Here is a 72,089-nt window from a genome sequence, read left to right as displayed (position 1 = left end):
GAAAACTTCAAAGTAAAAGAAAAAAATTATCAACAGAACTTGAATGTTTCTAGTTTTAGGTGATCTGATAGTTGAAATGGGATTTTCTGAATCACACTTTAGGATTTATGAAGCTAAATTCCATTTAAGTGTCATGTTAGATGCGTAAGCCTTTTCCTGGATTTCAGCCAGCTTCCTGGCTAGGAAGCTATTTGGCCTCATGGTTTAATGGGTATCATACTGTGTGAAAGTTATCAGCACCCTGTAAAACAAAATAAGTAAGCCAAGATCTCTCAGTTCCACAGAAAAATTCCTCTAACCTTCTGAAGCCCTTTTACTTTTGCACTGGTATATCTAGGAAGAGATTTTTTTCCTCAGTTAATTAATTTCCTTTGCTGAGCTTATTTGTAACATTCCTTTGATAAATGTCAAGAGAAGAGCTAATTGCTATATTGTAATGATATATAGTCATGTTTAAAGAAAATTTTAATATTCTATGCCTTGAGAATATAAGAATGTGGGGGGGGGGGGGGGGGAAGTAGTCTGTAAATATCTAAAGTCTGTCTCAGCATATTGCATTTACATGGCTCTGATGTATGTGTATGTCAGTGATCTGCCCAGATATAAACTGTAACTCCCCTGAGAATGCTTTCAGTGACGCACTCGAAGAAAAGGTATCCCTTCTCAGGGCTTTATAAAGAAACTATATTTAAGTTATTTGATTTCTGAGAAAGCACAGACCTCTCTCCTTCACAATGAGCTGTCTGGAGATTGTTCTAAAAAGAATGTCAGCAGAAGAGGCTTCTGACATCATTCTTATACAGAGTTACAATTAGTCCGTCTGAACCTTACTGTAATGTAGGTGAAAAAGACCAAAAATGAGGGGAGAATGGGAGAGCAGGAGGGGAGTGGATTCCTAATCTTTGAGCTTGTCAAATGTGACTGAGAGAATTATGTCTTATCATTAGGGAAAATGGTAAAAAAACTGGCTGTTTTGCTAGCCTTCTGCTTTGCTAGACTTGTTGAAGACTAGCAGTACCTTTGTCTGATGGAAAGAATGCTTTTATTGTCCATAAAGTTATACAACATTTTGCAGTGGACTGGCATTCCCATTATCATTACACAGCACAGTGTGCAACACCTGGAGACTTGCCTTAATTTCTGAAGTTCTCAGTGTAAGACACACAGAGTACAGAAGAACTATTTTCCTTCACAATAGGTCACTCAGTAAGATTTGCAGTTGACAGCAAGTATGTGATGAAAAGAGAAAGGTCAAGTCAGCACTTTGGGTATAGGAGAAGGCAGACATCTTCCAATGTAACTTGTGTGTGGCAGGAAATGGCATCCTGGGAAGAGGAGGGCCCATACCCTGGATTTTAGACTGAAGGGAGGACCACAAGGAGCCATTCATAGGCAATGAGTCTGTCCCTATTATCCAAGGTCCTTTATGGGGTTAAATTTCCTGGCCACAGGATAAGACTTTAAATATGACTACATTTATCAAGTGTAGCTGTGTTGTGATTTAACCTGGCAGGCAGGTAAGCACCACACAGCCATTCACTCACTCCCTCACAGTGGGATGGGGGAGAGAATCATTAAAAAGGTAAAATTTATGGGTTGAAATAAAGACAGTTTATTAGGACAGAAAATGAAGGAAAAATATTACTAGTACTAATTAAACAAAACAAAATAAAACAACTGATGCACAATGCAATTGCTCACCAGCTGCCAACTGATGCTCAGCCATACCCCAACCAACAGCAGCCTCTCTGGCCAACTCCCCTATTTTTATTTTTCCACATGATGCCATATGTTATGGTGTATCTCTTGGGTCAGTCTGGGTCATCTGTCCTGACTTTGTCCCTTCCCAACTTCGTGTGTACTCCCAGCCTCCTCACTGGCAGGGTGGTGTGAGAAGCTGAAAAGTCCTTGGCTAAAAGTAATCACTGCTCAACAACAACTAAAACATCAGTGTGTTATCAATATTATTTTTCTCCTCAATCCAAAACATGGCACCATAGCAGCCACTATGAAGAAAATTAATGCTATCTCAGCTGAAACTAGGACAAGGTAGTTAGAAGTTCATAAGGATCACAGACAAACCTTAGGTAGGTGAGATGAACGCTACTTCATCCCCAAGGTCCAGTTCACACTCCACTGAGGTCAGCCGTGAGTCTTTTTCTTGACTTCAGTTAAAACTGGATTGGATTATACGTATTCCTGTATCTCCCTGTGTCAAATGGCAAGGAAGTAACTCCTACCTCACTGAACTGATTCTTTGAAAAGATGTGAATACAAGTCAACAAGAGATGACTCCAATGCAAAAATTTCAAATTTCTCATTATGTCTTACTTTTAGCTGAATCTAGACAGGATAAATTACACTCTTGTCAGTCATTTCCACATTGCCTGTAATGGGTATCAGAATGCCCCAATAGTACCAAGTAGGGCCCCAGCAACAGTAGCTTTTCTCCAATGAATACTGGAAAGATCTTGAGGCTTCATTCAGTGCCCACTGAAATGTATTATAAACCCTTGGCTAAATACAGTGTGGTCTGGATGATGCCTCTGTCTACTGTGCTTTTCAACTAAATAACTTGTGGTAACAATTAACAGTAAATATGTAAGTCAATAAAAACTTAAACTTCTCAAAGGTTATTTGTTGGTCTTTTCACATATATAGGCTTAGATTCAGTGATGAATAGAGTGTGTGCTATTAGTGTGAACAGAATTTGGCCTCAGGGAATTAGACAGATGAACTCTGGAGTCTGACCTTTAGAAAAAATTGCTAATACCTAAGCCTTTCACCTGATGTATACAATTCACTGCATTTTCTGCTAGTACAAATGAGGTGATTCAGTTCACAATCAAGAGTCCTACATTTGCTAACCTCTTGCACAAGTACTCTTCTGAGCCAAGTTATAAAGACAACTTTTGTTTAATCAACTGCACCATCAGGAATGTGGTGTCAGCTTTTCTTTGATTTTTTCAACAGAAGTTTGCCTCTAGATTATTGCAAAGAATAGCTGCATTTTGAGATGGCTGAAATTTCAAACATTCTGCTTTTGTGGGAGTCACACTACAGAAAACCTTACTGTAATTGAAGTAAAAGGACAAGCATGAAAATAAGGTAGAATCAAAAAAAGTTATGTTGTTATAGTGGAATTAAAATCAGGAGAGGGGTGTGGTTGGTAATAAAGTATGAAAAAGAATCACGGAATCACAGACTTAAATGGCTGAGTCACCTTTGGAAATTGTCTAGTCCAACCTCCTGCCCAGAGTAGGGTCAACTACAGCAGGTTACTCAGAGCTGTGTTCCATCAGGATTTAAATAATCTTGAAGGACAAAGACCCCACATTCTCTCTGAACACTGTTCCAGTGCTCAGTCTCTCTCTCAGTGAAGAAATTGATGATTCCCCTGAGACTTTGCTTCTCCAGGTGAAACAACCCCATCTCTCTTTGCCTTTTCTCATAGGAGAGGTGCTCCTGTTCCTTCATCATCTGTGTGACCATTTGCTGGACATGCTCCAATATGTCCATGTCTCTCTTGCGCTGAGGAGCCCAATACTGGACCCAGAAGTCCAGCTGTGTCTCACCAAGACTGAAAGATCACCTTCCTTGGCCAGCTGGTGATAATGCTAAATAAAAGCTGCAGTTACCAGTGAGGAATTCAGTTTGATGTGTCACATCATCTCAGAAGTTTGGCCCTTGGGTGTTAAGAAGAGACATGTCATTCCTGTATCACAGGCAGATTTAGCTGTAGAGTAGTTACCTTGCAAAGTCTTAGGCATCTTTTGACCTACTCAGAACTTCATATGCTGGAGGAACCATGTGTTTGTAAGGTTGTAAATTGCTGTGCAATTTCAAAGCCTTCAGTGCTTAGCAGGAACTGAGGAGGGAAGTAAGAATAACAATTCTAGATTCAGGGACCTAAATTCTGCTCAAGTTCCATTTTCCATAAATGTATTCTTATTAAAACCTCATTGTTGATGTTGCTCAGAATATTGGCAAACCTTTCAGCTAGCATAGAGATTTTCTGAATTATGTTGCTATTGTTTTCAAAAAAGCTGGGAGACAATGCCAGTAATGCAAATGTTGTTCATTACAGTGTCATTACTTCATTTTTTCATTGATATTTGGAAAAGGGTAAATGCTATTTTGTCTCCTCTTAGATGGGAAAGGAATTGATTTCCTTTCTACTAAGACACAGGAGATGTGATACAATTTGTAAAAATATTATCTTACAAAAGGTTAGCATATTTATCTACCCTTGTAACTTTGCATCTATAAATTCAGGATATATTTTGAATTACCAATCTTGATTTATTAAGGGTTCTGGAAAATTTCAACCATGTGATTTTATTAATCATTGGTTAAACATTTCTGCAGACCATTTCAAATGAAAAAGAATTATGTCATTTTTTAGTGAAGTAACAATGAGATATCTTTACCTTTACCAACTTTGTAAACGTCGCCAGATTGTAAAGGACCTCTGAAACCTTTAGTGCTGAACTGAGGCCAATGTACTTAAAGTGTGTTTATATAGCTTCAAGTCCAGAAATTTGCTCATTCTGTAGGTGAAGTGTATAATTAGACTATGATGGGACCACCAGTGAATTCATGGTGGGTGAGTGACTGAGTGACTAAGTTTGTACCTGCAGTCATATTACAGCCTAAACAGTTATACATACATAGGTATATATATATAGATATATAATTATTATTATTATTTTCTCCAGGAGCCACTGAATGACCAGTTACAGTATAAAATTATAGCAATCAGTTTGTGCAATAGGGTGGCTTTTCACTTGCAACTATGGAAGTGGATAGGCAGAGATAATGATTTTCTAGTTGAAAAAAAAATGGAGGAATGCATCAATAAAAAAATGTGGGACTTTTGGTTTCTTTTCAAAATAATAAAAATAACATGTTCAGATTCATAAAAATATCTGATAAGAAAAATCTTCATTATTTAATATAATTTAATCAAATCATTTTTCATTCAGAAATCTCATTTTCAAAAATAAACTGTAAAGATCTGAAAATTCTGAAATAAACATTTCCTCTATGTTTTATTCAAAATCTTTGTTTGAACTTGATATCACAGAATCATAGAATATCCCTAGCTGAAAGAGACCCACAAGGATCATTGAGTCCAACTCCTGGCTCCAAACAGGACCACCCAAAAGATCAGACCATGTGCCTGAGAGCATTTGTCCAAGTGCTTCTTGAACTCCAGCAGGCTCAGTGCCATGACCACTGACCTGGGGAGCCTGTCCAAGTGCCCGACCACCCTCTTGTTGCAGAACCTTTCCCTAACCCCCAGCCTGACCCTCCCCTGTCCCAGCTCCATGCCGTTCCCTCGGGTCCCGTTGCTGTCCCCACAGAGCAGAGCTCAGCACCTGCCCCTCCGCTCCCCTCGTGAGGGAGCTGCAGGCCACCATGAGGCCTCCCCTCAGCCTGCTCTGCTCGGGGCTGAGCAAACCCAGGGACCTCAGCCACTCCTTATACACCTTGCCCTCCAGACCCTTCACCATTTTAGTAGCTCTCCTTTGGATACTCTCTAACAGTTTTATATCTTTCTTAAACTGTGTCACCCAGAACTGCACACAGTGTTGTAGGTGAGGCCGCCCAGTGCAGAGCAGAGCAGGACAATCCCTTTCCTCGCCCGGCTGGTAGTGCTGGGCCTGATGCACACCAGGGTACAGTTGGCCCTCCTGGCTGCCAGGGCACGCTGCTGGCTTGTGTTCAGCTTGCTGTCAGCTGGAACCCCCAGATCCCTTTCCTTGGGACTGCTTTCCAGCATCTCATCCCCCATTCTGTACGTATAGCCAGGGTTGCCCCTTCCCAGGTGTAGAATCCAGCTCTTGCTCTTGTTAAACTTCATATTGTTGGTAATTGCTCAGCTCTCTAACTTGTCAGGATCTCTCAGCAAGGCCTCACCACCTTTGACGGAGTCAACAGCTCCACCCAATCTAGTATCATCCATGAACTTGCTCAAAAACCCCTCAAGTCCTTCATCCAAGTCATTTATGAAAACGTTGAAGAAGGCCGGTCCTAAAATGAACTCCTGGGGAATCTCACTAGTTAAAGATCACCATCCTGATGTAACCCCATTTCCAAGAAACCTTTGGGCCCAACCCATCCAGCAATTTTTCACCCATCTTATTAGGCTTTTATCTAGCTGTATTCTGGTCATTTTGTCCAGAAGGCTTCTGTGACAGACAGTATCAACAGATTTACTGAAATCCAGAAAGATTACATAGACTGGCTTCCTTTGGTCAACTATATGGGTGATCTTGTCATAAAAGAAAATTAGTTCGTTAAACATGACCTTCCCTTAGTGAACCCATGTTGGCTGTTCCAAATGCCTGTGTTGTCCTTCAGGTGTTTTTCAGTAACTCCCAGAATAATCTTCTCCATAATTTTACCACATGTGGAAGAGAGACTGACAGGCCTGTAATTACCAGGATCTTCTTTCTTGCCCTTCTTGAAAACTGGGACTACATTTGCCAGCTTCTGATCAACAGGGACCTCTCCAGATTCCCAAGACCATTGAAAAATAATTGAGAGAGGTCCTGTGATGACATCAGCCAGCTCTCCGAGTACTCTGGGATGAATGTCATCAGGCCCCATGGATTTATGTGCGTCCAGATGGAGCAGCAAATCCCCATGCAAGTTCGGGGTTGACTGTGAGTTTATCATTCTTGCAGTCATGGTCCTCCAGCTCAGGGCAGCTGGGATCCCAGAACCCATCAATGATGTTGAAAATATATATTTATATATAGGATTAATTTAAAGCACATTTTAATTACTGTATTTGTTAGTCATCTAAATAATTCCCCTCCTCCTCAGCCCTCTCCCCCCCCCCCCCCCCCCCCCCCCCCGCATGAAATGCAATTTAATCTTCATGAATTTTATGTCCTTTGAAATTAGATTAGCTAATGTGACCAAAAATAAATGGAAACAAATGATCACAATGTTTGTGAAGAATCCTAAGCAGTAGGACAAATGACTCATGAAGCTTATTATATCTCAGCGAAGTCCTGTATGGAACTCATGAGACAGAGCTGTTGGTCTGAACATTAAAATGGATCACCTGAGATTTTATGTTCTTTTTTTTAGAAGGCAGCTAGTTTTTCGTCAGTCTTCTTTGCATCCTCACTGCACTCCGTGCTTTTGATATAATAATTACAGTTTCTGTTCAGAAAGTTTAGCTTGATGAACCCCATATGAACTAGAATATGTCCAGATTGGTAGCAAGGGAATTAAAAATAAAAGTCATATCTATATTTCTTTGTTTTTCTGCTTTCATTTTCCTTGACAGCATGAGTAGAGGGCGCATTGATTACAGAGTATTCTATAAGATGAACTTTGTCTTTTAAATGTTTATGTCCTCTTCATCCAACAAATTGTCAAGGAATTTGGGAAATATGCTGATAGTCCAAGCTGGTCAAAATGTTCTCAACGCCAAAATGCTTGAAAGTCTGGTTCTTGGCTGTGATTAGAAGTTATGATGCTATCCCTCACTGGCAAAGAAGGAGCTTTGTGTCCAACCCCATGTGGACTAATAGGACTCCAACTGGTTTCCTGCTTGCGCTGTGTAAGACGTAACATGTGACCTGTGTTTTGAGATGGATGTAGGGCTGCTGATGTATGTGTTGGGCCAGCAAACTATGTGCTCTGAAAGAAGTCGCTGGTCCAGCCATTGGGTTTGTACCTCCAGAGTTACACAGCCCAGTGGTAGAAGGCAGCTCAGCACAAGCAGTTGGCGGGAGTCCTCTGATGAAGTATCCACCTGCCTACTTGTCCACTGAGTCTCCTCTGGATCTGCAAGTGCTGAGCTGAAATAACTTCCTTGTATTTGAGAAACTCCAGGCTCTTTAAATGATTTATGGGATTATGGGAAGCTATAAATCTTTTTCTACAGCTAAATGTAACAATGTTACTGTTTGTATAACACTGTGCGTCAGCTTTTCTTGACCACATCTGTGTCAGTGCTGAATTGCTGAACTCTGGAGCAATGGCAGCATGGAGAGTGTGACTGAAATAGTGCCAGACTCCCAGGCCAGAGAAGGGGACTTTCCCAGGTTCAGCTGGTTCTCAAAGAATTAGCACTGTTTGCATAAGCAGAAACATCAGAACTTGAACTAACCTCTAGCAAAGTGACCTCCTTTGAAAAAAATAAAATACAAAAGAAGAAATGTCCATGAACAATGCCCAGCTGACCAATACTTATGGCATAATATTCCCCCTCACAGTGTGGAATTCATTTAATTCCCACTTGTGACCACCAGCACCTGAGCCAGTATGACCGAAAAATATCAAAAGCTAATTCTCCTTTTTCAGTGGCAAATCTAAACTGATTTTTTTAGGGGTTTTGAGGCTAGAATTTTTCCTCTTCACCTGTGAATTTCAGATCAGTGCTTAAAGACAAAATGCTTCACTATTATAAAGTCTCTACTTCTGTGTTTAGCTTTTTCCCAGTTGAAACTAGAAATAAAAGTGCCAGACACCTTGTAAGAAATATACTTTCTGAAATTTACAACCTAGTTCTGTAAACTAATATATTAAGTAAATATAACATTTAGATAAGCTTTTGTTTTATAATAAAATATTTGGCCTGTATCAAGGACATGTATGATCTAATGGTTGCATGGTAAGACTAGTCTTTGACAATGAACATATTTTTGAATGATCCATAAACTGCCCGTATATCACTTAACTGGGGAAGCAACAGTGTAAGTATGATATTTATTCTGTTCAGATTATTTCAAAGGAGTGTCAATAAAAACTTCTGCATAGCACACAATCTTGGATTTATTTATTTATTTATTTTAATGCAGCTACAAGGCTAACAGGTAATGGGTTAAACCAAGCGGGATGGTAATCTATTTCTCTCTGCATCTGTCAACTCTAGAAATGGCTGTAACTCCTCTGTAAGAAATAAGAGCATTCTGAAGCATACAAATTCTCAAAAATCATAGCTCTAGGATAGCTTTTGCATATTTTGGATGCTTTTCCAAAGATGTTTTGCAGAAAGTGAGGGTCCACCATTGAAAGTGTACTTTCAGGGAACTGTGTTGTTTGTTGCCTTCTCTTTGCCTAACTGGACCGCTGCTGTCAGAACAAGAAGTGATCTGTGCTAGAATGGTGCTGAGATGCTCTTACTGATACAGGGAGAGAAACAATCCAGCTAGGTGTACTCCATCTGTCCTGGAGTTAATAGAAGGAGTACATGAAATCAGTCTTAAAGGAATGCAACACCAAAAATTACTATCTAAAACTAATTAGAGCTACAAATTAAGTATAGGTCTCAGCATGGTAAATTTGAATACCCAAGAATGGAGACATTCTCTATTAAAGAAAAAATTGTGCCATGTGAGCACTGAGACAGATGAAAGCAGTAGCATGTTGATAAGGTATGTTTGCAAAGCCTGTCCATGGACTGAGTCCTGAAAAAATGCTTGCAGACAGAAGGGAACAGATTGAACGAACTGCCTTGTTCAGTAATGAGGCAGTCTACTGGCTCTAGGCTTAAGCATGAGACTCAGGCAAACTTCTTAGAAAATAAATGGGAACTTAACTGTACAGATACGCTCTGCACTTTGAGCATTTGCTTCCAAAATGATGTAATAAGATGCAGATATTTATTTATTTATTATTTATTTATTTATTTAAAAAAGGTTATTTTTTGAACCCAGCAGTTTTTTGCTGCCACAGCTGGCAGAAGGCTATATGGAGGTGATTATCACATCAGACATGCAGTTGCTGTTTTTAATAATGTGACTGTAGTATTCAACTGAAGAAATAAAGTACAGGGACAAGAGTACTTGATGGCAGTAAAAAATGGCACATATGAGAAACAGGGAAGGCAGGGAACATGAGGAGAGGAGATCCCCTATGCTTAATGACACTTGCATAAGGGCTTGTATAAACGAAACCTGACATTATAAATTCTTCATGTCAGTACGTATTTGAGGACTGTGATTTTCTGTAAAACTTCCTAATTGTAAAGGATAAAAAATTATATGTCTATCATATGAAAGGAAATAATTACATAGAAATTTTCTATCTAACTGGAAGAGTAAAATTTCAAGAAATGTAGTGACAATCTCTGTTTAAAATGCAGGGCAAAAATAAAGCTGCACAAAAACATTTTCTAATAGGAAGTCTCCCTTCCTTCCTTCCTTCCTTCCTTCCTTCCGTCCTTCCTTCCTTCCTTCCTTCCTTCCTTCCTTCCTTCCTTCCTCCCTCCCTCCCTCCCTCCCTCCCTCCTTTTTATTTATTTATTTTTTCGGGAGAAAAACAGAATAATTCTGCACAAGCACAAAATATGTTGGCTGAGAAACTCCTGTGTTGATGTCTCCTGGCAAGTGAATATAGCTACCTCACCGAACTGTTCTCCTGAGCCAAATGAAGTCAGAATCCTAGACTCGTACCAGCCACAATGCATTACAAAAACCCCCAACTTTCCATCTGTAATTTTTGACTACTGCTTTTTGACTTTTTTGCTGAGCAATGTCTCAGAGTTCACAGTCTCTATGAAGAGACTGTGTTTATCTCATTCTGCCTGCTGCAGTATTTACTGTTTTCTACAATGACAAGGAAAAACAGTCCTGGGGAAGTATCATTTTTTACACAATTGAGGGGCAAGATAAAGGGCAGCTGTGTACAGAATCGAGACTACAGTCTGCTCAGGGGCCCCATAAAGATCCTGCAATCTCAGCTGGCTTTCATCTTTCCTAAAAGTTTTATTTTACATTCAACTTCATTATATGATTATGTGAAGAAATATTAATTTTGTCACCAAATATACATGGTATTTGAAGGAAAAGAAAAAATTAAAAGCACTGAACTCTTTACCATAAAAAAAATTCTTTAAAGAATATGAACCAAAAAAGGATTTATTTATTTATTTTTTTTAGTTTTACATAAACACGATGAAGAACTTTCTTGGGTGAGCATCAATTCAAGTCCTTATCTGTTAACAAACACTGTGCATGCATTGCAAAACCTTAGAGAGGTCAATTAATTTTAAAGAGGTATTTCCTCAGGACAGACAAGATGGGTGACTATAAATAAGAACTATAAAAGTTAAAATTCACAAGAGAGACTTAGGAGCCGATAATTAATATTTAAATATAGACAGACCCGTTGTTCAACACAATTGCCCTGTGTTTTGGATAAATGGCTTCAATGTCATGCAGGAAATGAATTCAGTTTGGAACAAAGGGTACACTTCAAACAAAGGAAATTACTAGTCTTACTGCAGCAGATTATTTGATACAGTATGTTCGTTATTTTATGATGTTCATCTTTGCTAATTAAAGGTTCTGCTCTCCTGCCTTAGTCAGTTCTATAGCCGAACCAACTCTGTTAACCTTGCATTGAAATTTATTGTATTTACATTGCACACATAATATATGGATAATGCAGTTTTATCAATGATCTTTAGCAGTCTTTGAGGCCATGAGGATTTATTATTTTTGTTATTATTATTATTATTATTAATCAAACTGAAATTCGTAGTTCTTACTAGAAACAATGCTTTCTCTCCTATTACTTATCTGTACAGGATTTGCTGACTACCTTTCTTTACACAATTTCAGGTTATGAACAGTCCTTTAAACATTTTTACATTTTTACATCTAGTTAAAAATTGAGGCTGCCTAAATATTTTGGAAATGAAGTCTAAATACTAGAGATTAAATCTGACACTGGATACCTTAAAAGACTTTAAGAAGATAGCTGAGTACAGTGCACTTTGTGCATCAGACTTACGTTCATTACAAACTCTCTTCCTTTTAAGGGTGAAGAACACTCACTCAGGCCAAGTGAGACAAAAGCAAATGCCCAATTTAGAAACATGAAATATCACATGGATAACTCAGGAGTTTTGTTGTTTACTGAAAAGGGGATTGACTCCAATGTAAAGAACCTCGCTCTTGCTCAGACTTAAGCATGACAGAAAGTCCTGTTACCAATGGTTAGTGAGGCAAACGTCTCTTTGTGGGCCAGGCTGCCTGGATCTGCAGGCATAGTACACACATTGTGGTTGCACCAGCAGCTGCACTTCTGTCTTTTGTAAATAGTCAGAAGGTGTGGAAGAATGCATACATAAGCAAATCCATGCTGCACTGATAGCTGCCACTTCAGCTAGCACTGTTATAATGCAGTTTCAGCTGAGTTTACTTTCTGATTCAGTCTAAATTAACTGCTTATAAAAAAAATATAATTATACAAGCAATTTAACTGTTTTGAGATTGGGCTGGATTAGGGGTAGGAGAAACCTTCCCTAGGGGAAGCAGAGTCTCTCATGGTGTGAGCATACATCACATAATATAACCTGTCATAAAGGATATGATCAGAAAATCTAGGGCAAAATATTATCCCAGAGTTTTCTGTCAATATGTTGGAACTATGCCTGCATAATGAAGGCTGTACTGATGATCTAGGATGCTTGGTCTTTATTATGTAGCTGGTCAGAAGTGTCAGAAGAAGCCCTGTAAATCAGATATCATGTCTTCATGTCTTCTCAGGCAGGCTTATGGGATTTACCTTGATCAGGCCCTTGTCCCTAAACTGCCCCAGCTGAGGCCATTCTTTGCCTGCTTTTTTGTGAGTAGAGATGGATTTTTGACTGTGGGTGGGATCCCTGTTCTTCTAATTGTCCTGGTCCCCTGCTTATTCACACCAGGTTACCTGATTCAGGGCAACACTGCTCTCCTTATGCAGACATACCTGCGTTCTCTTCTAATGGAAAACCTGCGCACATGAGATGATGGTACATATCCAGGTTTTGTTCCAATTTCAGTAACAGCATCACAAAAGTTCCATCAAGCCTGGAAGCAGGAAGTGCTCCCAGGTTCTCCAGTTCTGGTATACTTACCATATTTTCTATGCCAAAATATTGCTTAGTTTTAATTGTAGAAAGAAGATCTAGTATATCTGAAAAGTGTTAAAAATGAGCTGGATAAGTCTAATGTGTTGAAAGCTGTAGTAGATAATAGTGTTTAACCATACAGGTCTCATGTGTGGCCCTTTGTAATTATCTGGACAAGCTTGTGCTGTTTTCTTATCAAGCCTGACATCTGTGTTTTCTCAGCCTCTAGGCTTTCTGACTGCAGTTAGCTAGTAGCTATACACAGATGAACGAATAAGCTTCAGGAAGCAGTGATTCCTGGATGCTGTGCCATATGATGGCAGTGTTTGTGCCCATGGTGTTCAGAGGGAGCTTCCCTTACAGTGAATTGGTTCATTCAGATAGTGTGTGAAACCAAACCTTCTCTAAACATTGCAATTTGGCCTGTGCCTTTCAGTCCAGAGTGTCAAAAACAAGGTGAAATCTATGTTGCAGCCCAGCAGAATGATAAGTTGTGAAACTGAGGGCTGAATGTTGTGGGACAGGGAATAAGAGGGTTTTAGGATGGATAGACCACTACCTTCTACGGCTGGCTCAAGAGTGTCCATGGACTGAGGCCACAGAGTGAATTATCAGCTGATGATAGCCATTTTTTTTTGTTCTAGAGGAAGCTCCAAACCCTAGGGGTAGACTAGCACTTCTATATGATGGAAAGTCAAGAAACTCAGAGGGAGATGCTTACATAAGTTGTTGATGGCATAGACAAAAAGTGATCAGTCCATAGTCTGCTTACCAGTGGCTCTCCAGTTGTCCTGTGATGCTCCGTATATGCTTTCTGGAGAATGTTATATCATGAAGTATTGATTGCTTTAATATTTGTTTTCAATAACACCATTCATTTAACTAACATAACACCAAAATAAAAAAAAAAAAAAATTGGTATAGAAAATAACCCTTTGTGTGTTATAGAAACAACAACAACAACAACAACAAAACACAACAAAACAAACAAAACAAAACAAACAGACAAAAAATACCACCTTAATCAGGTATTTTCCACTATTTTTAAGTTATTGCCATTCCACACCTGTCACATGACTGAAATCTGACAAGGTCATCTTAACCTCTTAAGAATGTTTTTGAAAACATAGAAGTGACGTACTGCCAAGCTTCTAAGGATATTTGTTGTGATGAAAAGGATGATTTGGCTTAGATCTAGAGGGTGGAAATAAATGCTAAGAGTGAATTAACTGGGTCTGTTTCAATGAACTCTGGAATGCATTTATCCAAAATGGAGATCTTTTCTTCCTTAGAAGCAACAAAAGTAAATCAGATTCCCCAGTTACACTGCTCTTTCATAAAGTATTACCCTTGAAAACAAACTGAACATGAATGCTTTACATCGAGCTGTGTTTTGATTAACCATGTATTAGACCATAACTCAAATGTTCACATTCACAATTTCTCATGCTTGTGTTTGAACACCAGTCACTTCTGCAGCTTCATGTAGGTGATATTCATAACTCTAGAACTCATGTTTTCCTGGATACTATAAGGCTTAAGAGCCATAATACATATACTGCAGAGCAGATGTAAGACTTAGGCACCTACTCAGTTTCTAAGTCCATGAAGAGCGTGACATAGATCCAAACCACCCACCCTTCGGGATCTCTCACCCACAACTCCCTTTGTTGTAGTTAGCAAGTGCTGGCAGTAGGACTATCAGATATTTCAACCCACTGACACCATGTGTTTAAAAGCTTTATTCAGGTTCAGAATCACTGCTAATGAGGCTTGCATCCTCTTCAGGAAATATGATAAATTAAGATTAGAGGGAGTGCAAAAGGAAAGGAAAAATAATGTGATGTAATTCTACCCCCACTAAAATTAACAAAACTCCCATTGGTGTCTGTATGAATAGGATTTCTCCACCCAGATGATATCCAACTACTGTCTATAATGAACCAACTGGTAAATCTTTGTCCCAGAAACACCTACTGTATCTGGCAAATTAAATTTATGAAGTGACTTATCTTTCTGATACTGTGTGGCTTGGTTAATGAATGCTTCCACATCAGCCCTGGCAAAGGATTTGTGTACCTGAAACCTTATCTGTTAATTGTAGTTATAGCTATTGCTCAAATAAAAATCTCTTGCTTTCCTGTAGATTCTTGAATGTGATAACTAAAAGAGAACATCAAAGCAATAATGGTATCACAGTGGGAAACCTAAATAATTAAATTACAGAAGTGAGGGTTTACTACATTGAATGCTACAGGGAAGAGAATGTAGGGGAATCTCTGCTATGTATTATGAAGGTCCGTTAACCTGTCTGCAGTATTATTCTGAGACCAGAAAATATTTCTGAGATGCTAGGATTGTGTGTATCATGCCATCACCCCCATGTTTGGGTGAGCCTGGGTCATACAGGGATTTCCTCCCCATGCTGTGGTTTCCCTGTGGGTGCTGTGGTGACTAGAGCGAAAAGAGGAGCCAAGTCTGCTTCTGGTAGTGCCTCATCAACCATGAATGAATAAAAGACCATAAGGGAATAGAAGAGATGCAAAAATCTGTTTTTCATCTTCGATATTTGTTAGTTCTTACGTGGTAATTTTCCACTGCAAAATTATTTTTAATAGTGTTCACACAGAAACCACAGAGAGTTAGATCATAACCTCACAATCTGATTAGATGGCAATCTGTCAGTGGTACTAGAAGGAAAGTCACAAATGTCACCAGCTGAGCCCTGTCTTGATCCCTGTTTTTGGCCTGGAATTTTGGATAGGGAGAAAACTAAAGATTCAAAATAACTGCTTAGCACTGGGTCTGGGATCTTAGTGCTGAAGATGACACTGTTGTTAATGTAGTACACTTTAACTTCTGAAACAGAATCTACTGTTCAAAACTAAACTGTTGAGCAGAAAGGAGGACAGTAAAAGACCAATGGTTTAGCTGGTTTCTTGGCATTTCTAAACCCTGGGTACATAGGCAACATCTGACACTACTTGTTTATATAAAATTTAGAGCAGTTTTGTTTATGTAGCACTTCAGAGTGGCTGGCTGCTGTCCTAAGCTTATTTGAATTACACTATAAAACTGGACTGTAAATTTTGATGTTTGCACTTGAATACACAGATACAAAATGCACAAAAATATGTTAATGTGAGAAATTCACTGTGACTGTGTACACAGCTTGTATGGACAGATGAGGCAGACAGAGAAAAGATTCTTAGTGAACAAACTACAGATGCATTTACTTTGTAAGCATATATGCTGTGTCAGTTGCATATGCAATCAATAATGCTCCTTGGTGACTGTAGAATTTTATGCTCCTTGGTGACTGTAGAATTTTATGCATAGACTAATCCGCTCCAGTTATGCCAATCCAGACCCAAAATACACATAACCCTAACCAAATTTTCTATCTGTGCCCTTCTCCAAACAGAGGTCACTCCTTACTAAAGAGTTTTGGACATCTGTGTTTGCCCTGACAGACCCCCACATCTCTTCTGGGCATAGTTTTCTATCCTGGGTATCACAGTAAGATGACAATCTCTAATGCCTTAGTTCATTAGAGATGCTTGGAGAACATCTAAGTAACATGACTGGGCACCTAAAAAAACATGCAAACTTTTTCTTCAGAGAGTGTAGTGATAGAACTGCTGACTTGATTTAATTGTCTAGTAGTAAGATGTCTTGTCCAAGAACGGAAAATCTGAGTTCTGTGTTTCCTCTCAATGTGAAGAATTTCAGCCTCTATTATGAGGCTGTTGCTACAGGGACAGATCTGAACAAGATCCAGTCCTAATGAAGGAGGTCTTTGTTCTGCCAAGTGTCAGATGGGATATTAAAAAAGATGCATAAGAAGGAGAATACTCTAGGCTATGGCTGGTGCAGCCACATGAAAAAGATTAATTTTAGATCCTGATTGGGGCAAATTGTGGTAAACATCAGCGAGTTACAAGGAGCATAATCCTAGCAGCAAAGTCCAGAACTGCAGAAGGTGCTTTTTGGTGACTAAGCTTCTGCTCTGGCAATAGTCACATTTTCATTCATTAAATCCCTTCTTGTAATTTTCCCCACAAAAAGATTCTTTGTTTTTATAGCTCTTTATTCTTCCTTGTGTATGAGAAAACAATCATTTTTTCCTTACCCTCCATTTTACAAGGCTAAATAAAGTAAACTCTTGCTCATTTTATCAGAAAGTGAGTTTTCCACTCCTTCAATCATTTTTGTAGCCCCTTCCTGCACCTATAGCAGTGTAAATTGGTCCTGGATGCCTGCATCTGGATGACCACAGTTGCATGACGTGTGTCTCATCAGTGTTCTTCACAATGGTGTTAATACCCCATTCTCCTGGGGACAGGTCCCTTGGCACATCCAAGGACTGTGCATGTGCCTTATTGTCTCTTTATGATCAGCTAATACATCCTGATTTTCTCTTGTTATTTCTGTCAGTGGAACTCCTTTTTGCAGGCAGTTCTGGCTGTGAAATCAGGAGCTTACAAGCTTTCCGAACTTTGAGTCACAGTGTCTTGATGCCAAGAGCCAAATGGACTTTGAAATGGATTTCTGCAGCCTGATTCTTGGGGCAGCCCTAACATCCTGGCTTCCAGGGGGGTGAGGTTACTAGGACTTTCAGACCAGTAAATATTTGAATGATGAAACTAAGAATGCTGAATTTTATAGTCTTCCACACTTCTGCTGACATAATTCTACTTGATTTATAAGGAGAGCAAATGGTTACATGGAATAATTCCCCATTGCACTGGTGTTTGAAAAATACATGTTATTGTGGGAGAAGGAGGGAAATTATATATCTCATAAGATTATTTATTTATTTATTTTAAACAAATGTAATTGATTCTTTTCTTTAAGTACTTTTAGGACTGTAGATATCCCTGTTTGAACAGAGGGATTGGACCAGATGACCTCCAGAAGTCCCTTTCAATCTCAACCATTCTGTGTTTCTATGTTTTCATGAGGTATCCTAAACTATTATGGCACTATTGAGACCCCCCCCCCCCAAAAAAAAAAAAAAAAAAAAAAAAGTGACAAAGCTATGAGGCCATCTACACAGTAAATCAAAGACAATAGATTGTTCAACACCATAGTATATTTCCAATTGCAGAGGTGTTTCAGGAAAGTATGAGCAAGCTCATTACTGTCATAAACAGGGATTCTCATCCTTGTTATGGCTAAATCAGCTGTCTTTTTTGATGAAAGAGTACTTCATGGAATATGTCTGCCTAGTCCGTTGGCAGCTAAACTAGGAAGGAGAACAGAATATGGGAAAAAGGCTCTGAGACTAGTGTGAGAGAAAGACTGTGGGAAGGTACCACTTGCCTGGGCAAAGCATTATTGACTGTAACAGTGGGGAACACTCCAGCCTTGGCTAGGAGATTGATAACATGATCTAGTAAGACTTTTCCATCTGTAATGTCTCCGAGTTACAGCTGGAGAAATAATAAATACACATTTGATGTACAGCTGTTTTCTTCCAGACTGCTTCTGTTTGGATTGTGGCATGACATCTCTCTGCCTCATGTTTTCAGAGTCCTCGCTGAGGACTGGAGGTGGCACACAGTAAGCACTCAGGTATTGTCTCAGTAGAGTTAGGGCATCTTTGAGACACATGCCAGGAGACATGATCTTGGAAATGTTCCTGGGGCTTCTGAAGACTTTTACAGGAGGTATGTGCATTGCAGTGGTCCCATGCTCTTTTGCCAAGTTCTCAGCACCACAGAATAAGATTTCCCAAAGGCATTGCCAGTTTATCTGTAGCTAATTTCATATGAAAATATAAAAGAAAAAAATATGCCAATATGTATCTTATTTTCAAATGTTCTTTTGCCAGCATTCCTATTTAAAATTTGTACTTATTGTATTTCCTGTGTCTAACCAGCTGGGACCAAGAAATGGATTGTCCTTCTACCTTCACTGGAAAGAGCAGTCTTTCCGAATTAGATCATAGCTGATTCCTTCTAGAGTGGAGCAGAACAGGGAGACTTGGCAGTCTCAGTCACCACTGCATCTACATCTTCCACTGCTATGTGGGCACTTCATAATGGAAGTGTTTACAAAAGACAGACGCAAGTGCTGTTAATTTCTTCAAAGGAATGGATGTAGGTGTCTGTAAAAAAGTGGATCTCTACTTGCTGCTGAGAATTGCAGGGGCTGGATTTGCCAATTTATGACAGATCAGTGGTGTCAGACTGACAGTGACAGGCAGGCGCCTTAGCTCTGAGTGTCTGCAGGGACAGTGAGGACCGTAAGTGGTCTCTTGGACATCATTCACAGTACAGTCAACAGCCTGAAGGGCCCGGGATAAACTTGTGTAAATCATATCTCAAGTAACTGCTGACTGTGCCCCTGAAAATTTCCCCATCTCTTGACAATACTTCTTGCACTGATGTATTTTTCTCACTTAATAAACATACTGTTTTAATTGTGTTTAATATCACATTCACATCATATGGCCCTGACTCAGGTCACGTGTTTATTTGTGGAAAATAAAGCTGTTGAAAAAAACTGTTAAATATTCCTCTGTGAGGAAAAACAAACAAACAAACAAACAAAAATCTAATTGGACTAACAATTAGAGGGCTAACTGACTGTGATTCAAACCAGACATGATTGAAACAACCTTAAAAAGTGTCAGCAGGAGATTTAATGAAATGCATGATTATAAAGCAGTCATGGAGAAGCACTCCTCATAGTTTAAACATCTGATACATCAAGATCAGCAGAATCTTTTATTTCACATCAGTGTACCCCAGCAGTCACTGGTCGCAATATTGCTTAACAGCTTGGACAATGGGGTGGAATATATCCTGCACCCTGCAAGTTTGCAGAGACTAAAAAAAAAAAAAAAAAAAAAAAGATTTATCAATATATCAGATTGATCTTCTGCCATTAAGAAGAGAAACTGACCGACACAGTTCCTATGAAGTTCAAAAAAGGCAAAAACCAAGTCCTGCCGCTGGGGAAGAATGATCCAGAGCAGGCTGTGGGCTAATTGGCTGGAAGGCAGCTCTGCAGAGAAGGACATTGGGTCCTTCCCTTCCCTTCCCTTCCCTTCCCTTCCCTTCCCTTCCCTTCCCTTCCCTTCCCTTCCCTTCCCTTCCCTTCCCTTCCCTTCCCTTCCCTTCCCTTCCCTTCCCTTCCCTTCCCTTCCCTTCCCTTCCCTTCCCTTCCCTTCCCTTCCCTTCCCTTCCCTTCCCTTCCCTTCCCTTCCCTTCCCTTCCCTTCCCTTCCCTTCCCTTCCCTTCCCTTCCCTTCCCTTCCCTTCCCTTCCCTTCCCTTCCCTTCCCTTCCCTTCCCTTCCCTTCCTTTTTTTAATTTCCTTCCTTTTAAATGTTATGGTAGCTAATTTAAAACAGCTCAGCTGGGGTTAAGCATGAGGTATATTATATAAAAATATATATAAAAAAATCAGTTCCAACTATTGTAGTCCATTGCTACATCTGTACTATAAATAGGATATGGGAATTAAGTGAAGCACTGGACACAATAGTTTGCTGTTAGAGCACTCTGTATCATGGCTTTGGCCCATGCCATTTTGCATTTTTTGAGCCAATCCCATGCATTAATCTGTGAAGAACAGGTTCCAGGAAACATTCCAACAGTTTAGAGAAGACTGCAGAGATATGGCTTTCTCTCTTCCTCTAACCCTGACCCAGCAGGCTTTGCATTCTCAGTTAATTCTTGTACATTTTAACACAGTGCATACAATAGAAATTTTCAGTGTCATGTAAAGACACAATCCACAATATACCATCTTATTTCATGCACTCTAAAACAGGAGTTAAAAATGCCCTCTTTTTCTCAAGAAAATTAGGTCATAGGAACACCAAGTAGTAAAAGAAGCTGAGGGCAAAGTGCTGTGCAGTGTGGATACAGACCGCATATGCCAGTATATATAACTGTAAGAGCAAATTCTCTGGTTCTGTTTTTGTTTAGCAGTACGGATATGTAAAGTATAACCAAAAGTTAAGAAATCTGAGCATGCAAGAGATGCATCAGACCAGAAAGGGAAGTAGGAGTGCAAACCCCAGCACCTTAAGTGGTACTGTAAAACTAAAAATACTGGGTGGTACCACGTATCTTTGAAATATGGTGGGCTAGATCTTCAGCTGCTCTATTTCCCTGCTACACAGAGGTGAAAAGATAATAGGACTGGGGAGGGTGGAATTTACACTCCCTGAGGCGACTGCAGTCTAAGGACAAGGCAAGCCCCCTACAGCACAGAGCAGTGTAAGAGACTGCCAGATCCATGGCATGTTTTACTTTGCAAATGCAGCTGTCTAAAGTCATACAAGCAATAGGATATCACAGCATAGAGGATGGACAGTAATTTACAGCATGCTAATCTCATTGATCCAAATTAAGTTCTCACCTCTTTAGATTTTATTCCTGGACAATTTTTCTGTGCCATTTCAGTATACTACAGGAAAGCACAAACTTTTTTTCTTGATATAACATGTTAAGAATGCTGACCTGAAAAATATAATCTTTTACTTTTCTACTTGGGTGTCTCATTTATATCAGCAGGTGCTTCACATGAAAATGTCCTCCTAGAGTTCTCTGAACACGTATAATACTGCATCATATAACTGTTAGTAACTTCATCTGTCATGACCATTTTATGAAACTCATGAAAATGATTGAACTTCATGATCCAAAGTGTTAGTGCTGATGTCATTCCTCTGGGTGGTACCTTTTGTTTAATGGGGAAGAAATCCATAACATAATGTCATATCATATTTTCATATGATATGACATTAGGAATAAATTACTACAGCTGTAAAGGAGACTGCAAAATCTCCTAAATAAAAGCTTTCAATCATTAATGTGTTGTGTTTCCCATGGTGTAGTACCAACTTGATATTATTTTATTAACTATTTTTACCATAAGGAATTATCCTCTTCCCCATGTATAATCTGTAGTTAATATTTCTTCTTCTGTGCTAGCAGTTAAACACAAAACTCATATATAACTGATTTTTTTATTTAATACTGGTTAAAATAGAGGTAAACTACAGATGTGAACATTTTTTTATATATTTTGTTCTTGCTATACTGAAAAAACAACACTTCACAAATATTTGCAAGCCTTTATGCTGTCATACCTGCATTTTCTTGAAATGTTATGGAAAATATACATTTGGATAAAAGTGACAAGAATATGACCTTCTGAAATCTTCACTCCTGTGGCTTATGCAGAAGAGAAAGGGAGACCTTTTTTTTTAATAACTGAACAAGAGGCCCTGTGCTATCATGAATATCAAAAAGACTTTCTACAGCACACACAATCCAATTGCAATGGGGAGGCCCTACTGTAATATTCCCTTCTCTAGTTAATATATACGTGAACATATTTCTCACGTTGAGTGGCATATAGAGGTATTTGTTTGTTTGATATCTACTGGCAAAGAACTTGTGAAAATTTAACTTCCTGGTTATATGTACTTGAGAAGATGGAATTATGCTCTGGACCATTCTCAAGGCTACCTAGAAGAACAAAACAAAGAACAAAATAACAAGCTTCACAGTCTCCAAATGAAGTATGTGTACAGCCAGGAGGATGCCTTCTTGAGAACGTGGCGCTTTGTAGTAGGCTTACTTAATCGCTGTCATACCACACAAAGTACCACCATCAAAATAACAGGATGTCAATTTTTCTTTGATGGCGTTTTGATGTCTGATGTTAGCTAGAGATGAGAAAACCATAAAATAAATGTGATCTAGAAAACAGTGGAATGACCAGGAATTCTAAAGAGAGGTTTTCATTTTGTTTGTTTGTTTGTTTGTTTGTTTCTTTCTTTCTTTCTTTATTTATTTATTTTCTGTGACTGTTTCCATCTGTAAAACTGAGACATTTACATTAAGTTTCTTTGTAAAATACTTGGGGATCTGATTTACAAATACTAATCTCAAAACACGTGCTAAAACAGAAAGAACACCTTCTTGTGATTTTCATAATTTATTTAAATTCTGTTAAATCTCTAGATGGATTTTAGAGTGTTCTAACCAACTTTATTGCTAGTCATAAACACTGGCAAAAACAGCAATGTTAAAGAAATAACTTTTTGTCAGTTTGATTGATACTAGTTGTTAACCAATCTGAGAGTCTGAAAGAGGAATGCAACTGTACCTATACAGTGTTGTTGTAAATAGTATTTTATTTTATCTTTCCTTAAATTCAATGTATAACCTGAAAATGTTCTATCTGGTGTTCTCTCAAAAATTGTTTTTTTTTTTTTTGAAAATAGCTAATATCAAAAGTCTCCATTTCACACAAACAGAATTTAATTGAAATATAGAGCCTCTGAGAAAATGTAAACCATATTTCTTTACAAAATATCAGATTATTTTTTTAAATATTAAATATTTAAATATTAAAATATTTAAAATATTTTAAATTTATAATTATAATAATATATAACAATATATATTATTATATATATTGTATAATATATATAATTATAATTATAATATATATCATTATATAATATATATATTATTATATATAATATATATAATAATATTTAAATATTTTAAATTTATAAAATATTTCTTTAAATATTAAATATTTAAATATTAAGATTTTCAATCTTTTAAAAAAAATGTTCATGGTATATAAAATATGGAGTTTGTATGAAATGTCACATTAGCCTTTCAAAAACAATTAAAAGAAAAAAAAAAACACAACATTGAATACACATGGTTGAAATAGAGTTTTAAATGCACTAATAAAAATAGTTACTCAAATATTGCTTTAGAAGAACATCAGAGATGACATTTTTATCTTAAAAGAAGCAGCAAAAGATTAAGAGAGCAGGATTTAACCCAAAGCCTGGTGTCTTTAGAAACAGCAACATTTACTCTTACCCAGTTCCAAGGTTGACAGGATATTATTTAATCTTAAAAATGTAAACCCTGACAGAAAAAAGTAATGTAAGAAATTTGATGCTGATGCCCATGTGATTTAAAAATCAGGCTGCATATTGCAGTACTCCTGTTCAGCAAAGGCTGAGAAAAAGGGAGTTAGGGTTGTGAGACATTTACTGCTTCATATAAGGTAAGAATCAAATACTATTAAAATGTTGTTGTTGTTTTCCTCCTGTTTTTAGGTTTTCTTTCATTGTTTCCATGTAGTCATGTTCTGAATGGGTAGGGTACATCGATGGGAATGTGTAGCAGAGCATGGGGAGACATGCAGGTGGATGTCAGTCATATATAAATTTTTGAACCTCTTAGTCACTTACAGATCAATTTGGAAAAGAGATATTCAACACAGAAATTAGAAATCTATAGGAAACAGAGTATCACTGATTTCTTAGGTATTTGATCATTTCTCAAGTCTCCTTCAACAGTAATTGTGGTCAGAAGGTATTTTCTCAAAATTTCAGTCTTCTCCGCTGGCATTAGGTGTCTATGTACTGCTCTGAACTTAATCTAAAAAACTGTTTTTATTGAACCATTTACTCATTAGTCTCCACTTACTGTTTTTGTGGTTTATTTATTTCACAGAATCACAGAGTCACACACGGAATCATCTAGGTTGGAAGAGACCTCCAAGATCACCTAGTCCAACCTCTGACCTAACACTAACAAGTCCTCCACTAAACCATATCACTAAGCTCTACATCTAAACGTCTTTTAAAGACCTCCAGGGATGGTGACTCAACCGCTTCCCTGGGCAGCTCGTTCCAATGTCTAACAACCCTTTCAGTAAAGAAGTTTTTCCTAATATCCAACCTAAACCTCCCCTGCTGCAACTTTAGCCAGTTCTCCCTCGTCCTGTCACCAGGCACGTGGGAGAATAAACCAATCCCCACCTCACTACAGCCTTCTTTAAGGTATCTATAGAGTGTGGTAAGACTGCACCTGAGCCTTCTCTTCTCCAGGCTGAACAGTCCCAGCTCCCTCAGGCACTCTTTATAAGACTCATTCTCCAGACCCTCACCAGCTTTGTTGCCCTTCTCTGGACTCTCTTGAGCACCTCCATGTCCTTGTACTGAGGGGCCCAAAACTGAACACAATACTTGAGGTGCAGCTTCACCAGAGCCGAGTACAGGGGGACAATCACTTCCCTAGACCTGCTGGCCACACTGCTTCTTATACAAGCCAGGATGCTGTTGGCCTTCTTGGCCACCTGAGCACACTGCTGGCTCATATTCAGCCGACTATCCACCAATGCTCCCAGGTCCTTCTCCACCAGGCAGCTTTCCAACCACTCATCTCCCAGCCTGTAGCTCTGCTTGGGGTTGTTGTGCCCCAGGTGCAGGACCCGGCACTTGGCCTTGTTGAACTTCATACAGTGCATATTACAGTTTTTATACAGTTTTTATATTTCAGTGACATTAAAAGAGAGTCTGTTGCTGTGACAACTGTGAGGTCCTTCTCTATCAACCCAGTGATTGTTGATATGATGATATCCATTTTGTGGCCTGTCACAATCTGAAGGCACTCTGTTAAAATGTCTTATGGATGAAACATACATTATCCTAGTCTTGGTGTACGGATACATATGCCATTCTAATTTCCTGGACCATTGTGATTGTCTTTCTCTCATTGATATGCCTCTCCTTTTTGGGTAGCAGAGAGCACAGACACATCCCTCCCCTAGCACCGAATCACAGAATGGTTTGGGTTAGAAGGGACATTTGGAGATAAACTAGTCCAGAATCCATGCCATGGTGCAAGAGCATCGTTCACATAGAAACATAGAATGATTTGACTTGGAATGGATTTCTAAAGTCTGCTCTCCAAAATATTGACTGAACCTCTTATAATGACGTATCAGTGAAGAGAACATAATAAAGTACATGATTTAATGACAGCAAAAGATCCTGTGGAAAAGTGACAGCTTTAATTCATCCTCTGGGCAGTAATGAGAGGCCTCATTCTCACCTAAAAGTTCTTACCAGGGTTTGAAGCCATCCTTCCACCCAAGCGCTTGTCCTGGTTTCAGCTAGGATAGAGTTAATTTTCCTCCTAGTAACCACAACAGCACTCTAACAATAGATAGTAGGGTCACCTTATTGAGATACTCAATAGTCAGCTCAGTAAGTCTACAAAACATAACAGTGCAGTGCTCAGGTATCTTTACCACTCATAAGGAAATTGAGATGATAGTGTTCACAGTATGTGATTATTGAATTAAGGGAGTTTTAAATTCTTTTTAAGGGGAATGATGCAGTTAGAGCATTATTTTATTCTAGGTGAGAAAGGGAAATATCTGCTTGCTTCTCTGAGGGCATATTTTTGATCTAAAAACTACACTAACAGTTTAAGAATATTTACAATTTGCTTTCTCATAAAAAAAAAAAGATTTATTTACAAATATAAGGACATTTAGACAAATTGTTTATTGAGTATTTCTTTCAAAACAGAAGTATAAAAGCACAACAGATAACTTCTCTTAAACTTTGGTCTGCAGAATTAAGGCACTTTGAACATGTTTTTTTCTTACTCCATGAGTAATTGTTTTCCAACTTTAATTAATAAAGGCAAACAATTTTTATGAGTACAAAACTAGAGTTATAAAAATGACATAATTTACAGACAACACCACATTAGTACCAGACATTAGCAAAGCATGTTTTGATATAAAAGCTTTCAGACCTAGGCTCATTTTTGTAACACCTTTTTCCACGCAGAGATAGCTGTTTACATGCATTTTAATTATCCCTTCTATAATCCACTTTAATAGTCAAAAGACGTATTTAGGGAAAAGTCAGAAAACATTTAAGGATTTCAGTATATATGTTATTATAGGATTCCTATGGGATTTTTTTTTTTTTTCATATAAATAAAGGTCAGCATGATCTCAAATACATTTTAGGAAGCTTATAACATTTTCTTTTTCCCTTGTTAAGAGTTTCCATTAGCCATGTTACCAGAAGGCATTTGGATATGTGATGTAGAACAAGAAAAGATACATTTGTCTGTTTAGACATATAATACTTGTCTATTTAGAAAAGGTAATGTTACTGGTGTCAGTATTACATTAAAAATACTATGAATTTTGACTTACAAAAAATATACAATACTACTGAACCAAAAGTGCTACATTAACACTATTATTTCCTTACATTACTTATACTAAAAGTCATCTGAAGTGATTTTTTCCCTAGGAATGATCTAATTTCATTTATATTTCTCATTTACTACAAATAAAAATAATAATAAAAAATACATTCTGCATTGTTCCCTGCTATTTTTGAATCCAATCGTGCAAGCACTTACTAGCCAGCTTAAAAGGGACTCCTGGTTCTACAGAAGTTGATGGAAGTTTTGTTTGTGCCTTTATCAGTTCCAGGATCCCACCTTGCATAATGCTTACTATCAAGAGAAATTACAGCACCTTGTGAGAATTATGCCAGTAGTGAGCATCTGCATTTTCACATCTTTTAGTGGATTCATGGTTCAGTTTACATTGTTATCAAAACACATTGTTTTCTAATGTTCTTTTTTTTTTTTCAAAACAGTTTCTCTTCATCTCAAAGACCATGCCGTTAATTTGTAATTCTGTGGATTTTATCTTGAAAAGCTTTTAAGAATAAGCTAGTCTTGTCCTTCTTCTTGTTGATCCTCCTGTGGAAAAAAAAAAAGCACACCTATGTAACATTATATGTAATATAGTTAAACAAGATACTACGTTTAGTGGTGAAACAGACGTGAATAAGAAAGAATGATGCTGAATCTTTAACTGTCATAATGGCAGGTAGGAAATTATAGTGATCTCTCAGATTCTTAATTGATCCAAATAATGTGCAGACAGTGAATAAAAATCCTGCACTGGGGAATCCCACAGTGCTGTTTTCACAGTATCAGATTCCAGAATCAGATCTCACTTTGACACCTTGTCCTGGTTTCAGCGAGGATAGAGTTAATTTTCCTCCTAGTAGCTGGTATGGTGTTGTGTTAGGGATTTAGAATGAAAATCATGTTGATAACAGGCTCACGTTTCAATTGTTGCAGAGCAGTGCTTACATTAAGCCAAGAACTTTTCAGCTTCTCACACCTCCCCACCAGTGAAGAGGCTGGGGGTGCAGTTGGAAGTGGACAGAACTGGGACAGCTGACCCAAACTGGACAAAACAATATTTCATATCATATGGCATCACGCTGAACAATTAATATGGGGTGGCTGGTCAGGATGGGGGGGACCACTGTTCAAGGACGGGCTGGGCCAGTGAGCAATTGCATTGTGCATCACTTCTTTTGTACACATTATTATTATTGCTGTTGTTATTTCTTTTTATTTTCTGTCCTATTAAACTGTCTTTATCTCAAACCACAAGCTTTTACTTATTTATTTTTTTCCGATTCTCTTCTCCCAGCCCACTGTGGGGGGAAGAGTTAGTGAATGGCTGTGTAGTGCTCTGCTGCCTGTCAGGTTAAACCACAACACACCTTTATTCTATTATGAAATACAGTTTGAATGAAGCACATAATATAAGTTCTTTGCAGATAAAAACATATATATTAAGAGTATATAAGCTTTTTTTTTTTTTTTTTTTTTTTTTTTTTTAAATAATATACGCAACTTTTCCCTTTGGAACTCTGTTTTCTTAAGCTTCTGTGTACCTCCCCACCCTTCCCTTTTACTTTAAACATATCTGAGATAAATATTTGATATAAGTTAAAAAATTTAAAAATATGTTTTGCTTTTACCTTGTGTCCTCTTGTTTGCTTGTACTTTCCGTACAGGTGCTTCTAGAAAACAGAAATATTTCAGTCAGAATTTATTTTCTATAGCCTAGTTGAACTAAAACTCATTAAAAAAATTGGAAACCTATGGTAGACTTGTAATGTCTTTTTTTTTTTTTTAAGGTTTTCCGATGAATTTTGATCCATTAGTATGTTGACTTGATCACCTGAAACATGAATGCTAATAACAAATACAGTTCACACATTTCCATGATTTGTATTCTTCCACCAAATATTGCCTACATTTCAAAAATATTTTTAAATTTTACTATTATGAATTATTCATACTGATCTCTTGTAGATGGTTGCATGATGTAGACAGGGGCCAGGACATTGTGCCTATGCTCTTCACACAGCAAAAGCCATCTGACACTGTCAGTGATGTACAATCATGTTGATGTACTGATCAGGACTTTGTCTCAAATTTTGGCAGAGGAAGTTCAGATTCCCTTGCAGGGCACACTATAGACATTTATTCAAGAATTATATATAAATTATATACTTGAATCTCAGCCATTGTCAGTTACATTTCCAGCTGCATTTGGGCCTTGATATATAACTGCACTGTAAGCCCACAGTATCACTCCACATTTACAGGTCAGCTCTCAGAAACTTCTGTTTTAAAGGGTACAGTGAAGCAAGGGCCATTGTATAGGTACCACCCTCATTAGGAGATATGTCTGTTTTCCAGAAGACTGACTCTCTGAAACTACAGGCACTTTTTCCTTTTTTTCATCAAACCTTGACGTAATTTTTAAAACCAAGTGTCTCCTCATCAGGGAAGAAAACACTTTACAAACTTTAAAGAGAATTTTTCTCCCACAGAAATGTTACTGTAGTATATTTCCTTCTTTACAGACTTAAAGTACTTTTATATTTGCTTAACTAGCCACATGCAGTTGCCTTTTCATCTTGAGGTACAAGGTATGTAAACTCAGTGCCCTGATATATAGGTTTCATTGCAGCTGTGGTGAAACACTGGGCTTCTGCACCAAAGTATAAGAAAATTGCAAGTTCTTCACTACCTTAACAAGGAGAGAACATGGCCCATCCAAACTTATAAGTTTTCATGTAAAGCTCCATGGCTGAAAATCATATCCATCTCTCATTTTCAAGCAATAGTTGACTTCCCTGCATGCCTTGTACTACCCAACGTTGAAGTTTACAAATGATTATGGTATACCTTCAGTATTTGGCAAAAAAATCAAAATGCAAAAAGTAGAAACATATTATTAAACACTATCCACGAGCCATATTTTTATTATGAATTTGTATTTCAAAGGATGACAGAATAAATACATTCTTACTCTACATCATTAGAATTAGAATTGGAGAAGGATGTATATTCAAATACAACAGAAACTCCAAGAAAGCTACTATTTAACTTGGAATAAAGACCATCATCAAATACATAAATAAAGATTGTTAAACTTGAAAAACTAATTTCTGGCATATACCCAGGCTGAACTGAGGCTGAACTGTATTTGGCTCCTCATGTTGGACCTCCACACCATTCAGCTTTTTCAAAACCAAGAGTTTCCCTTATTAAATAGGATAACAGTAGAGAAATTCTAAGACCCCATAAGATTTACCTATTTCCAGAGATCATATTCCCTCCACCCCCCTCTTAGCAAGTTGATAACTTGACAGATCACATTGACAGATCACATTAAAACTGACAAGAAATAACTCAAGTTAAAAACAACTCACGTGGTCTTCTTCCAGATGTGCTGCTTAGAGAAAATGCAATTCTTATGGTGCATGTTCTTTCATATGTTTTACCTAAGCTTTGTGGTTTAGACATTTCCTCTTGTCTACTATGCCTGCCAAATCTTTTAGTTACTTTTAGACACAAGACAAGCCTCAATATTTTTCTCTGCAACATCAGTGAAAGAATTTTTTTCCAAAATAATCAAAAAACTCTTCTTGCTAAAATATTGGCTTCAGAGTGAAGTAATTTTTGTGAATAAAAGCTACAAATCCCCACCTAGAATGATCACTTCAGACAAGTGAGGTCTTAGTGATACTGGATTTTTAGACAAACTAACCTTCCAAATGGACTTTCTTGATTTCTCTCTCGATAATCTGTGGCTCTCCCTCAATTACTTTAGTAACCTTGGTGTACTCAGTTCCAGCTACAATAGGCATTAAAAACAAATGAGTTAAATCTGGGATAGCATTTTTTCATATGCAAGGAACCATCAGTGGAAACAATGTTGTTTTGGGGATGTAGGTATATGTAAGCCACTATGGCATTCATGAAGTAAAGTCCTGCTGATTTTCTTGGCCCTGACACAGGTGATGCCTTCTCTAGGGCTGAAAGTCATTCATTGCAATCTTGGCTTGTAGTTTGTTTCAGCAAAGACTGCCAATTGTAATAAGCAGTGCTGGACATTATATGAGTTGAATTACAGCCCATATAAAATCTTTTATTTTAGACAGTGGGAATACATCCATTTGTGTCTGGACTCAGATTTAAGTGCTTAGGAAATTTTCAGTAAAACAATTATTTTGATGTAGACATGAGGGCCATAAAGCATTATCACCATTAACACTAACAGCCATAAAGCAGTGTGTGTATCTGCTTTTATTGGCTGAAAGCATAGTAAGATTTATAATGGAAAACAAGGGTATCTGACTGAATAAATCATGGGAAAGACAGAAAAAAATTTAAATTAAAACAAGAGACAGAAATCTGCCTATTTGTCCCATTCTGTAAAGCAGGATGCTTATGCAAACTAACATATAATAGCAAGGAAAAATAGCAAGAATTCAAGAGACAATATTGTCTTTTCCATATTTACTGCAGAGAAATTATTTCTTACTTTTCTATACAATGATAGGATCACTATAAGATTTATCTTTAGAGACTATATCTATTTAATCGAATATCTCTGTAACTGAAGAACATTCTGGTATAAATTTTACTCCTGCTCTTTATAGCCTCATTAAGACCACTAGAACATAGTCCAACAGATGGAAGGATTTTTTTTTGATATATTTTCTCATTTTCAACTCTCTTTTTAAATATTTGCTGCTGAAATAGGCAGCCCCAGAGAGCAACTCTCACACAGATACAATGAAAAACCCTCTAGATCATATTTCTCTCCAATGAGTATCCTGGCTAAGATCTGCAAAGCTAAGATTTGATTGTTTAAAATAGCAGAGAGAAATATAGTCATATTCATGGCTATATCATGGTTTGTCTCTAAGACTAGCTGCATTATCAACTAACATGTTTTTGTTTGATAAAGAAACTGCTATGACATTCAGCCATCACTAAATTCTTGTGATTCCGAGGTTTAAGTTACATATACAGAATAGTGCTTGTGAAAGGCTACAAGATTTAGTTCTGTGTACACATGGTTGAACTTAGTATGAGCTACTTAAGTAGTATTTGAGTTAGTAACTTATGAGAGAGTGAACATAATATGAATTCAATTCAGCTAATTTATGCCAGGAGAAATATCCATGCATATTTTGAGCTTCTCATCAGGTTTGCATTGACCTTTACTAAAAGCACAATACTTGAATTCTCTTTTTTATTCCCCATTGCTATTATAGATAGTGATTCTAATCTATACATTAAGCAGAGAACATTCCAAATTCATAGATATATTAATTTCATAAGCACAAGTTTGTTTATCAGTTTTCTACAGCTACTGGTTATATACTGCCAAAACTGTTAGAATTAAGAGAGCAAGAAGGAAAGAAAACCATTCTTTGGAACATTATATTTGAAAAGAGTTGAGGTTAATGCCTTGATATCCGTCACCTGTAAGCTTTGAAAGAGGGATGCTAAACATGCCTTTAATTATTAACTTGAGGGCAATGAATATTCATTTCTGGATGACTGGTAATAAGGTGAATTTGGCCTATTACAATATTTTCTATTTCATAAATGTTTTTTCACAGATTTAAATTTGCTGAGTAAAAGGGTTCTCAACTAGTGGAATAAATCTTCATTGCTCCCCTGGGTTTTAATTAGATAACTTTTTAAAGACTGAGAAAACAATTAAATTTTTATCTATTTTTCATGACTGATATCATACCAAAATTAATTAATCAAACTTTGGCACTTGTTTCCTTTTTATGTGCATCTGGCACTTCGTATATGACATTATTTTTTAATTTTTATTTATTTATTTTTTTCCAATTGAAGTTTCCTTTCTGGTAGATCAGTCTTTAAAATGTTGAGCTAGACAAATCTGAGAGAGGTTTCAGTTATCATAACCTGTTACAACAAGGTTAGTTGTAATACACTGAATTACCTCCCTGCAGAAGTCTTTTGATTTCCTCATCTTCGAGTAAATGACCATCACCTTCAATAAATTTGGTCACCTTGGTAACCTCTGATAGGATACAGGTTATGGCAAAAAAAATTGATTGACAGAAAACATTTGACAGCATATTAATGACTTTATCCTGTTACAGTATTTTGCTGAATTACAAAAGTTATCTGTGTATGTTCCACGCTAAATACTGAAAACACCATATTGCATAACAAGCATAATTTAGTATTTATTAGACCTAGGCAGTCTCAGTTCTAGAGCTGACTGGAATGTGAAGATCAGAGATTCAAACCAGAGTATTAGGTTTGGACATTTCTCAGTTTCTCAGGCTTAATCTCTGATTTTGCAATGAGCATATTTGATGAAAACACATTTGAGTATCTATTCAGTGATTACTTAAGTAGTATCATGCCGGTTTTATTGTTGTCATTGTTTGTTTTTGATTGTCTGTTTTTAAAGAAGAAAAGAAAACAATGATACTAACCTTCTTCAAGAAATTTCTTTATTTTTTCTTCATTATCTGAACCACCTGCAGTAATTCTGGTATATTTTATTTCTGGACCTAGAAGAAAGATGTTTTTTTTTTTTTTAAAAAACGAGGACTTAAGTTAGATATAACTCTATTGCCTTTTTTTCCTTTTTTAATTTAACCCTTATGATGATTCTGTCTTTAACATGCTTTAATCAGCTTTTATGTGTTTGTTGTTGTTGTTGTTTGTTTGTTTGTTCTGTTTGCTTGTTTTATCTTTCACTGTGTCCTAAACTGAAATGTAAGAGGGCTATTAATAGCTTAGAAGTAGTCAGACAAGTAGGTAGGCAAATTTAACATAGTAAACATCTGCTCACAGTTTTAATAATTTTGTTGTATTAGGTCACAGATCAGGTATTTCTTCATTGTAAAATGGTCTGGATCCACTGTTGTAAAAGATGTTATTAATGTTGTAACAGCTATGAGTCATTTGAGAGTTTAGCACAGAAATTCTTTATCAGTTTCTATTACAGAGAGAAGGAAATTTCAGGAATGCTGGCATCATCTACATGATAATGACAATTTCATGTGGACTATTATTGAAACTTGCAGTTCAGAAATGAGAAAATAGTATTTTCTCTCCCAGAAATTTTCTGTGTTGAAAAATTGTCCCCGATTTATTCAGAAACTACTGCTACCTTTTTCACTGTTATAATCATTTCATTCAGTTGCTTTCACTGTAGTAAATAGTTGCATGAGAATAACTTGCCTGGTTTCTTATTTCTCTCTTGCTTGAGAATTTAATGACTTAAATTGTTTTTTTTTTCAAAACAAACTCAATACAAAGACTTTCTGCTAAGTCAGTATTTCTGTAACACTGTCTTTCCCTTGCAACTGTTCTTGCAGACAGTATTTTAACTACAGTGTACAAGATAGTATTTATAGTATTTATCCAAGGGAATCATATGTGCTAGCAGAGGGTTTGTGACCGTTTAAATATGCCTCAATCTACTCACTTCAATTTCTGTAAATTTTCTAGGATTCTTAAAAATAAAAATCTTCACAGTACATCAAATATAACTGAAATTGCCCAAGGAGATTGAAAGCTACTGTAGAAAAAGGCAAAGGGACAGATGCTCATTAATTTTATTCTACATTAACACAAAAAAAAATGTCTGCCTTGTGGATGTCAGAACAACATAATCTCAGCTTAAAAAGAAACATAGGATTTTTATTATTATTGTAATTATATATTTTTTTTTCCTGAACTGAGTTTCAAGGAAACATGCAAAAGTAGGTATCTACACACTGAAGGGCTAGCACTTTTCAAATGAAGCCTACCTGGAGATATACAATGCAAGTAACCTAAAAATTCACATACACACACACCAAAATAAATAAATTAATAAATAAATAAATCTAAACTAAGACAGACAAAAATGCAAAAGAACAGTCTTAGCATGAAATAGTATACACATGTATATGTATCAGACATATATAATTCTATATGTGTATGTGTAGCAGACACAGTGAAAATCTGAGCTATACATGGCAGTGGGAAGTAGTAGGAGGAAAATTCACCTCCTCAGGAAATGCAGTTTAGGCATTAGGACAGGACTTAAGATGTTCTACTTTTGTATGTAATGGAGAACTTCACTCAACATGAATTACCTTGAATAATTCTTTCTTCTGTTACTTTTTTCTCTGTCACTTCCACAGGTCGCCCATCAATGATTTTGGTGTATGTTTTAATAACTGGTTCTACAAGGATTTTTAAGTTGAAGATATTAATAAAGTGATTAGCAGTGTTACACTTGCTGGTTTTGAGACACCAAAACTTAATGAAGCACACAAGGAATGACCACAGAATATTTTAAGAAAAAATAAAAATGCTAAGAGTAGACCAGGAGCTGTTTGTCCCAAATTTAAGATGACTACATGCTATTTTATTTGAAACCACCCTAGATATGAAATCCTTGAAGCTCCTAGCAAAGCAGGAAACAAAGTTGATTTATTTGTCTGATAATGCTGCCTTTCTATCACAGGAATTACATCCTGCATTTTTGACTGCAGGACAACAATCAGCAGATAACTGAGACAGACATTATGTCAGCATGCAGAACATTTCTAACTGTCTTGACTGTAGCTATTTGGTACAGCTAAGGAAAAAAAATAAAATACAATTGCCATATTTCCAGAATGTCCTGTTAAAAATAAGTCCATTGTCTAACATATCATAGAAACCACCTGCACTCAAGTAAAAGCAGTCCAGGAATAATTTATATTTCAGATTTTAATTAATGCAAATTGAGTTGCTGAAAGCATACCAACCTCCATGTATCACTTTAGTTATTGTCTCCCCTTCCCTGACTATTTTGAACTCAGGTTCCCCTTCAATTAATTTAGTGAGCTGTGTAATAGATGGGTCTGTGACACAAGGAAAAAACAACATGTTACAAGTAGTCATAAAAATATTTACGGTATTCCATAGGACTGAGATGAAGCTAGCATTATCACCCCTACCCTAAATAAACCAGATGACCATAATGGAGAAGCCATAAATCTGATATGGAGATGACCAGAAATCTGATGAGCCATCTGCATCAGTGGCTGAACAATCTTGTACTTCCTCCCATGGTGTCTTAAATTTAGATCCTGTTGTGCACTTACTATTTACAAATTTTGTTTTTGTTTTGTTTTTATGTATTGGGTATTTTTAACATCTGTTGACAAGTGTCAGGCAAACACAGATCCTCGGCAGCTGAAAGGAAGCTTTCTTGTATGTATATTGGTAAAATGCCTAAAGTGAGGCATTGCTGGAATGTTCTGCTGGGTTTTCTTTTATTTATTTATTTATTTATTTATTTATTTATTTATTTTTATTTTAAGCTAGCCAGACTTAGGCAGCAGGCATATAGCCTAAAATAAAATAAAATAAAATAGATTGAGAGATCATCTGGGTAGGTTGTAAGGATATTTGTCAGCCGTAATGGCTACTGCTCTCTGAGTTTCATGGGAGATGTCATCTTGATTTCAATGGCCAAAACAAATCATTTGGTAATCTCTTATTCTTGCACAATCCCCACAGATAACACTGATACAAAATGTTTGCCAATCTCTGTTTGGCAGGCTGGAGATAGACACCTAAAAAAAAATGAAGAACATACCTCTGATGCAGTCAATTAACTGAATAACATAGTCTTAGTTTTGTAACACTTCCCCTATCCCTTGCTCAGAAATATAACACAGTCCATCTTTCACATGTTGTTGTGGTCCCTTAACAATATTTATTTAAAATATTTCTTTAAATTATATCATGTAGAAGTTGAGTCTTCACAGAGTTTGTTGTTGTTATTATTGTTTTAATAATCAGGATATAACAATAGCTTTTGAATATTTTGAATATAAGCCTGGGATTGAATTGCTGAGAGCAGTATGATTGAGGCTTACTAGTGTCCTTCAACAGTAACAAATTGAAGCATACATTTTTGTTTGCTTTTGCAGCAAAAGATGATTGTATAGGTTAGATCTTAGAGCTAAATAATTCATTTATTTGCTGCAGATGTGATGATATGACAGGACCATAATGACTTCCAGTTATCACAGAACTCAATCTATTCTCAGTTTTAAACAGCTGAACTATTGCTTTTTATTTTCTAAGGAGTCTGATAGAAAAACATTCATAAATTTTGTAAAGAAGCAATCTTAAAAGACTCATTGGGTTGCTTCTGTTCCAATTTCAGAGGTAATTTTTTATGTTAAGATATTAAATGCCAACATGCATTGAGAGAAATTATCAATATTAGTGAAAAAATGTCAAAGATATTTATTAATATTTATAAATCCTTCACAAAACAAAACAAACTCCTGATTTATTTTACCTTCCTATGTGATTTATACAGTAGATGCATGCAGAACCTGTATTTTCTTGTATTTCCTAGTGAAGGACCAATCTTTTAAACATTCAATACACTAAAATTTGGGTTTCAACCAGATTTAACTGTTGAGATCTATTTGAAGTTGTCTATGTATAGGCAAAGAATCTACTCAAGTAGATATTCTATTCTATTCTATTCTATTCTATTCTATTCTATTCTATTCTATTCTATTCTATTCTATTCTATTCTATTCATTATTATTTTTTTATGAAATCTCCCATCACAATCTGCTGGAACTTCTTGATATATGTTGCAAAAATTAACATGTAATGTTGCCAGATTTTTTTTATACAGACAATTGTGGGCATATGTGGTCTTGATGGGAACTGCCAATCACTACTGTTACTGCTAGCAAGCTTAGAAGGGCCTAAATTGGCATTACTAGGATTATTTCTGAGTCATCAGCAGGAAGACTGCTTACTAAAGATCATTCTTTGGACAGGGTGCCAAAGCAGAAGTACTGGCAGTGGAAAGGAGTGACTTCAGTGCTCACTAACATATATTTTTTTTTCCCCTCATTGGTGAAGAATGCTTAGTTGTACATTTGTACAGATATATACAAACATAAAACTCAGACAGTCATTTATCATTTTTTCTCGTCTTCCAAATTCTATGAAAATTGCCTAAACTCTCTGCCCTGTCTCTGGATTTAACCTAGAAGAACAGGTACCTCCAGAAAGTGATTCACCTGCATCTTATAAAGATTTCTAAAATACCTTGGATAATTTACCATGTGGAATCATCTGGTAATTTATATTGCTTTGTAGCTCTGATTTCACACTGGAGACTAGGCAGCAAGGTTTTTTATATACATATATATATATATATTTATATATATAAAAGATAGTATCTTGTGCTAGGTGGGACAAAGCACAGACAAACTGTAGAGCAAGCAAGCTCATGACATTTCTGCTGGGAGAAAGTCCTCATAGAAACATTTAATCAGTTTGGATAAAATATCTGCAAGATATTTTCAAGTGCCTTTGTTCTCAGTTGAACTTTACCAGATTCTTTTTTATCATTTTCATTTCAGAAGAAAACTGGAGCACAGAAGTGGTGACACTGGTCTAGTGAAACTAATGATGTTTTGCTTAAGATATGAACCACAAGTGTTCTATGGTCCCAGCCCAACTTTTTGTTCTCTTCAATCCCACAACTAATCTTTAACTTTTGCAACAGAGAAATTGAAAAGAAATTTTGGTTAACTGTCCTTTCCAGGCATCTGACAGATATTGGTATTTAGAACCGACTGAAAACTGTAGAGAAATTAACGGTTTGTTTGTTGTTGTTGTTGTTGTTCTTGGTTTTTATTTGCTTGTTTGTTTTTAACTTTAATGTATAACAATTCTACTTCATTTTTTAAAATAACTATTTTAATACAAAAACAATGGAAATGTTTTAATTATAGAATCCACCTTTCTATATACTTTATAGATAATATAGTATTATTTGGGGCATTTTAAATACATCCTTCAGGGGAAAAAAAAAAATTATCATTTTAAAAAATGCATCTTAAAAATGTCCATAGATTTTTATTTTTTTTTTAAAGAAATCCAGGTGGGGAGAGCAAGCATGGGAAATCTTTAAATACAAAATATTTCAGCCAGTTCTAATTGCAATATTTGTATCTTTGCTTTTCCGGCAAAGTACAGAACAACCTGGAGTTGTTATGTAAAAAATACATTCTGTTAAAGAAGTAAATGCAATATATATTCTGTATATGTATACCTTTATGAACATATACAGAAATATATATTGGAAGGGCCCCATTTACCTTCCTTTCTGATGATGGGCTGGACGTTGCTTTCAATTATGTTAATTTCTGAAATTATAGAAAATGGAATATAAAACATCCCATTCCTACATTTTCTTTATGGTAATGATTGGTTAAATTAGGACTGGTCATCAAGATGTAAATAAAGTCACAGATATTAATGGAAGGCAAAGTAAAACAAAAGGCGCTAGAGTATGAGTCTCAGTTCTGTTTACTAAATGGTGCTGTATACACAAGTTACCTGCACAGTCTACTAATGTGCTATTTTCCTTTGTTTGTACTTCATGAAACCCAGAATTAATGAAATCCATGTTAATGTAAGATATGTAATAATAATGGCTTTTACAATTCCCTGCATGAAAATCTGTATAATTCCCTGGTGTATCTTAAACTTGAATTCTAAAGTTCTAAAACTTCTGAAACTAAACTTCTGTTTGTTTCACTGGGGAGTGCACCTGGTAAACAGGGGGCTTTTACTCCTTATAGAGGAAATGGCTGAAGCAACTGTCTCCCTTAGAAAACTCATATATGCATATAAAGAAAACAGGTGGAAAAGGTACACTTTGCTCCTCTGGAAGCATTTATGAAAAAGAAAGCAACTCAATGCATAGTTTGGTCAATCCTGGAGAGTCTGTGAGGCAGTACGACTGCTGTGCACCGAGCACTGAACCTTGGCTAAAACATGAAAAAAAAAGTATTTCCCATACGTATCTTGCCTATCCCAAAGAGTAGAAATGGCTTACTTTAGGGATATTCCCTGTTGAGAATCTGGAAAGGGAAAAAATACATACAGTAGCACAATAACCAAAAACATTCTTCTTTGAGTCTTTTCCTGTCATTCCTTGGCCCACTTTACTTCACCATAAATTGCTTTCTTTGTGATTAATAAAGATCTACAATTCAGATTGGAATTGAAAGCATTCATAAATCAATCTTAAACCCATCTGGAAATATATAAAATGAACTTACTGTAAAATGTCAGTGGAATCTCTTTGAAGGTACTGTCACGAACAAACTACAAATACAAAAAAGTAATTTCAAAATTTGAAAGAGCACTTGTGTTCTAATTTTCTAATGATTTTGCATACAATTCACTGCTTCACTGATCTACAAGTTAGGTTATGCTATTACACTAGGTTCTTTCATTCATGTTTGAAAGATAATGTAAGCTCAAAAGGGTATGTAACTGAAATAGACAAGGATGCTTCTTTTTTAATCCATAGCCATTGAAGCTGATGGGTTAAATTGCATAGTAATTGAGCTATTTTATATTTCCCTCAAAAAGGGATTGCCTCAAGTGAAGCAAAGAGTGGATTTAGGCCAGTTCACACTGGAGTTGCCCATATGCAAATGTTCTACAATTATGTGGTGCTGAAAAATTTAAGTCCTAACTGTTGAGTTGAATGTATCATCCAAATTACACTTGGGTAACTGGGAGCTACTAGATGTGTTGCTTGCTGAAGAAACAGAGAGCCAAAGAACCATTTTTGAATAATGTACAAGGTTTCATAGATCTTGCCAAAAGGACAATGGGAACATCATTTAAAAAGTACCTTGATTTGTATGTACTTGATCAACTTCTTCAGGATCGTGAGCAATTGATCATTTCCAACAGGCAGGTCTAAGAAAAGAAACAGGTATGTAAGAGGAAACAAACATCTCTATTCACTTTACTTTCACTTAAAGTGCTAATGCAATGTAAAACAATCTCATAAATTCACACTCGTGTATGTGTACATATATGAGTGTTATGTATACATATACATTCTTCTGTATTGAGGGAAAGATAGCCCAAAGCATCTTGTCTTCCATATATTTGACTTTCACATAATTTCCAATAGTTGCCATGGTTTCAGGCATGGCATAAAATGAGCAGTGATGTAAATTTTTTGTTTCCTATTTCACATAGGAATTGTCTCTTTAAAGTAAATATCCTTTTAAAGTTCTTGCACCTACATAACATGTAGACAAATTCAGAAATGTGTGTAAATTCTATGAACTAATACACACCTGCTGGATACAGGAGTTTATCAATAACATGAATGACACCATTGGTTGCCATGAGATCAGATTCTCTTGATTTCAGTTCATTAACCAGAAGAGTATCATTCACCTGGTAAAGAACACATATTATCAGAGACATTGAAAAACAAACTGAATCCCTTAATATCACTTTCAGATATATGCATCCCACTCTTCAATGTCAAATTGCAGACAGAATATCTAATTGCAGACACTGAATGTCAAATCTCCATTACAGGGTTGTGACTTTTTTCAACACTTAACTGTTTTCAAGTAGAGCTTCCCTCCTTGGATAGTTTTAAGAATGTTTGTCACACCAGGCTCAAAGCCACTTCCAATGAAAACTCCTTGTGTCAAGTGGTAAAGGAGAATGTTCCTGAGAGCATTTTTGTCTCCTATTTAAAAAGAAAAATAAGGAATACAAATTTAAATAAATATAAATAAATAAAGCAAGGCATAAAAACTAAATTGTACTAGATAATTATTTTTTTGGGAAATACTAAGGATTCCCATAGGTTTGAGACAGAATTAAGCATACCATGAATGAAACTAACAGAAATGCATATATATTGAAGCTTTTTTTTTTTTTTTTTTTTTTTTATGTTATCATAATTTTAACAATCTTATGCCAAAAGGGACTCAACATAATTATAAACACGCTATGAGAACTACTATATAGAAGAGTAGCATTTTCTTATTATTTGGTATTATTTGCTTTCCTTTGCTTGCCCCTCTAATCAGAATTTTTCATTCCTTTTCTGATTATGCTCTGTAAACACAAGAATTTCAGGACTGCTAAACAGTCTGCAGCATCAAGTGTCACCAAGGTACTAGACAAACTGTAACCTTAACACCCTTTCAATTAAAGGGAACTGTAGCTAACTGCTGGCAGAGAAATTAATATAACTATTCTCTTGGGCGACTTCCTTCTGAGATGAATGGGGTAACTGACAACTCTCTCTGTACACACATATTTTCCCATCTCAGGCAGGACAAAGTTGCAGGAAGAACAGAGGAAGGTCATCTGGGATACTGGTCTTGACTATTCTTGCAGTCAAACTGTGAGAGGAAGAGGAGTTGAGAAAGCGGAAACAACCCTATTGTGAGTGTGATTTCTATATTTCAAAGTTTGGTTTAATTCCTATTTTGGAAGAAAAAGCCACTAGAAAGAAAAGGACTAACAAAGCAAATGGATTCTGGAGTCCAAGTTAGAGTCATGGCAGGGCACCCTGGAGCTCTGTATCCATGGAGGTTCAGAGTCTTGGATGAGCTGTAGGAATATCCACAGACTGACCAGGAGACAGGGTACCAAGCAGAGCAGTTTTAAAACAAAAGTTCTTCCCATTATGTGGAATATTGACCATTCTATTGCATGTTCTTTGTTAGTATTACATGTTGACATTGATTTTTCTTTCCAGGAGTTTCAACCTTGATGAAATGGCAATGAAAATACTGTGTGGTTATAATTGTTCTCTGGTGTCTCTCAGTGAACATTTTCCTTTTTCTGCCTTTGATTGCTAATATCAGTGCAATTCATTTCACTACTAAAGTTCAGTTAAATGATCCTCTTCACCTACTAAAATTAGTGCTGAGTTTTTGTGACTGGTTTATTCATAGACAGCATTAAGTTATATACAAAGTCTAAATACAGCCATTTGAAAAAGCTGGTTTCACAATCAAATTTCCTTTGTTTTTTGCCACAATGGCCAGTGGTTATAAATAATATTTGTTTTATATCTTTATTACAGATTAATATTTTTATAAATTCTTTGGAAAAAAATACATATTTAAAAGCTTAATTTTTATAGACAAAATAATATTATGTCTTAAAAGAAAGCTAGGTTAAAATTCCTAAAAGCAAACTGATATTAAAAAAAAAAAAAAAAAAAAAAAGGAGGTTAAAAATCAAAATTTCAGCTGCCATAGAAAGTAAGTAGAAACTATGTCACAATGATAGGAAGAGCCAGTACATAAAAGCCCTTGAAAAGCTGAACATCAAATATAGTTGTATCCTGGACTGTAGAAATAATCCAAAATGACATAGGGCTAGGGTTCATCAAGTTGTGAACTGAAGACAAATATAATAGGCCTGGTAAACTCAATTTCTTTCTTTCTTTCTCAAGAAAAGAGAGTCTTTAAGACAAAAATTGAACTATAGTGTTTATCTAGTTACTTCAGTTCACAGCCCTGAGGTGAGCTTCATTTGATTTTATAGCTATCTAAAGCTGGTCATTTAGGCTATCTGTTAATTTACCATTGATGACAAAGAGACACAGCACACTGGAAGATAATTTATACCGCAATCATAACTTTATATGGCTAAGAGAGAATTCAAATTAACAGTGCCTCATTAGTGAGTTAAGGACTGTGTAGTTATGCTAAGGAAGCTGCTATGAGATGGACTCTTTGAAGCCATTAAGGATTCACGAGATTTGGCTTCATATCTTTGAAATTTGGTCTGAACAGAGCAAAAACAAAAAATGTGACTAACTTTCTGGATTCAAGGTGACAGCTCTTCCCAGACCTGTGCGACAAGACAGATTCACGTTACCCTCAAATAAACTAAAAATATTTATAGTGTTGTGGCCACAGTCTAACCCTCTGGTGGGAAATCCTGCAGGAGAGTTTCAAGTTATCAGTGTGCATTCCTTCTTTTACAAAAATGAAATATTAACTGTTGTGAAAATCTACACAGTTCCAAAGCTTGAAAGTGTAATGGCATACATTAGGATTTATATATATTCAGGATCTTTTTTTTTGTAGCACAAGTGATGCAGCAGATCACTGGGTGGACACAGAGAAGGAAAAATACAGGAAAAGAAAGGACAGCACAGGAATGGAAATTCATACTACATATTTTTATAATGTGATGGTTACAATAAGTGTCTACATGAAGAACAGAAATTTGATGAGACTCTGCATTTTGATACATCTGAAGTAACCCTGAATGTTGTTATAGAAGTTGAAGTTAATTAAATGAATGCAGATTTTAACTTGGAAGGTAATTACACTTTGGAATCAACAAATGAGGTTAAATTTAAATAATAAAGTTAAATTTAAATTAAGCTTTGATTTTAAACTTTATTTTATTTCCCCAAATGATACTTTCTCTATCACTGAAGAAAGAATTAATTTAGGGAAATACCATGACCTGCTCTTTGCAGAAGGTTACCTTGTTTATCAGACATCTTTTGTTTAAGAAGCACACTCGCTACCTTTCCCATTAATTTCATTCTTGTTTATACATGTAGTATTGGTATATTACTTACTTATCAATATATCCTTATCATCATCAGTCAAACCTTTAAAGGCATCATTAGTTGGAACAAACAGAGTCCATTCTCCAGGCCGTGACAGAACATCATCTAAATCTGCAGCTTTCACCAGACTGAGGAAAACACTGTTTAAAAAATACAAACCACAAATACATTCTGTTGAAGTATAGCAATTATTCTCAAGTCCAGGCACTTAGTCTCCTCATTTGTTCTGAAAGTACATCCATCTTTAAACACTCCTAAAGTTTCCCAGAAATAAAGACAGTGGAGGAGATAAAATGAGAAAAAGGAAGACTGTCCTAAGAGTAGCAGACTGAGAAAAAAGACTTGAAAAATAAAAAGCAATGGCAGCCTGGATCATAGAATAATTCATGGAATAAAAGTCCTACAGATCAAAGAGATGAAGGGAGGATGACAATGGTAGTTGGTCTCTCTGGAGGACTGACAAAGCTGCAGGTAGAGGACAGAAATACACACTGGGAATACAGTATATATACAGCCTGCAATCATGTTGCACTGATATGGAATTGTACTACTGGTTAATTAAACCTTCATACTCTGATGCATTTATAGCTCTGGATATGTCTTCCAATACTTTGTGACCCCTTGCTTTTCTCTTGCCTATTTAGTAGTAAGGAACACTATTTATTTATTTATTTTCTTGAGGAGGTAATAACCTCTTTCTTGCCCTTCTTGCATCCCAAAAATCCAACATGGTCCACAATTATTTTTCAGACCAGTTGTGCTTTATATATACCTACCATCTGTATACTCCTACCGTCTGTAGGAAAATCTCAGTGCTATCAAAATGTTAATCACCTGAAACGCTTATCATTTCTCAGCATTTCGTGCAATGTTTTTTCTGCTGGCTTGATGATCTGTCTGAAGACGTGAATAAAACCATTCCTTCCTTCTTTACTTCCTCTGACCATGCATGAATTTTCAACACATACAGCCTGATTAAAAGAGAAATGAGACACCTAAGTGCATCTATTCACAGAATGATATACATTTAATCATATGTAATGAATGAAACGGATGTGTATTTCCCAACAGGCTCCTGAGTTTAAAAATAATATTTATCTGGATTTCTGACAGTCAAATTTTATGTTTTTGCCAGGAAGTCTGGTACGGCTTGAGAACACAATAGTATCAAAATCTGGAGTAAGTTAGCAGGATGCAAAGATTTCCAAACTTGATATTCTGGTTTCCCTCTTGTTACTTAGTTCTAAAAACTAATTGTATGAATTTATAACTAATTGAGTGACAAACCCAGAATCTTGCATTGTTTTGCCAAAGAGTCTTCTATGCAAAATTCCCATAACAAAAATTGGATTTTCAAATTATTTTTTTTTCCTAACTTAAAAGCTAAAAAAATTTTCCTTGGCAGTGATAATAGTAGATGTTGAAAGTTTCATTCAACTTTGTCTTTCATTGTTTTATGCATCTTCATTTTCATAGTTAGAATACATATTGTTAAAATGTCCCATTCACTTACTGTGCGATACACAAAGACTCTGAGCAGTTTTCCTCCAATTGTCTCCAGCTCTTGTCCATTGTATAGTTCATTGAGCCCAATTTTCACTTTTATAATGTGATTCTGCAGGATTGTTTTGAGAAGGCGTTGATCCATCTGTAAGGTGTCATCTACAATGCCAATTAGATATTTATATATAGTTATTTATATAGTGAACTTCATTCAAGTAAGGTTAACTGTGGACACCTGTATTAGAAGACTATGGAAATACTAGATATTTAATTGAAATTCTTGAATGACTTCCAATGACTTGGAAGGATCCGTGTAAACAAAAAATTAACAGTTTCTTTAAATTGTGCTTTCTCAAATCTAGAAACAATCTTTTGACACACCCCTGATTATTACTAGAAATAAAACGCCAGATGATTTATATGTGTGCCTGCTCCAGCTTCTAAATTACTGCTGAAGCTTATTATTTCTGAATGTGCACCTGAAATCCTTCCCAAATTTGCTATTATGTGGGTGGTTAATATACAGATTGTTGAGGGAAGAGCAGGCTGTTCATGTGCTCATTCCTGCAGATATGCAGACGTGTTCCAATCATATTTGTAGCGGTCTCTCTCTGCTTTAATGTACTAGAAAATACCAATCTCCTTGTATATTTTTTTTTGAGAATAATCAACTTGTGAATTTATGTAAGTAATGTAAAGATTAAGAGAACTGGCAATTCATTAGTATCTTTCCTTTCCCACAGCCTGCCCATGTGTATTTTGTATCTTATTTTACTAAGGATATCTCTGTCAACAAATGGTACCACTAAAAAAAATCTGTGCAATCTGATGATTGCATTTGTTTTGTCTTTCTACTCGGTGTGCATTTTGTAAGGATGAAATAATTCATTCTAATTCTCAATTACTCATTTTTCTTGGGACTTAGAATGAGTACTGAGTCTTATTTGGAAGACTGTCAGAGTAGCATATATTCTTGTTTATTTTGATGTTCAGAGCATACTCTTTTAATGCTACTAACCTGAGAAAGCACCATTCAGAGGTGCCAGGAGAGTGTATTGGCCTTCTGGTCTTAGAGAAGATGCCAGTCCCAGCTGTGCCACCAGGTCTGTAAAAGTAGTCTGCTGGGCACCCCCAAGCTCAATGACCTGCTTGGCTGCAAATAAAGGAACAAAAAGTATTTTAACACACCTTTTATTTCTTTTCCTGATCTGGATTTTCCATGGTTTCATAATCTTATCACTGGCAATACATGTGAGGGAATCCAAGTGAGTTCACAGAAAACATGTTCAGTTTAAGATGTTTGTCATGGACATTACTAACCGGAATCTGGAATTAGCACTTTATCAATGAGGTGGATAACGCCATTGCTTGTCACAATATCCTTGCGTTTGACCATCTTTACTCCATTCACAGTCAGAGTTTCACCATCACAGCCAACTTCAAGTGTGTTTCCTTCCAAGGTTTCATAGACAGCTCCACCCATTATGGCTTCAGAGCACTGAAGAGTATTTAAAATGTGGAACTTCACAAGAGCTTCAGGGAAAAGAGCAAAAATTTCATACATAGGCGTTTGGATACATATAGTCATATAGTTCTTTTACAGGTGTTGTGGAACGTTAAACAACTGATGTAGTTAATTAAGTTAATTAGGTTCTTCAGATAATCTTGTTATTTCCCTGGCATATTCTTTCTTACTAGGTCCTCAGTAGAAGGCACTATATTACAGTACTAATGCAGATATTACTTGCAAGGAAGGCAACAAAAATATTGCTTTAGTAACAACAGGGTGTTAAGTACTGAAAAGTACTCATTCTAAGAAGAATTAACTTGGATAGAGGTTCATGATTTAAATATTTACTGATCAGAAGAAAGATGGATGACTAGAAGCAGGAGTGGTCTGCATTTTTGTTTAAAATGAGATAATCTCAGACTCATTTGCAGTAAAGAAACTTCAATTTCTGAATTGTCCATATGAAAAAGTTACTCATGAGAAGGCTATGAATGAACTCCCAAATTCAGATAGCTCTGCAGTTCTAGAGGCAGGAATCTCTACTAGAACATTAGAGCTGAAAATCACAGTTCAGCTAGAGACATTAGAGTGCCTGTATATTTATAGTTTCCTTTAAAATGTTCTGGAAAGTAAATTATCAGTTAATTTGAATCATTAGGTAACTGATGAAGTCAGAAGAAATAACTCCTCCTCCTGTAAAAGTACAGGTGCTGAATTTCAGGACTACAAGGATAATGTGGTTTCTACATCCTGATTTACTAACCTGTATTCTTCTTCTGCAAGAAAAGTTTACATACCTTCAGAGGCCACCTTGTCACCCATGATCCTTTCTAAGATTCCCCTTGGAAGACTCTCAAAAGCTTCATTAGTAGGAGCAAAGAGTGTGTAATGACCAGGCCTTCCAAGAATATCCAAGACATCTGATGTGATTGCAGCAGCCTAAAACATAAACTTCGTTATATATGCTGGTTATTTAAAGCATTAGCTTAGCCATGTAGACACAGGAAAAAAAAAATGGACAAAAAGCTCACACTTTTTATTCCCTAATTTAGAACTCTGACGTAGTCAAATCTTGCTCTTTAAGAGCAATGTTGAGTTTACACTGAAAACTGCAGATTTATTCATGAGATCTCACAGGCAGCATTTAGCACAAAGCTTCTCATGTGTTTTCACTTTGTATCTAGAGTTCTTTACTGTGACAATGAGATCAGTGTTATAGAAAGATGTGTTAAAAATGAAATGACAAACATGAATAAAAAATTAATTCTGTGGGAAAAGATGTACCTTGATATGATGAGTTCCCTCCTTAAATTAGCACACACTAATCAATAAATTCTGATAGAACTGACAGCAGGGCACAAATTATTATTTCTTAAATTTTTAAATGAAAAATATGAACGTGTAGGTTTTGACACATTAGATTAATGCAATGCTCTATCAACAAAATTAACTTCTACCTGGAATAATAAAAAATGTGTTACAGTTGGAATAATAAAAAATAATAATACCTGAATAATAATACCTAGAATAGTAAAAAAAAAATGTTTTTTTTTTTTTTTTTTTCCAAGCACTGTTAGGCAGATATGTAAGTAAGTAAAAAGTAACAGGTAAAATGTCATCTAGGATTAGGTGAAATGGTCTTGCTTAGAGTTCATGGAAGTTAACACAAATAGAACACGTAGAAGAAAGAATGCAGAAGAAAATATAGAAAATGTAGGAAAAAAAAGTTTTTTTTTTCACCTGAAGAGTAGAAAAGACTTGCGTTAGCCCCAGTTTTTTAAAGGATTTAAAAGTATATGGTTGCCTGAAAGTGCAATGGACTGGGTTTAGAGAATTCAGGCTGTCTTTTCCACCTTTATGCCACTGCATTTGAAATAGTTTTGTATTTTAAGAGGAGGTGGAGAAGGGAAGAGAACAAAAGCTATTTGCAGAACTATAACATATTTTGTTAGATGTGCATTGTGAAATCCTATTACGCTAAGAAGACACATCTTCTGGAAGAAGAATAAATTAGACAGAATAAATTGGACAGAAAGTAAGCCGGTTCTCTCCTGCAAGAAAAATCCATGTTTTCCATGGTGTTATGAACTTGCTATGAGCAGATTCTGGAAAAAAATATATTTTACCATTTTCTGTCACACATCTTGAAATTGTTCTTATTTATCTAGCACCAGACACCGCAACTTATGCTCATACGTTGCATTACCTCACTACTTGAAGAAAGGGCACACTTTTTAGATACAGTGACATGATCTGTCCTATTGATGATCCACAAGATCCACAAAAGAACACAAGAGGACTCCTTACATAAAATGCACTTTCTCTTTAAATTGCTAGCTTTGCAGTATTAGTAGGAATCCTTTATTTGATTTATTTCTCTTTCTCTGTTATTGAATACTCTTACTTCCAGGCCTCATACATGAATAGAAAAAAAAAAGAAACTACAAGACCAGAAAAGTGTTTCTATTTTTGTCCACTTACTCTGAGAGATGAAAGATCATCCTCTACTTCAATGAAATCTTGAATGGTATTTCCAACTGGAGTCAGGACACGGTCAATGACATGAACAACACCATTGGTAGCAATCTGGTTGCCATGGATGACCCTGGCACAGTTAACGGTAACAACCTATGTTTGACGAATCAAGCAGTAGATGATTAAACATTCACTTGATCATACACTTGCAGTCGGATTCTTACAGACTGGCCATACGTGTATTGTACATAATGTGTTCACTGATGTTCTTTCTGGTTTTATTTTAAATATCAAGTAAAACCTTGCAGGATTTAAGAGGCTGACTGAACTCTTCTGGAAAGCACTGGATAGCAGCAGATTAGTGCAGTCTACATTGATTTCATAGTCATGTTTTATTTGTCATTGCAATCCTTATTCTTCAGACTTGCTTTCCATATCTGGTTAATATGATGATTGTATTGGTTTTTACTGATGTAAATTGTAGGCTAGCATAAAAATTTCCATGCATTTTAAGAAAAGACAGGTAACATGACTGGGAGTTTTTTACATTATAAAAATAAAATTATTTCTGGAAAGTAATGGATACCTGTATCGTTGCAACCTTAAATGCTTCTACCATGCACTCCAATTCAAATAAACGATCTGATATAATTAAAGGCCTGATTTAATGTTATTTTGTAAATAGATAAAGAGCACTATCAAATTTTGCTTTCAGATCTACGATGATGATGTATTTTCACTATGAAAGGCTTTGTCTTCTATGGAGCAGGTTCATTCTCATTTGAACTTTGATTTTTAAACAGCAAACAGCATATATTTATTAGTTCTTTCTTGGCGATTAGCCTGCACAGCAAACTGATTTTTTTTCAAGACCATTTTAATTATTGTTATCGTGACAACTGACTTGCTAGATGCTAATCTTTCCAAAAGCAATATCCTTAGCTATAGAAGAAAATAAAGGAACAAACAGTGGCTAAAATTGAATTACTATATTATAGAAAAAAAATATAGAAAAAATATAGAATATATAGAAAAACTCATGTAAATAGACTTACCCCATTAGGATAATGGTTAATAAGCAATTTCTGGCCATTATACATGGACACCAATGTCATGCCATTCTTAAGATCTTTTGTCAACATGCGCTTGTTTATCATATGGTGGTGGAGAGCATTATATAATTCAATATTTACATTGTCAACCAAATTCCTGTGAATTTCCTGAAGAAGAAAGGATTTTAATTAATTGGATTTTTCAAGAACATTCTTCCACTCAGAAAGATGTACATATTGCTTTACCTTAACTTATGCTTTCAATGTAGTTGGCACTTAATTCCAATATGACTTCAATACCTATCAATCTGGCTCTGTTTAGATAATGCTTTGGTCTGACTTGCTCACAAATGGAAGACAAGAGGTCTCATCACAGAGAAGTCATTCAAAGTGTTTTGGCTCAATGTTTATTTTAACTAATAGCATTACTAAAAGGAGGACACCTGAGTCACTGTCAAAACATGAATGTACTCTATATTATGTAATTGCTGGAATTCCTGTTGTTTTCCTCAAAACTATGCTAAAACTAGCAAGATTTAAATTTGACATGCAAGTGCTTAAACAAGAAATGCTTACTGTTGCTTAGTATTACTGAAAATAAACTCAGATGTTCTAGCTTCAGTAATGCACGTTATATGTACATTTCTGTATTATAACTATTGCCCATTTATATCTAAAATCTCATTATCATTTCCAGTCTAGTTTATTGCATCCAAAACATTCCCTGAAATTGAAATATACTTAAAACACATGCTCAAACACACACACACACTTACTGAACTTAATTGCTCCCATGCTTCATTGCTTGGTGCAAAGAAAGTGAATGAACCTCGTCCTTCAATCTCTTCTCTCAGTTTTGACATGTCAGAATATTGCTGAGTGGAGGTAGCTCCCACAATACCAAGTGTACCATATACATGATCAATAGGAGCAACTAAAACAGACATTAGACAAAAATACTGTAAGTTCTTCAGTCAGTTTCTCATGACCAAACCTAATTTATTTATTTTGTTTAGACAATGGTATTTGCTTTATGAAACTATTTAAATCAATATTAAAACAATATGCTTGTATTAAAATTCCATTATCAATGTAATCCAAATCCATCCAAACACATCTGCTTGTTATTTATTTTCCGGTTTGCTTAATGAGATGAAAAATTAGATCAAACAAAACCAAATATTGTTATATTTTCTTTAGAAAAATGTCTGGTTTGTGCCAAGCTTAACCTGATGTAGAAACCTATCCATTTGGGACCCTTGAGAAAGGACATGAGTCAATTCTATCTACAGCCACAAATATTGCAATGGAGTGGGCATGGTGAAACAGAATTCTATTTGTGAGGCCTCCTCCAGTGTTTGGCTTGCACAGATATTGATTCAGCCAGAAGGTAGTAAGACTATAGACTCACAGTTAAAGCACTGCCACATGAGAATAGGATGCATATCTCCTAATTCTATGCATCTACAAGTCAGCAATTGATGTGTGAGCTAGTTGTCCTTGGCTGTTTTTACAGTTGCGGAGAGGAACAGGCAACTTTAGAGTATGACTAACCTCTTTCCAATGTAAACATCTGAAGTGACATGAATTCTTCTAAACAAGATGAACTCTGTCTTAGATGGCCTTACTTTATTACAGAATGTAAAAGAGCAGCTCAGATATAGTGTTCTAAAGCATGCCATTTAAAATTATTCTTTCCTGTTGCAATTAACTTTATTTATGTAAACAGATCACCAAAACCAGGAGAATTAAGATTTCCTGTCTTCATTTTAACCCCTTCTTAGTATATTTAAAGTCTGTAACACACTTTTAGTTAACAAGATTCAAGTCTTCTCAGGCAAAGAAATAAACAGAACTTAGATAAGCCACATTTCATGTCCTAGGTTTTTGACGTCACTGGTGTGCTTTAGGTTACTCTGGAGTGGGAGGGGAATAGGAATAAAAATTCACCTTCTGTAGGTTTGGGAACTGAGGAGTATACCACTTCTTTCCAACCCAGCAGCTAGAAGCAGCCTGAGAATTCAACTTAAACTGCATGACCTCATTCAATGGAGGCTCATTTTTAACTGTATTGACAGTATGCAAACGAACCTTTCTATTCTCAGGCAGTCTTATAGAACCATAGAATCATTAATGTTGGAAAAGACCTCCAAGATCATCTGGTCTAACTATCCTCTTACCACCAGTTTGCTCACTAAACCATGTTCCTTAAGCACCTCATCCAACCTTACCTTGAACACCCCCAGAGACGGTGATACCACCACCCTCCCTGGGCAACCATTCCAATGCCTGATTACTCTCTCTGAGGAGAAATGGTCTCCTCATTTCCACCTGAACCTCCCCTGAAGCAACTTGAGGCCATTCCCTCTTGTCCTATCACTAGCTACCTGCGAGAAGAGGCCAACCCCCAGTTCGTCACACCTTCCTTTCAGGTAATTGCAGAGAGCAATGAAGTCTCCCCTGAGCTTCTCTTCTCCAGACTAAACAACACAGTTTCCTAATCGACTTGTGCTCGGGCCCTTCACCAGCTTTGTAGCCCTTCTCTGGACACGTTCCAGGGCCTCAATGTCCTTCTTGTACTGAGGGGCCCAAAGTCTCCTCTGTTGTAATGCTTGTCATATACTGATTCATCCACATGCAAATAAGCCTGTACCTGCAGGACATCCTCTCATACCATCCATCTTCATATATCCAGGACAGCACTCGATATAAGACAGTTCTGTGGAATAAAATTAAAAACATAATTAAGTAACATACAGGACAACTTTAAACAAATTTCAGCTCATAGCCTTTTATTTTTTTTTTTTTTTTTTTTTTAATTTTAATTTTTATTTTTCATTATTAATTTTGCATAGCTAAGTATACATTCTTCTGACATTTGTGGCCTTTTATATCATTTGACCTATTCTGTATACATTACAACTTCAGTTGTTGTTTTAGTAAATGCAGAGCTTTGAATTTACAATATGACTGCAGTCATTAAGTTTAAGTGATAGGAGGAACATGGGAGGGAATGTAGATATCATGCAGAGTTACGAAAAGATCATGTAAATAAAATAGCAGCTGAAGAAATCAATTTGGATGGGTCTATTTTGAAAAGATTAAATGGGACTGAGGAAAGAAAAAAAAAAAAAAGGTAGCAGGGACAGTGAGAGGAACTGTTATAAGCTGGGTTGTAAAAGGAAATAAAAAAAATAAACTGAAAATAAATTTAAATGACAAAACTATATGAGGTAATCAGCATTCTGGATATAGAACTTAAAGGGTACTGAAGAAGAAGGTCTGTGGGATTGTATGGTGAAAGAAAGTGGGATGGCAGAGCCCCAGTGTATCAAAGAAGACTTTGAAGAAGCTCAGGAATGAGGGAGAGAACTAATTAAGAACAGATATAAAGCAGATCATAGAAAGTAAAATGACTAAAGACAGAATAGCTGGACTTGAGGGAAAGTTTCCTGGTAAATAGATTAAGGATGAAAACCAGATTGTAACAAGCCAAGAACAGGGTTAAAAGAGCATGCCATCACAGTATACATAAAATTTATCAATAGAACAGACTCAGTGTTATATAATGATATCAATAAAATATACCCATTTTTGAGCATGTATAAGCTATATAGAGCAGCAAATCAGGGCTAACTGATAATTCTGTATTTTAACATTTAACTTAGCTCTGAAGTCAATAATGTCTTCTTAATTAATATAATTAATATAACAGAAACAAAAGATCTACCATAGCTTTGCTTGACAATTCTCTCATAATAAAGTGCAAACACTGAAATTCACAGAGTTATCACTGAGTTGATTTTGGCCCTTACAGGCAGGGAATATCAACAAATAATATCAGGTCTAAATTATGTCGACCTTATCAAGGTCTAAAGCATATTTTAAACTTGCTGACTTTACATTTCAGGTATTTCTTTTCAAACTATGGTACACTGGGAATGACAAGGAAAATTGCCATCATAGTTTTACATAAAAGTCTTATTTTTATATCTGTGGCTGATGTTGGCAGTGTTAAAAGAGTTCTCAACAGTAATTCCTTGAAGACTTTTGCTGAGTCTTTACTACTGCATTCCAATTTTTAAATTGATGACTCTTCAGTGGGAGTTGAATAGGCTTCTCTCATTTTTCATAAGCTAAAGTTGACAAACATTAACCACAAACTCATTAAACTGAACAGCTTACTCAAATGAAAAGTTGGACTTAAGAACTTCACTATCTAAACTACTAGAAGAGATTTAAAAAATGAATGTAGACTCGAAGATCAATAGCATTACAAAGCATTATTTTAAAAGTCAAGTTTGGAATTCCATAATTTACTGTGGTTTGATAGAGATGTTAAAGAATAAATATTAGAAAACAACAACAACCAAACAAACCCTATCATTTCTATTCTGTCATAAACACATATGTACATGACATTTTCACATTTCTGGCATGTTCATCTCTTTAGCAGACAAGCCATATATTGAAAGTATTTCTACAGTTCTTAGTATGTTTCTGTAGGGCAATTCACTGAATGACTATTTCCTAGGAATACAAGATGAAGAGAGTTTAAGCTACAGATTTACTAATTAATAAGGAAATTAACCTTATACCCTTCCTCCTAGTTGCATCCTTGTCAGAAGCTAATAAAACAAGTCACCTGACAGGACTCAGAATGTTTGTCCAACTGTGTGAATTGCTTTGTCATGAGAAAATTGTTCTTTTCCATTGAATAGAAAATATCTCTACCCCCACCCTCTGAGTAGCTATAAGAGACGGCAGTCTTCATTAGCTTTTGGAGAACCAAAAGAAGTTGAGTTGCAAGTATAGCATAAGATATGGAAAGTTGTTTCCTCTTAACATACCCAACAATTAATGAAGGGCAGAAAATTGGCTGAAGAACATGATTAAGAAAGATGTTTCTTGACTCAAGCATTACAAGATCAGTGCCTTATTTACCATGTAACTTGTTATGTACAACCAAGGCTTTTTTCAGTCATCAAGTGTTACTGTAAATTCCTACTAATCATTATTGATATTCCATTATGGTTGACAGCAATTAGAGATGATTCTGTGAAAGTTGATGTATCAAATGTGCTCAAAATGTAGTGAGGAAGACAGAATGGAAGAAGAGGGGTCCATAGAGAGAATTCCAAGATAACTTCAGAACAAGATATAACTTGATGCAAGATGCATTTCCTCAGCATCACTCATATACACAGTACACGTGAGAAGTGCCATCTCACACTGTAAGTCATCCTCATCTGTATCACCCTACTAGCTCAGTATAAGATGGTGTCCATCTTGCTGTTGTTGCTTTTGTATTTTTTACTACCCTCCTGTTCCTACCGCATCCAAGGGAATATATTCCAAAGGAACAGAAGATAGAGCTAGACTATTTTATGTCCTTGTTATTCTTGGTTAACAGAGCAGTTTTCAGCTTATTCAGATGAGTTCTGTGACTCATCCCTTTCTACTCCTTGCTGGCATGGAGATAAAATATTGTATAAAAACAGTGGAAAGCTTTCTGGTCCAAAAGACTTTGTTTTTAGCAAATCTTTAAGTTGTATCCCTATTAGAAATTTACAGCAGTTGACAGGAAATGTAAATGTAAAAAACTTTCTTAAATAAACATTTTATAGATCATATATACATTCATGAATGGCTTGTTAACATAGAGATATCAGAGATATTGACTTGAGAAGAGCCATTGTCCTTTGGATTACTGTTCTTACTAAAGTAACACCTTTAGTCAAATCTCCATCTATGCTTTGAGAACATAATATAAAAATCCAATTAAGAGCTAAGACTAAATTATAACAGATGTTCTATTACAGCCACATACACACACACAAAATAAAAAGCCCAGTTCTGCCTATGACTCTATTTAGTTTCATACACACTGTTTTCCCCTTCTAGCCTTCCTCTCTGAGTACTTACAATGGTAGGAGTGTTAAAAGAGGATGGAGATACTGTTTCTCAGTGTCTGCCATTGGTTGGCTGCAGAAGGTTTCCTGCTTATTGCCTTACGCTAGCTCTGTCAAATGTTTTTCAGTTTATGTTACTCTAAATTCTTATCAGAGAATAGAACAGAGTCATGTGAGTCCAAACTGTCTATTTCTTCAAATTACTTTTCCTTACACGTTAAGCTATCTCTCACTACACAACTCATTTTACTTCTGGAGCTTAGTAAAGTAATGAGTTCCTTCTCAGATTTGTGCTGAGAGCAAACTTTTGCTCCTGGGAAGACACAACATCTTTCTAGGAATAAAACCACAGGAGTAAGTTGGTTTCCAAAGCTGACTTTGAGAATATCCAAATTTCAGTCTAAGTCATTTTCAGGAAATATCCTTCTTCCTAATGTGTCTGTAGTGGAATAGCATGTAATGCCAAACAAATCAGTGGTATGGCAGACTTTTCTCAAAAGGTGAAATATTTTGGATGACTTGCAGCATGTCCACTGAGGAAGAAAGGAAGTCAGTATTATAATGCCACCTGGAGGAGAAGATTCTGATAAAGACTATAAACCTATGGGTACTGAAGGAACTGAAGGCAGAGATGGGGTAAATGACCACACAGAGTCTAGATTGACTGGAAATTGTTCATTGTTACAATTTTTAATTACCCAAACTTTCTGGATAATTTGTATGAAAATTGATTCTACCCTGTCAGGAATATCTAAGAAAAACAAAGCTAAATTCAAAATAGGAGAGACTGGTCAGGATTCTAGACAATAAATCATATTTCAGAAGAAATTCTGAGGATTTAAAATAAGCAGATTGCTTCTCTTCAAAGGAAATTTGTTATGATTTGTGCTACTACCACTCTAGCTTAATGCTGTTACTTTCTTTCATATCCTTAAGGAAATAAGTAATTAGCAATCCAATAAAGTTTACAATAGCAGAAAACTTAGGGTGATAACTTGTTCCATGAAAATCATACTTTCTTTAGTTCAGGTAGGGCCATGGTATCATACTTCATGTCTAGACTTCAAAACTGTGTCACTACTTGCCTTGAAAGGCAAGACTGTGGTGGAATTTATGCCTCATTGTATTGTAAATGAAACTAAATTCCATTAATCCATGTTACACTGGCAGGGAAATAAACACATTTTCTCAGAAAGACAATGGGAGAAAACTTCCTCCTCCAACATCTTTCTTCAGTCTTTTCCCTAAGGGTCCTTTCCAATACTGTGTTATGACCTGCAGTGTCTTTTGGGAATCTCAAAAATGCAAAGCCTCTGACACCCAACAGGAGTACTAGAAATCACAGTATAAGTCTATTTCAAGTCTATTTGCCTGACTACTGTCTACAAATTCATGTCTGATTTGAACAGTGAAAAAATCATTAGCGGAGGTATTTCGCCCACATGGACAATCATACAGTTGTAATCAGTTTTACATTAAAACGTATAGGGATCATGCTTAAGAAGAACTGTGAATAAGATTATTTTATAAAGGGAGCCATCTTTGGCTTATGTGATCAATACTGCTAATCATTATTTTTCTTCCATATTAACCTCCTTTAAGGAATCCTTTGGCCTGGAAACAAAGAATCTTTCTTTCACTTTTCATTAACATCTGAAACAGTGATTGAGGTTATTTAGGTACGTTTTAAACACCTATCTTACTTTTAAAGGAGTTAAGTTCCTCTTGCATGTAATATGCACCTTGTATCAATGTAACTTAATATCTATTTCTTAGGGCACATAATCTCTGAGTGACTATTAAAATTGTGTACTTGAACATTACACAGATATGTGGAAGATTTTTTATGGGCTTTCAATATGAGACTCCTGATATCACACAGTTGCAAATGAAGCCTAGACTCCCTGTTCTCTTGAGCTGTTCTGAAAATGTCATCCCAGACCTATCTGGACCCTGTAAGAGAATAATGGCAAAGCAGAAACAATAACTTCCTTTGACAACTGCTGGGAAAGTTATCCAAGTAATTGTGTAACATCAAGAGAAAAATGTGGTACACTGGAAAAACATTAGTTTAATGCATTGGGTAAACAGTGTCAGTTGCTGTTAAATTAACTAAATTTTAAACATGACAAATGGGGCAGACCAAGTTCTGGATTGGAGCTTTTGTGTGTGTTCTTACCCTGAAACCATTCTGTGGTAGATGCAGAGGTAGTGACCAATACTACTGACTTTTTTTTCCACATGAAAAGGCAATGGCTTGCATTATCAGAAGAACTAAAAAATGAAATTTATATACAGATTCCAAAAGAATGTCAAAGTCACCCAGACTTATTTTGTGTCCTCAAGTATATATATATACGCATATATATATATATATATACACCCATATATATATACACCCATATATATATATACGCATATATATATATTTTTTTTTCCTTTGTGGAAAGATGTGGTCTAACCACTCAACTCTGCTGGATAGTGTTGCGTTCTTTCCACAACTGGCTTCTTAGATCCCCCTGCATTTTTTTGGTAGGACACTTAACCTCTCCTCATGTTTAAAAGAGAGATACAAAAACTTAAATAACTATTCCTTAAACTAATGATTTGAAGCCCACTCAATTTAAAAAGTGCTACATACCATGCTGTCATTTTCATGCCTTTTGTGACTATTTTTGGCAGCAATCATTGAATCAGTTACTCGAGTGGTTTTAGAGGTGGTTTTAGGGAAAGGGATGCTGTAACACTGTAAAATTATGAAGTTCATTATTCCTGCCCCTGCTTCTGAAACAAGTATTTTGTTTCAAAATTTTCACTGAGAAAATAAGAACTTTCTAATAGTACACTATGCCATTTCAATAAATGTTTAGAAACAGCAGATACTTACGCTTTCTTTCCACAGATGGCTCCCTGGTACCAGTTTCTGCAGGTGCTGAAGTATTTCTTTTTGGTTCCCATAACTTGCTGAAGGGCACAGACATTGGGGCTATGGGTGGGAGTGAGAAACATTTTAAAAAGGAATTTTTGTTCATCTTTGGGAAAGCGTTATATAAAATAGCAGCAAACACAGTTCCTACTGAGCAAGAGTAAGAAACCAACATCTGGGTTCAGTTGTCAGGGCAGGTGTGCATTGAAGCAACTACAGTGCAAGCTCCTGGGACTACCCAGCTGTGTTCCTTGGCAAGCCCACTCTCCTGGTAGGGACAGATGATCCCCATCTGCTCTGTCCTGACCCTCTGCCTCAATATGCCTTACATTTCTTCCTTCCTCCTGGGAAGTGAATTAATTACAAGCCACTAGGAACTGAGCTGTGAATACCATCAAGCTCTTTTTATTAAAGTTTTTTTTCTTGCACACATCTGTGCAGCCGAAGGTCATGGGCAGATGGTGAAGAGAAGTGACTGGTTCTTTATGTAAAAGGGAACCCTGTCTTCTGTAAATCAATCAGCTATTTTGATTACAAACCTTTTGGAGTACCGCAAGCACCTAAGTAAACATTCTGGGAATTACTGGGGACCAAAGGGTAATTGGCATGTAAATAAAAGGAGTCACAGATTTCAAACAGAGAAAACTTTTTCTTAGCATGGTAGTGTAGAGGAATTTCTTAAGAGCAAATTCCATGGAGCAAAGGTGTTTTGTCACTAATTCATATACTTTTACAGTACAGAAGTTCATCAGTTCAAAAGTTAGAACACATGCTTTACAACAATGGGAAGCCAGACAACTCTTTCTATTCAAAACACACACACACAGAGGGAGAGAGAGAGATAGAGAGAGTTCAATAAGAAGGACAGGATGGTGAACAATTCTTTTCACAGAAAGTTTTTTTACTTAAAAGACTGAAAGAAAATACGTTTAGACACATGCGTTTCCCTGACACCAGCTGTTCAAATTAGTTCCATGTCTCTGAGCAGACTGGCTTGTAAGCATTGTCTTCTGGACACCCTGCTGAGCAGCTTGCTGCATTACTCTAGCAGGAGCAGAAGTTTTACAAAGGACTCCTAGTGTATTTTCCCGTGTCAGAAAGTAGAGCTCATGATTTTCATTAGGATAGAATTAAGAGAGTAAATGTTGTGGAATAGGTATCAATTCTATCCAAATATTTTAAAATGTATATTAAACACACCCCATATCCCATTATATTAATTATGAACTGCAATTGACTTAAATGATTCTAAAATGTATGTGTCTTATTCATCAGGAAGCGGGGATTTTATTTTTTACAGGTTTTAAGAAGTTTAACATTAATTTGACTCCTTTTGAAACTCCCCAAGAAACTTTTAATTCAGGAGCAGTTCTTATAAAATTAATTCAGAAAGAAAGTTATTCTTGAATGATAGTAAGAATTCATAGTGAAAGAAAAAACACATTTAATATAATGTGAGAAGAAAGGAGAGAATAACTGTTAAGAAACCCACATTTAAAATGCAAATGAACACAATGCACTTACCCTTGGTCGCGTGCCCTTATTCGACTATGAGTTAAAATCTTGTCATAGTGAGCAGATGCAGATGCTTGTTCAAAAGAAGTCAAGAAAATAGTAGAAAAGGTGAGTAAGAAAAAGATCTTCATCTTTAGTCCTCTGTTGCTTCTGACAAGTCTAGAAGAGAGAACTGGCAAAGGGTCTGGAGAGCTGACAATTTATATACATGCTGGAAGGTGGTGGGAGGGAACTACAGGATCAACCTGAAACTTTGTACCACCCTCCTTAGAGCAGCTGCTTTGGCTGCCAGCTTCAGTAATCTAAATTAATACCATACATTAGCCGCATAAACTGTTCTTTTTTTATCCCTGATTGACTAATTTCTTCCTCATTACAGAAGGCTTAGCATTTTATTCTGCTGACACAACAGCAGAAAAAGTTTGGGAAGTTTAGACTTTGACTTATGATTTGGTATTTTTAGCACTGAAGCATCCAGAAGTCAGGATCATTATGTGTGGCTTTGTTCAAACCCAGAGGAAGTTTCTTGCCATAAGAACTGCATTGCTTTCCTTTGTTTTCCATGTCCTCATAGTTATCAACTCTGAGTTGTTTAACTAGTGAAGTTGGTGAAAGTTCCAAACAATAATCTACTGGAACAATAGTTCCAAACAATAATCTGGAACAGCTTTTATTGTCTTCAGGAAAAGAAGACCGTATTAACATACATTCTGATTATGAAGCAGTTGCACTATTAGTTTAAATATGTATTTTAATTCTAATAGTAACACGTACTATTGCATAATGCTTTTATTTAGAGCTTTATATAGTCATACAAAAATCACCAAGTAACTGGAAATTTTAATATGTACCTACTTATACCCATTAGTTAGTTGCTGGGAGCCTCTCATGAAGCAAGTAGAAAATATAATTCTGAGCTGCAAATGTGGGAACTGAGGCAGAAAAGTGAAGTGAAGTGACAGTCTTAATGCTCCAGGGACAGTCGGTGTTTGAACTGCAATCCAGGAGTCTGAAATGTTCAAGTCAAGGAAAAAAATCTGCCATTCGCATAAAAGTGTTCACATATGAATACAATTTCAAGGTATACTCTGTAGATCATTTCAGATCTTTGTGAAAATATATTGGTTTTCAAGACAGTACTTAGCTGTAGCTTATTCCTCCATATCAGGGAGAGTGGTTATGTGAATATGGGAATGGATGTGGAAAAGGATGCTGTATTGGGCCGACACACCTGGGACCAATCTCTCATTACAGAACAGAGAAAAATGGGACAACAAGCAGTGGCCAGAGACACTGGCTATTTCCTATGTGCCATTATAGGTGAGGATTATAACTAGGCATAGGTATATAGGCATTTAATGATTAAGGGTGTATCTTACATAACCATGGTACTTCATGGTTTCTAAGGTTAAGGACATGGACATTTGATTAAAAGCTAGAAAAACTTTTTTTTTTTTTTTTTTTTTTTTTTTTGTACTGCAGCCTGTATCTTCCTACGTACAAATGACTCAAGATAGCTGATGGCTGTGTGTGAATTCAGGAAAAATCCTGAAATCATCATGCCTGAAATCATCACCTTCAGATAGCTCATGGAGGTGAACTATATGACATAGCATTAGAAGTTGTAGGAGAATGTCACTGCTGTGCTCCTTCTATTCATCTCAAAGCTTTTTACCTCTTTCTGGTCTTTGCAGAAAAATATTGCAAGAAATATCACCACTTAAATACCTAGCTATGGCATTTAGAGATGCTAATTAGCCTCAGTTGATTACCCTTTGCAGTTCTCATTCTACAAACGAAAAAAAAAATTAGAAGATATACTGAAGTTACCATTAAAGTACCTTGATAAACTTGAGAAAGTCACAGCATTGCCCCAGAAGCCTGTATTTTCAGGAGTGTCACCCTCTTGAGACTCCAACCTCTCAGTATAGCTCTTGTCCTCCTCTTCCACATTTAACTATGTAGCACCAAAAAATGAGTAAAACTTAATGCTGCTACACACACTGAGCTCCTGTCGTTTACAAAGCTATGCACTGCAATTAAGGAACAAGGAACATGAACAGGGCAAGTATTTCCATATTTTTCCAGCTTTCTGATTGGTGAATCAGTTTCATATCACAGCGAACCCCGTATTTATTGCATAATGTAGTTATCTCACTGAGAGTTGGAGTGAGTACTGAGAGAAGACTTTAATTCTTACACTGGTTGTTTTTATTAATAGTATCTTCTCTGTCACTGATTGTTTTTGATTATGATAGGAACTAAGCATAACAGCAACAAATAATAATCCTAAAACCATTCAGGTTTCTACTTCCATATAAGCAATGAACATTAATGTTAAAAAGCTAGTCTTTCCACTTCAGAGGTATATAAAATAAATAAATAAATAAAAATCTGAACTATTGCTATGTGTTAAACTTAGTATCAGATATGGTGGCAGAGGTATAGGACAGCACAGAAAATGGTGTTAAATATGCAAATTGTTAATATGCAAATATTAAATAATCAGATTAAAGAATTTATATTAAACCTTGTAGAAAACTTAGTGACTACATTCTCATTCTATTTAATGATGCAAATGTTACTAAAAATGAGTAAGTACTGACATAAATTTCAAGGAAATAAAATAGCATGAAGAAAAATAATGATCGTAAGTGACTTTCTGAAAAATCTCTAAAATATTGAATAACTTGCTTTGGTGAGTGGTATTAAAAACGCAGAGGCCAGAATAGACAAAGCTCATCTCTGTCTATTTTGAAAATCTTCAAATGATGGAAACTGCACCCACTTATCATTTAAAAACTTATGGAAGAAAAAAAGCATCAAGAAGAAAAAAACAGACCAACTACATGAATGTTATTTATGTTTCCGTTATCCTGGATATAAAAACAAATAACGAAGCCAGGCCCCTTATTTATTTATTTACTTTGCCTGTGACATAATAGCTTGCTGAATTACATACCAGAGTTACCATTTTCAAATTTTCATGCTAACAGACTGTTCAGGTTTACCCACAGTTTTTTCACCTGTGATCATTAATATTTAATGTTAGTCTTTACTTAGTAAGGTGGCTATCCCACTAAGTTTTCTCTTCCTTTGGCTAAATGCTTTGTACAATATAATACTTACTAAGAGATGTGGTGTTGAAAATCTAACTAAAAATGTAGAAAATATAAATTGCATAAAACACAGAATTATATCTAACAATTATTGTAGTAATAGAAAATGTTGTCATCTGCAGCAGAAGAAACCTATCCAAAGAAATAAATAGGACAAGTATGGAACAAGTATTGATTTTTATCTTCCACAAACTACATACATGTGCAGTATCAGAAAGAAAAGTCCTGCTATTTTCTGAATATTGTTACTTGTATTTCTCTAGAGACCTCTAGTGGAGAGAACTCTGTAAAGGTTGTTCCCTCAAAGCTGCAGTGTTTACACTAAGAATTTATTTTATGGAGAAGCAGTGTTGCACTGTTCCTAAAGACGCTTACTTTCTTTACGTCACAAGAATCTTTGCTTTCGAATACTTACGAGTTTGAAGAAGCCTTTACAATGTAAAAGCTTGAAGTGACAAGAACATGTTTTTTAATCACTTGTCACTAGTTCTACTGATGACATGCAAAAATTTAGCAAATGAGAATGGTGGCAGAGTAAGTTTTTCTAATACTCTTCCCCCAATTAAAAACTGCCGACATTGCAGATCATTTACAGTGTATGTGACATTATACATATTCTGCTCCTCTATTTTATAGATACTTGATGCGTTTAGTTTTTGGTGTGTGTGTGTGCTCAGCAAAAAGAGCAAATGGATAAGAAAGTTTTAAGATGAAAAGAAAGGAATGCTTTATCTTGCAGTTTGAATCCCAAGGTTTCCTTGTAAACTTCAATTCAGCAAATCTGGGAGGTCTGACATTAAGTTCACATAGAGAACCACTCGTGAAAAGCAGAATCAGTTTAATTCAGTAAGAATTTATACCTTCTAGTGATTTAGACCAGACAATTAAAAAACAAGCAAACAAAAATTAAATTGTACAGAGAACAATAAGTGTGGCTACCAAAACAAACTACCAAAGAGAGATCCCAAGTGTAGTAAAGAGCCCAACAATGCTGAAACCAAATGCATTTTCCACAGTTTTATACTAGCCAGGGTTGTAAAATATCAAATGGTGATAAGAGGCCTTGATATTCACATGGATCCACAGAAAAGCTATTAAGAAAATTAATAATAGTAATAAATAAATAACCTTAACGGAAATGTTGTAAATAATAAAATTGACCTTGGTTTGACTGAAGGTAAGAGCCAATATGGTAAGTGTTTTTGCAAGTGGATGGATTATCCCCAAAACGTTTACTACAGGATTTCTGTCATGTGTGGCAAAGGTTTGCTGCTGTCAGCTCTTTCCTTTTCATACCTGTTTGAGTGAATATGAATCAATATCCAACTACAACAACAAATGAAAAAAAAAAAAAGAAAAAAAAGAAAAAAGAAAAAAAAGAGAGAGACTTAAAAGAGAAAATAAACCTTATTAAAGTAAGTGGGAAAGATTTGATGGTGGGTCCTGTACAAAAGATGATGATGTGTACATGGGCTGATTGCTATAGTCAGGCTTGCAGGAAAATTAAAATAGTCCTCCACTGTCACCAGTGTTTATATGCTAATAAACCTCCACATGCGCGTGTGTCAATCTGCTTGAGGGTAGGAAAGCTCTGCAGGACGATCTGTATAGGCTGCACCGATGGGCTGAGGTCAACTGCTTGAAGTTCAACAAGGCCAAGTGCCGGGTCCTGCACCTGGGGTGCAATAACCCCAAGCAGAGCTACAGGCTGGGAGATGAGTGGTTGGAGAGCTGCCAGGCAGAGAAGGACCTGGGAGTGATGGTTGATAGTCAGCTGAATATGAGCCAGCAGTGTGCTCAGGTGGCCAAGAAGGCCAACAGCATCCTGGCTTGCATAAGAAACAGTGTGACCAGCAGGGCTAGGGAGGTGATCGTCCCCCTGTACTCGGCTCTGGTGAGGCCGCACCTTGAGTATTGGGCCCCTCGCTACAAGAAGGACATGGAGGTGCTCGAGCGGGTGCAGAGAAGGGCGACGAAGCTGGTGAGGGGCCTGGAGAACAAGTCCTACGAGGAGCGGCTGAGGGAGCTGGGCTTGTTCAGCCTGGAGAAGAGGAGGCTCAGGGGTGACCTTATTGCTCTTTACAGATACCTTAAAGGAGGCTGTAGTGAGGTGGGGGTTGGTCTATTCTCCCATGTGCCTGGTGACAGGACGAGGGGGAATGGGCTAAAGTTGCGCCAGGGGAGTTTTAGGTTGGATGTTAGGAAGAACTTCTTTACCGAAAGGGTTGTTAGGCATTCGAACAGGCTGCCCAGGGAAGTGGTGGAGTCACCATCCCTGGAAGTCTTTAAAAGACGTTTAGATGTAGAGCTTAGGGATATGGTTTAGTGGGGACTGTTAGCGTTAGGTCAGAGGTTGGACTCGATGATCTTGAGGTCTCTTCCAACCTAGAAATTCTGTGATTCTGTGATTCTGTGATTACCTGTTTTTTTTCAGTCACATCTGGGTTTTACTTTAGAAAGGTGTCCTAAATAATTTCTGAAACATCATAACATCACTGATTGTGTGATCATGATGTGATCACTTTTCAAACTAGGATTGATCTCAAAGTCAAAGCTAGTCACTTCAGCTCCTCAGTGAAGAGAGAGAAATTCAGGTTTTAAATGAGTAAGACCTCTCTTTTAAACGCCTCTCTCCTAACCTCCTCTGCTAAGCAGGGCAGGTTACGGAACTAATTTGCACCATACGTCTAACATTTAAACAGCCCAGTATCGTGTGAGAAGAATCCCTCTCTTTGCGTCTTCTCTTGGATGGTTTCTTTTTAGGGGACAGATACTTAAACTAGTTTGAGTAAGATTACTTTTGCTGTCATTCTGCCTAAATTTTCACTTTTATTGCTATTAAAATGCTATTAATCATAGTGATACTACACCTGCAGGAGCTAATTAATTTTCCTACTAGTATTGGGTTTATTTATTCAAATGCTTTTAGACTCGTCTCATAAATCTCATTAAATTTCTCATTGCCCACGCTATACAATTTGAATCCTCTAATATTTCCCCATTACCCAACTCCTCTGATCATTATGTTGATTTTGTCTGAACTTAGCCTCTCTTGTCCAAATCTCTCACCCAACAGGATGTAAAAATGTGAAAGCAAATCTCAATGTGACTGCAGGATAGTTCAAAAGCAGGCAGTAGTAATTCTTGATACTCTCTTCTCTCATCCTGTACTGCAAGACTTAGACTAAGGATTCTGATTCTAAAAACCTTTATTTATTTTTTTAATTATATTTCATTAATCACTCCTCTGCAAATGGCTTTTCTCTCCCCCCTCCCTTCACCCCTTCTACTGTTTTGTATTCACACTTAATGCTTTTTCTATATATTACTCTGTCCTCAAGAGCTTAAGTGACAGAGCTTAAGCGTGGTCTTCAGCAAATAAATTTTGTGTTATTCTTCCCCATGACATCCTCCAATGTCTGCATAACATAGCATGTGTATGTATATGGGAATTAAATCACAGAAAGCATTGCTGGATGGAAAAAAACACAAAGATGGCTGTAAGCTATATGAATTTGTGAGGGAAGGGAAGGAAAAAGGAAGACACAAAACTATTGTGACCAGAGCTTGAGATACCGGTACCTTGGCTCCTGCAATATGTAAGGAAACATCCATTTCTACAAGTTTTTGGAAGCTATGTCTAGACATTAGGCAAGATAACAGAAGTTCCAGAATCAATCTGATCCTTTAGAAAGTGTTATTTTATATTTTGATGTTATATTTTGATGGAATAAGAGATATTTCTAAATTTTAAGTTAACATGGTAAATATTAAAGTTTTTGCTTATTACATAATTATTCTAATTTGAATGCATAGTGAATTAATCTTAAATCCAAGAATCCAATGTTACTAGATGCAATTCTAAACCAAGTCATAGAGTATCTAATTACTTTTTTTCTTTTTCCATTTTTTTTTCCCCTGCACTGCTTGTGGGGAGGAGGTAGAAGAGGGTGGATGAGAATGAAGGTGTTTTCATTTTGCTTTTCACTGCTCTAGCTTGTTAATAATAGATAATAAATTACATTAATCTCCCTATGCTGAGTATGTTTTGCCTGTGATGATAATTGTTGAGTGTCCCTGTCCTTATCTCAGCCCTTGAGCCATTCCCATCGTATTTTCTCCCACTTTCTCTTTGAGGGGGGCTGGGGGGGGGATTGAAAGAGCATCTGTGGTGGAGTTCAGATGCCTAGCTGGGTAAAAGTACCACAATACCTTACAAGCCGTTCATAGTGTGGACTGAGCCTTGTTAGGTATTTTGGGAAATTAAACTTCTAAACAGGAAAATATTCATCTTTCTCTGTGTAAAAATGACACCAGAGATCCCAATGCATATTTATTTTTATTATTTATTTATTTATTTTAATTACCGATGAAGTTGTGTGCATAGTGTGTGGGCCATTGCAAAAGATTCTGCAAAGAGTTATGTGATCAGCTAAGGACTGGTATTGTGTAACACTCTCTGGCATATTTCAAGTACCCAACCATATCTTGTTTGGTTTAAGATCAAGATCACGCAATGTTCTTGATTCTTCATTCTTTATATGAGGTCACTCCTATATATTCTATTCTATTTCTATATTAACTTTTCCAGACCTGGAACCTGATCACTCAGGGCGGCTGCTATACTATCGCATTGTCTGCCACAACCATGAACCCAAGACATGAATACGCAGGAAACGTTAGAAAAGTGCTGCCCTTTTAAGTAGGAGAAATCCTTGACTGGATTTCTGGGCTGATGCTCCACAGTGTCTGGTAGAGCCCTTGTCCTGGCAGGGCTCCTGGGGCTTTCCCTGCAACTTTTGGGACTGTCTGGCTCTAGACTGATAATAAACTGTGTTGTATTTTTGGCTATTGTGTGGATTCTTGCCAGCCACAAACTCTGGAACTTTAGTCCTGTGTACGTGTAGCAATATTTTATAAAAAATTACAGTTCAGTATGACTCATCAGGTCTTCTTCCTCAAACTTTATGTGCATGTTCAGCTGAGCTACTCTGAAAAATACAATAAGCCAACTCCTCAGGAAATGGCAATGTTGATTCCTCATCCAACAGCAGGTGATGCTCTTGCCATAGGCAAACAGTTCTGTTCTTCCTCAGAAAATGAGCACATAATCTGATAGCACAGTTTGAGATAAGGCCCACAATATTAGCAAGTTCTTGTGCTTACATAGCACATGGCAAGTGTCAGCACAACACTGAGATAAGAGCTGAGTGAACCAATCAATAGAAGTCAAAAAGTGATTCAGGCAGCAATGGAATCTAGTACATACATGTAGCCCCAAGGAAGCAACAAAAGCCTGCATCAGAGATGCTTGTACTCTCTCCTGCTAATATTTCAAGGTGTCCCTGGTAGTAGATGGTATGTCAGTTAACCACATTGTTTCCGGAATGTCTGTTCTTTACCATTTAAAGGAAAAAAACAAACAACAACAACAACAACAACAAACAAACAAACAAACAACAACAGCAAACACCCACTAGTCAGTCAGAACCATCCAGTTAATTCAGTTAATTTATTTTTTTAACACATCTCCTTGCTAATAAATATATATATAACTACATATATATTGTCAAAATTGAAATGATAGCAAATTGACAGTAATACGCATTCTAAATCCCCAATTAAATGCTTATCTAGTCTGCTGGAAAGCTTTCATTGGTTTCAAAGGTCGCCTAATCCACTCTAGTGCATGTAAAATTACCAGGCTTCTAGTTAACCAAAAGGCCATTTATTGTAGTGATTGCATTGGCAGGAACACTGAAGACAGATTCCCAGGATACATATTACAAAAATGGTAGCTGCACTATTCATTTGAATTTTTTGTTGGGTGCTGTCAAAATAAAATTCTAAATTTCTTGTTACTATAGATTGTACAACCATAATTGCTGTGAGTTCTTCCTGATAGAGCCTGGTATGAACTAAAATATGTAACTTCTAGGGCATGAATCAAAACCATAAGAAAGATATTGGAATTAATGTGAGGGGAGAGAATGTGGTCACTGAAAATGTTCTGCATAAGAAAAACATGAAAAAATGGATATAACTAGTGTTTATGCAGACTTAAACTTTTCATGTTTGGCCTTTGATCACATCAATATGATGAGTAATAAAAGAAACAGTATTGTTTTGCACTGAGTACATGTATAATGTAGAGAGACTTAGGTGTGGCTCCAAATGAAATAAATATTTCCAGCTTTTAAAAGGTAGTGATGTTAAACACAGAAATAAGTGAAATTCTAGAAGATGTGAAAATACAGATTGCCATAATTGAGGTGGAGTGAAAATTGAAAACTTAACTTCCTCAAGTTGAGCTGGTTGTAGTGAAATGTATAGAAGGGGAATGCATTTTACATTAAAAGGCAAGTTTGTTAATGATTTTTTCCTTAGGTTTCATGTACTTGTCATAACAAAATAAATGTCAAGCAAAGGATGCAGCTGTGTACATTGAATATGGGAAAAGAAAAGTGGTCTAGGCATCTGGATGCATTTTTTGAGAATTATCTGATAGATTTGTAAAGATTTGTATTGATATTGTTGGCAAGATTCAAATGTACTTCCAATTCAGATTATTCTTTACATTGGAAGTAATGTAGCTTTCACCAAGTGAGCATCAGATTGATCACTGATAATGCAGTGATAAATACTAAAAAATAGATTATATTTGAATGCAGAACATATCATTCTCAAACAAATCAATGAAGCAATATAATTCTATTTACAACGTGGAAAATTGTTTATAAAGCTTATAAAGTTTGAAAAATTACTGGATATCCAGAGCTTCCATTGAAGCTGTTCATGAAGGGACTGGACTGTGGATTAACACTGTGACCAGTGTGAAGTATCAGGCATCTCTAACTGCCTGACACTCAAGTTTCTGTTCTCTGTCCGGAGCTGAAATTAAATTCATGGAACATGACAAGATACCGATTTCCTTCCTTATCTTCCTTTTCCATCCTTTTATATTCCTGCCTAGCCTGTTAGGGTTCTATAATTTCCAGAGTCAAGAAAATTGTCTGGTGTCATTTCCCTAACACCAGCTATAGTATGTGGCATGGATTTTAGGGTTTTCTCTGTACATGGTTAGGCTAATGTACTGTAAGTGTAAAATAAACAAGCAGTATGGGTTCTGAAACAGGGTTTCTTCCTATAAAGATTAACTCCAAAAAGCAGTTAGTTTTTCAAAGCCTTGAAGAAGATTATGATTTATAATATTTACTAGGAAACAAGCTAGTTTTCCAGGAATGGCAGAAAAAACTGAGGTTTTTAACTTTTAAAAAACATCAGTTCACTCAAGAAAACCCACAAATGGTCCTGATAATAGTACGAACTCAGTGCAGAGGCATTGTCTCATACTAGTTCACTGGTTTTACATTTGTGTGCAAAACAAAGCACAATCAAAAAGACAGCAAAAATTGATTTCCAGTCTCTCTCTGCAGTTTCTGGATGCAATGTGATAAGTTGAATTAAAATATAAATACTTTTCTGGCAAAATTCATGAAACTGTCTTCCCCATGAATATCTTAAAATACACATATTGTCTCCTGAAAAACTAAGTCAGCATGAAAATATGAGTAGTGTCCCCTTTCTGAAACAGATCATAGAAACCAACTTCAAGGATACCACACTTCTGTCTTTAAAGAAGATAGTTTTGCTCTTGGTAGATGAATGCGTGCTTCAGAATTAGTTTTCAATTCAACAAGTCCTGTCAGCATGTTTATTGGATTTTAGATGTTTCAGAGCACGCACAGTCACAGTT

General features: G+C 36.2%; 1 protein-coding gene across 1 annotated transcript; it reads right to left on the bottom strand.

The window, feature by feature from the left end:
* Positions 1-27,296: 27,296 nt before the first annotated feature.
* Positions 27,297-61,386, bottom strand: POSTN (periostin). Its single transcript, XM_032200463.1, is given in 25 exon segments — positions 27,297-27,448; positions 28,531-28,572; positions 30,615-30,701; positions 32,838-32,918; positions 33,343-33,420; positions 34,999-35,088; positions 35,659-35,754; positions 39,040-39,087; positions 40,009-40,054; positions 40,593-40,660; positions 41,050-41,152; positions 41,326-41,456; positions 44,331-44,461; positions 45,156-45,292; positions 45,835-45,983; positions 46,843-46,977; positions 47,145-47,357; positions 48,132-48,273; positions 49,816-49,962; positions 50,865-51,029; positions 51,638-51,795; positions 53,515-53,566; positions 53,568-53,580; positions 59,661-59,759; positions 61,224-61,386. Coding segments are annotated over 25 exon segments (2,574 nt in total). The 5' UTR covers positions 61,346-61,386; the 3' UTR covers positions 27,297-27,407.
* Between the last annotated feature and the right edge of the window lie 10,703 nt (positions 61,387-72,089).

Source organism: Aythya fuligula, chromosome 1 (genome assembly GCF_009819795.1).
Source record: "Aythya fuligula isolate bAytFul2 chromosome 1, bAytFul2.pri, whole genome shotgun sequence".
Lineage (NCBI taxonomy): Eukaryota > Metazoa > Chordata > Aves > Anseriformes > Anatidae > Aythya > Aythya fuligula.
Note: the sequence above shows the minus strand (reverse complement) of the source record. Positions and strands in the feature narration are given on the sequence as shown.